Consider the following 72089-nt stretch of genomic DNA (forward strand, 5'->3'; position numbering starts at 1 on the left):
ATATTTTTACTCGAAGTATGTCTGGCTTTGGCAGCTCGTCGCGTGTTTCTAACGCGCACCTGAAAGTATTAAAAGAATCGGGTAGGCTATATAGGAGCAGTATGGCCAGAAGCTCATCCCCGATGGTGACGTCGATTTCCTTTAATTTCACCACGGCTTCAAAAAAATCGTTGAGGTGCTCTCTAACCTTTTCACCCTCCTTCATGCGCGAAAGTGCAACCTTTTTCAGCAACGTCGCCTTGCGCGCAGGCCCTTTTGATGAATATGTGGCTTGTAGTTTCATCCACATTTCGTTTGAATTTGTGCATTCTGCAATTAATCTTAATTCTGATGCACTTACTGATAACATTATATCAGCGCACGCTTTCTGATCAAAGCTGATCCATTTTGCAGCCGCTTCGCCCGTTGGACACGACGCAGTACCTTCGACATATGACCATAAATCGTTTTTTATGAGAATAGCTTTCATTTGTAATTTCCATGTATCGTAGTTTTCCGCGTTAAGCGGTTCAACTCGAATCACCGTTCCCGACATTTTTATACACGTATTAAATCTACTTTTTATGTGCACGTGCTTTTTACTTCGCAGTGGAAGCGTGCTGGGCCCATAACCTATTATATATTTTTAGCAAAAGTGAAACACGGTCCGATGTATTTTTAACATGTTCTTTACTTCGCTTTATTAACTATACTAAAAATGAATAATGAATAATAATTACAAAAGGAATATAGAATAATGACAGGCCAGAGTTGCCAGGCAATTAATATTTAAAAAGTACTTTACATAACAACAGTCAGCACTTAAATTGCATAATATTGTTCTAAAAAATAATTGCGATAATTACAACATAAAAATAACAAACAAAATAAAATTTAATGAAATGTTTATACAAAAAAAAAAACAAAAAAATATAAATAAAATTTCTCAACTATACGCTAATCTAAATACAATAAAAATATATTTAATAATTTAAACATTTGAGCTTAGTTCTCTGTAAGCTCACGACGCGTTAAGTGCTTAAAATTGTGCATTATTGCAAAAAAGAAAAATACTGGTTAAATAAGTACGGTCTAAAAACGGTATGTGTGTATGTGTGCTTTAACTGCTGTTACGAATTCATTCCTTCCTGATAAAATTCGCTTTAGAACGATTTCATAAGGTTTATTGGCTATTTCGCCTAAAAAACAAACGAAAAAAGTTGGGAATAAAGCTATAAAAGGTACTTTTTTACAATTCAGTGGGCTACGTGCTGTGAAAAAAACACTGTTAAAACGTTTGTGTGTCTGTGCAATTGTGTTTTAGAATAAATAGGAAAAGCAAGCTCTCAGGCTTTCATTCTCGCAGTGGTTAAAGTGACATGAAAGTGAAGACATTGGTGCTTAGCAAGTCATGTATCAGCATGCCCTTCCAAACTCAGCTAATATTTTTGCCAATGGTAAGCGGCTTACACATGTTGTAATTTTTAAATAATTATTAATTTAATAACAAAAAAATAATTTTACTAAAAATATTTGATACAAAAAAAATTGCTTTAAAAATTAAATATTAGAAATAAATGTTTTTGTGCAACACACAAATATGTGAAATTATAACAATTAAATATGGGTGCGGATTAAAATGTATATACAATTTTAATTAACAAAAAAAAAAATTTACAATAAAGCATTTTTGAATTCATTATCAAACTGTTATCAAAAAAATGAAAAAAATTCGATATACAAAATATGTATTAATTTTTTTTTATATAATAGAAAAATTAATTTAATTATGAATGGATTTTGTGGTGCGAGTTGTGTACGTAGTCGTATGTCATAACATAATCAATGTCAATGCGAAGGCTTATGTGTTTAAAAACTGTTTGAAATAGTAAAGAAATGTAATTAAGTTATTAAATAAAAAATAAATAGTTGAAATTCTTTGTCTACACTTTGTGCTTGTATTTTGTATGATGCAACAAGAATTATTTTTACATTTTATACATATTTTGTTTTTGTTATTTTTAAAATTTTTAAAAATATGCTTACGTGTATGTTCGGGACCTAAACTCATAAGGGAGAAAATAAATCATAAGCGAACAGCATTTATTTCCGCATAAAAGCGCCTATTTTAGCATAACACTGTGCCTCTAAAATTACCCAGTATTTTTTTTTCTTCAACATGCCTGAGAAATTTTACATTGGCATGCGCTTTACGTGAAGAGCAAGAAAACTGTTGCAAGTGCAAATAAGAAAAACAAAAAAAAAAAAATATGATAAAAAAAAATACAAAAATAAAAAGACATTGAGCACAAATTGTAGCCGGAAAATTTTACATACTTTAACGGTTTAACAACAACAGCATGCAGTCAAGTGTAGAGCGGCAGTTGCGAAAGCTTAATTAAGCGCGAGTACAAGTACGAATGTAGTATGATTGTTGTTCTATACTTATGTGTATATGTATGCGTGTGAGTTTGTTGTTGCCGCTTTAAACAGCTGTTTTCTCTGTTTATGCTTATGCCGTTCAATATGTTTAAATGGCAAGCACATTTCGTGCATGCTTACCCCTACACTTCAGCCCTTCTTAACCGTGGTTACGACCTTTGGTATGTGCTTATTTTATTTGCTTACCAACAGATTTGGTAGAAGACTAGGTTCACTTTCAATTTCTGCTGCTGTATGTTAACTGTTTAGTGTGTTTACTGTGACTGTGACTGCGACTGTGTTCGCAATGAAGCAAGCAATGCTTCACTGATTCACTACGGTGTACACTGTACAGCCAAAGTAATTTACTTTTGATTAAATTTTACTTATTAAGCAAAGTGTGTGTGCGTGTGTGTGTATTTTTATTGGTATGAGTGCGCATTTTAGAAAGAAGAAAAGTTTAATTTACAAATAATTTTTTTTTGTTTTGTGTTCAAGCCTACATAATTGCATCGCTCGCTTATGTGTGAGTTCATGGCGTTAGCTGTAAATAAAGTCATTCGTATGCGTGTGTGTGTGTGTATGCGTGTATTTCTGCATGTGTGCATGTATTTGTTGTGTTTCGGCATGCAAGGATGCTATTAACTCTTTCCTTGACATTGGCGTGTTTTTGTTAGTTTCATAAAATTCATGCTATTTTGTGTTTTGCTCGTTTGTATGTCAACGAGTTTTTATCTTTGCATACATAAATATTTAAGCTCGTTCATTTTGTACTTTGATTATATAATCGGCGAAGAGGTTTTTGTTATAGACTGTACTCGCACTTAAGACTAAACGGAATGAAATTGAGGCAGGCAAAATGTAGGACGATGAAAACGTGGAACTCTATTCCATGAAAAAGTATAGCATATGATCTATAAATAATTTATATAATATAAAAATATTAAAATGGATTCAATAAATTTCAGGTCGTTTTTATAAGATACATTTGCATCTATTTTGATTTTATCAAAAATAAATCAGGAAATAAATTCTTTCCATGAGAATAAAAATTATGTTATTCATCTAATATTATTTAATTTATGATGATTAATAATAATATTTATTACTATATAATTAATTTTTGCTAATGAAGTAAATAAAATTTGAAATTTATTTGAAATCAGAATAAAATAACTAGATCTATATCTTAAGAACTAAGAAATTAAAATCTTTACATAAAGGTTTCATAGAAGAGGTACTAAGTCTAGCAACCACAACTGCGCGCACGTTTTATGCTATGTAAGAATCGGAATTTCAACTCCAAACTACGGCTACTTTGGAGCTATTGCCTAATATGTTAATAAATCGTCTACATTCGTGAACTATTATAAACGAGTTGCAGATTGCTGAAGTAGCTTTATTAGCTGTCTGGCTAACAGTGAAAATATAGACTTTCGTTTTATGAATGCCCAAGCTCGCTGTAAGAGAACAGGATCTCAGGATGGTGAAAAGTTCTAACTGAATTAGTAAAGTAGAGTCACGAAGGTGGTAGGATTTATAAGTCCGCAGGTCTGCGGTATAGATTCCGGGTTCTGTGCCTTTATTCGACTTTAACCCATTAGTATAAATTGCTATTTTACCTTTCGCTGTATTCAGCACTGCTTCCCAATTCCCTCTTAAAGGAGAAGCTGCTAACAACGTACAAGTAAGGAAATAAGTGATCTGATTCGTTATTTCCAATTCTCGAATAGATTGATAGAATGTTATAATGTTCTAACATTATGGAATGCTAACAGTTTAGATCTTTAAGCTTTTGTGCACTAAGACTTGCTGTTTGTTGAAAGTGAGTATCAGTGGGTATCATAGTGAACCATAATATTGAGTACGCGCTTGTAGGTCACATTTTCAATGTCCCTGTTTTTCCCACGCATACTGATCTTTTCAGTGTGGTTAGCATTTATATTGTGTACTGCTTGCTCAGCGAGAGCCACCAAATTAGGCACCCGTATGTTAAGATTGGTTGGCCATCTACTGTGTATAAGCAGAGAATTACTTAAGGCTGCAATCCCCAGTCCTTACAGAATTTGAAGGATTGCAAAATTTTTCGTCAATATTGGTTTTCCAGCAGTCAATTAACAAATGCATTCAAAATTTAAAAAAACTTAAGTATTAACGTCAATGCCATGCCGAGCACTGTGACCTTAAGATTTCTTATACCTTGTCGTAAAATAAAACCACCGAAATAATTTCTAAATTTATTCCTACGTTTCAATAATACTAAAAGAATTGAATTGGTTCCAATAAAACACATGACAAATTGAATCGTTTTGTTAATGAATTCGTATTTCGTGACTGCCAGGATTAAGTCAATAGTTCAATATGGTCTGTGCGGCGGCAGTGTACCTATTATTTCTACACCACAAAAGGTAATATGCATTTCTAATATTTATAAGGTGACGCCATTTTCATTAATAAAGACGCTTTCATGTGTACTTACCCGAAATCAATTTATAACCAATATTTATGATTCTAATTCATTGAAACGGTTCCGTATAAAAAAATAAAAAGCTGAGTATTTCTTAATAATTCTTTTTATTACGAATATTAACATAACTTTGCCTCAACTTTTCTATGACCTTTGTGTGCCTTTCTTGAGTTTAGTCAAGACATTGGCTTAAATGAAATTTTTTTAATCTTTTAGATATTTTCATGCATTTTATATGTTCCTGTGAAACTTTGCAATGAGTTTCTTAACTTTCTGCATTAAAAATTACACACTTTCTAAGATACATGCCAAGGTAACATTTGGACGGGGCATAAATTATTTGCTTTTAATTTTCCTTCTAAATTTTGTGGCATAGAAAATCCAATAGGTTTGTGAGAAATTCTGAGGTTTCGATATAAAATAAAAGAAAGCTAAAAATAATTTTTGGATATATTTTGCTTCAATATAATTTATTTTTAATGTGCTTTGAATATAAAAATGTTAATGCCCACATCCTTTTTATTGGGGTGTGTTTTTAGATTTTGATAGCACGTGGAATGGTTCTTACCGATTAATAACACAAATGATTTTTTTTCCTATAATTTCCTATAATTAGAGCTAGTGAAAGCAAATAAGATTATTTTTACCATTTTCTACTTTTGATTGATGAAGGACTATATACAAATATAGTATTGTATAAAGTTGGTGTTTGGCTACTTGGTCAATTTTTGCTCTAACGTTAAAGACATAACACTACAAATAATAGGTTTTGTTGATAAATAGAACAATCACTTCTATTGCTTGTAAATTACATTGAAACTCTTAATATTCAGATTGTAATTTATAATAATCAGTAGGATAAGTGTAGATATTAGTCGTCATTTAAAAATAAAATATCAGTGGAAGGTTATGAGATTTTCATTTATAGAAACACAAGAATAATGGCAACAGATTAAAAAAATTGAAAAAAAAAAGAATATTAGAATGTTTAGGTTAGTGAAGTGAAAAGGCCCCAGTATAGCTGAAATAACTTAAAAATAAAAGCAAACAAAAAAATTTGTCCAAGAGAACCAGATAGGCTGGATGATAAATTTATTTCAATTCACAATTTTTATAAAAAAATATATTAAAGCTTATTATTACTTTTACTTCTTATAAACAAAAAAATTTATCAGATATCACTCATACGCACTGTAGTCACACTGTAGAAACAGTTTAGCTACATCTAAATTTTGGATTCACTATTTTGATCTATTTTCTGACAAAGTCAATGATCTCGTTTAAGTTTTTTTATAACCCAATGAACAAACTAATAAAAATTTGTTGCATTTATAGCAGAGCAAATATATATTTGAAATATACAATGGCATTATATCTTGTTGTTGTAGCTCGGGGATTACCTGGGCAATTCCTAGTCTACTCAACTTGATTCAGTTTCCCAGTGAACAGTCAAATATTGACTTAGAATAAGAGAAACTTTGGGGAAAGTTGGCTGAGTTGCTATCAGCTCACGATCAAATATAATCGACTTTTTTTAATTTTATGGATCTCGAAAGTTAAAAATAACAATTCTTAAGAAATTCAGTTGCTTAAAATGAATAATTGTAATTTACTATTTAAAATAATTTTTTCACTTGCTACTATTTGGGAACAGTGACAATGATCGTGCATTAATGGGGAATTAATGGAAATAAAAAATATTTATTCAAGGTTTTTTGAAGTCTATATTGTCGTAAATACTCTTTATAAAAAATATCAATTTATAATTCTAAGTATAATAATAATAATTATAATCCATTATAGACACGGATCATCCTTGTCTGCGTTTCATAGCCTCCGCCATCCATTGAACTTTTTTACAACTATTTTGATTTCATGTTGGTTTAAGCGCTCAAGCACTTTTTCAAACTTTTTGTAAAAAGTATCTTTGATATCATCATTTTACCTTCCTTCGGAACATGTGCACATATTAGGCTTATGTAGAGGAATTTTGTTTCAATACGGGTTGTTCCAAACCTTTAGTTGATTGTTGTAAAGGTTCAGACTAAGTTTCACAGCCTTTTCCTTACCGCAAATCCGATTACCCGATGGCAGCTTTTGGTATGTACATAATGTGTTCTTTTAGAACCCATCCATCGCATTTCAGGACAGTCGTAATTTCAGCATTGTATTTCGAGAGCATATTAACAATGTGTGTAGATGCACATTCTCTGCAAAGAGCTTGATATATTCTAGAGTCATGTTCCTTACAATGATGGCAAGTACGGTTAACAGTATGCGATGTCCTTATCTGAGACTTCTCTTTGTTTTGATTGGAGTGATGTTTTGTATCGAGGATCCCAAACCTAAAACATAACTTAATTTATCAAAGAGGAAAGTTTCGTTGCATACATTAGTTTAATAAGCAGGAATTATTTACTTACTTATTGCTGCCCTTCTCTGCTAAGTGGAGCATAGGGTCTCAGCGATTCCTCTAAACTTTATTTTCTTGCCTGCTTCTCTTATGATTTGGTTTCAGGAGTACTGTGCGTTTTTAAGTTCCTGATCCATGGTACTTCGCCATGTTTTAGGTGCGGCTTCAGGCCGGCGGCTGCCTTGTGGGTTACAGCGTAGGATTAAGCAGGAATGATTGTGGTTAATGAGGCTGTGTGTTAACTTGAAGAGAGCAGCGACCATGATCGTGCTGGTATTTATTAAGTTAAACACAATCAGACACATTACCTTGTATGTTCAGTGTCTCTTCCTTTTTTAATATTTCTTCTTTTATATATACGAGAAATCATGTCATGTCATGTTTCTAATTTTTTGGTAGTCTTTTTTTATATACATATCAAAGTATTTTTGTCACTCCTATATTTTTTTATTTCTACTTAATCCAACAAAGATAAAATATTCTTTAAAATTAATTCACATTGACAGTTTTAGTAAAAGATATGACAATTCATCCAACAATTTTCCAAGAAGTTTTCACTTTTGTACGATTTGAAGAATATTAAGTATTCTTGACCTCCTCAGCACTTGACTTTGAAATGCTTTTTGTGGTCCATCCACTCGTACAAATTAAAGAATATTGAAAGCACTTAAAACGCTCTTCCGAATAAGGATGCGAATAGCAGCGTCAAAGGAAACTGAACTGAACTGAACTGAATGAATAATTTTGTTAAAATATTTGTAAACAATTTTGGCATAACTTAACAATTAAATTTGAATTCGAAATTATGTTACTGGCACACAAGCAGAAATTTCCGAATATTTTAATGTAATAAAAATAAAAAAAATAAAAGATGGTGAAGTAAAAATATGCCAAAATAAAGTACACAAAGGATCTATTTAATTCGTTAGAGACTTGAAATACATTCTCAATATTAAGTTAAGTTAGTTTTTGCTATTTGCAAATATTTCATTGTTTACAAATCTCACCAATACATGCATAAGATTATTTGTATTGACTTACCCAGGACAGCATAGTGCCAGGATAGCATTCAAGGTTAGCATAAAAGACGAGCAAGCAACCCAACAATGTGAATGCTGAACTTGCATTGTTGTTGGTGTTAAGCTATTTTCATATTGCGAAATCACAAGCATACTTGATAATGCTAAAATGCCACACAAATAACAACAACAACAAAAGCCAATAACAACGTTGCTAGCATCAGCATCAGCATCAGCAATTGGCATACGCATTGCCTAGGACATTAGCACAATAAGAGAAGACAAACCGCAGTACAATAAAATATGAAATAAACACAACACAACAACAGCGAAAAACAAGTTATAAAAGAAAAAAACAACAATTGCTGTTGGCAACAGTGGCTGCTATTTAACATAGGTAGCAACAGTACGAGCAAGAGTAGCAGTAGCAGTGGCAGCAACAGCAGCATCAACTGGGCAGAATTTAGTCAAACAAACGAAACTGTGATACGAGTGGGACGAAGTACCCTTGTCTGGCTTACAGTTTCGGTGTCACATCAAGGACATCGATAAGTGCGTCTGCGCAACAAATTATAAGAAAAAAGAAAAAAGAACGCAATAAAAAAAAAATAGCAATAGATCCTTAGTACAATAACCGAATATTGAAAAATTATTTTTGAAACTTTTAGCTTGAGTTGCTTGGTTTTGGTGTGAGTAATTGCGTGCCTCAGCGTAGTTTTGTCGACGCCAGTGTGTCCAACATGTTAACACAAAAGCGGCGGGGTAGTGTTTAATCACACCAACTGTACATTTGTAGATTTTGTTAATACACAAATGTGGGTACAAAATGTTTGCTTACTACGTCATAAGTTGAAGAGGCCGGTACAGTTGCTGTCTACCCCACAGAAAATTTTTTTACGTTCATTGCCAAAATAACAGGCGTCGAGTAAATGGCGTAGCACAATAACAAATCAATTGTGCCCAAAAATTGTACAGAGAGCTCAGACCAAATGCTCAAGTACGTAAAGCAAAAACACACTCCATGTTATAGACAGAAATTGGAACAGTGGAAGGGGAAAGAATTTGTTTTTTGACTTTTCTTTTGCATGCACAAGTATGTCTGTGTGTGTGTGTGTTATTCTTAACTGTCTTTGATATCGTTACACGTGCCTCATATGGCGTTTTTAGGTGCTTCACTGCGTAGGCACAGCTGTAAGGGACAAGCCTCTTTCATTTTATTTAACATGAGTTACTTTCGTTCGAGCTGTTTAAAATTTTAAATTAATCCTTAAATGTTAATTAAACTCACGCAAAGTGTTTGTTATGTAGCTCATTTGCCGCGACACTTGGCGTACATTAATTAAATTTTTCATAAGCGACTTTATACCCCGATTTATAACTATTTTTACTAACCAAAAAAGGGCACACGTAGGTAATAACATACATTTATATTATTTTATATATGTATATGTATAAATATATGGAGTAAAAAAATATATTTATTGATTTTTGGTCAGTGGTTAGAAGTGTGCAAAAGCGGTTTTTGACCTTAGTCGATTAAATGATAATTTATAGATTTTAAATTCTTTTTTAAAGTTGATTAAACATAAAAAATAAATATTTATTAATAGAAAAGGAGAGATTTGATTATATTATATAAACATTCATATAAATATTATTTGTTAATATATATTTAAATAAATATAACATTATTTATTATTATTAAAATTTTAACGTGAAATCGCCCAACAGCCGGTACTACGGCCAGAAAAGTCCTATTGTACCAATTTCACTATTGATTACACAAAGCTCTTTAAAGCTTTGTAAATAAAGTCCAGAACTAAATCAAGAGAAGAGCTCTTAATCTGTTCTGGTGACAGAAATTTGATATGAAACAAGTTTCTTCTGTGTTATTAAAGCTGGACACTCACAAAGATTATGCATAGTAGTTTCCAAATATCGTAGCAGATAATCGTAGTTTATGAAGGCGATATTTCGGGCAATAATGACCTGTAACCTTGAATTACATTTTGATGTTAATCTTGAATTACATTTTGAGACTTTAAGAATGTTTTTGTAGGAGTATGGTTTTATCAGTGCTTTGCTTTGGCTAAGTTCTGGGAAATCTTCCCAGTATTTCAGCCGCATATGATTTTCCATTTCCTTCATAATTTGTTTTGTACTGGCCCAGTTTAACCCATAAAACAAAAAACATAAAAACAACATAAAATAACATAAAAAATATATTAAATATAATAAATATAAATACCGATATTTTTATATATATTTATTAAATATATACAGTCTTAGCTATATTACGTGGACCCACCTAGCAATACTGTAAAGCGTATTGATAATGATATGAAAGACGTCTTTGCAATGTCAGTCTCAGGAAAGCAGTTCGATCTTTGTACCGTTTTCTTTGTACCGTGTTCTGCTAGTTTGGTGCTGTATAACGTTTGTCCGTTGTATTATAACGAGATATTTTTAGTGAAATTTGTTGCGGCAAAATCACCATTCCAATCTAACTTAAGCTTAGCCCTAGTCAAGAAGCAAAACGGTAGGAAAAAATTATTTTTCTAAATAATATTTGATAAGATTTTCCTATACAAAACAAAAAGATCAAAAAAAAAAAAGAAATATTTTACTGTAATAATTAAAAAATTTCTATCTACAATTCTACTAAAAAACGGTTATTAAAATTAGAAATTAAGTTTACCCATACTTATACGGTTCATCACATTTTTGAGGGTCATCCTTATCCTTTATACTTAACATACTTTTAAGGGACAACAACTGTCCGTATCCATACAACCCTTCACATTTAATGCACCTTTATCAAATTGGTGCACTTTTGAAATTGTACTTGACATATTTTTAAGGGATAAACACGCCATATGGCCCTACATGGTTACGTTATAAGCCCTTTAATATATATTTCACTAAAAAGGTAACGAAAATATATTTTATTTCTTGTATTTTAAATTATAATTACAAAAATATATAAAATTATATATAAGTTTTCCTGTCTTCTATAAAATTAATAAATATTAAAACAGTTTTTATTGTTTTCCAAAGCTTAAAATTATTTTAATTGATTTTATTTGGTCAATGATTTTAATTTTGTAACAAATTAAATATATTAATAATAAATTAATACAATTTTTAAATTAATTTATTTTAAACTATTTAAAAATCAGTTCACTTAATTTTTATTAATAATTAAAAGCTTAAAACAAAAGCTTTAAAATAATATTATCTAATCTGTAGGGAAAGAAAAATATTTCAATTAAATTCTAACTAAAATATTTCTTACTAGAATTCTTACTAGAATACTTTTAAAAAATTACTCATACGCCACAGTGTACAGGGAAAACGCAGAGCAATTTAAAATAGTTTACAACAAATGTAGAAAGCCAGATTTCATTTTAAATTACATATTTTAATATTTTTCAGTTAGTTTTCCTGAAAAAGTGAGGTGTCGAAATCAACGAATAAAACTCCTGATATATCCGACCCGTTAAAACAGCAATTTTTCGGCAATTATTATATTGAACCCCTATCGCATACCTTTTTCCTTTTTAGTAGGTGAAAAGCACTTAAAGCGACTTAAACTTAGTGAAATCACTTTTTGGGAATGATTTGTAAAAATATACACAGCAATCACACAATGAAGACTCATTAGATTATGTTCTTATGTATTGATCAGTTAATATTACCTATAAAGGGACTTGCTTAGACAAAATTTTAACATGATGTAAGCATATAGATACCTAAAAAAATCAAATCAATTTTAAAGTGGTTCAACTGTATTGGCTATATAACAGCATAAATTTTTAAATAAGTTAGAGGCATTTTAAAGTTCTATTATATAGAGGCGTTCATCTACAATTTATAAATGCACACTGGCTACTCAGTAGCCAAGTCCCCTTTAACTGAAGACCATAAAATATTATCCTTTAAGCTTAAAGATAAAGTTGTATTAAAACAATTTAGAAATATGTATTTCATCACCATGCGGCCTATATGGTTCTATATCCTACTGTTAAGCTGCGGTTTGCATAATTAATTACCTAACTTGCAACTACTCTACAGAGCTTCTAACGTCCATTTTTTCTAACGATACACAGCTGAACTGAAATAAGTATATAAAAATACACAACACATTAAAAAATTGTGTGTATTAAAATAAACGTTAGCTAAAGTGCTAACTAACAGCACTAAATCAAAAAGTTGGAAGAAAATTAAGTAATAAAAGTTAATTATATTTTAATATAACCTAAATTTTAAATATAATAAAATAGTAATTAATATTTTAAATAATTTTAAGCATATAGTTTTGACTTCTTTAAGTTACCATTGGAGCTCATTTCCTTAACTTTATTGGTGCTTCCATTAAAATCAATTGTTTTAATAAAAAATTTATTAGCAAAACGGAAGAGAAAGTAATAGCTCTTCAGTATGTCCTTATTAGCTAATAGCCATAGTGTTAATAGTGCATTATTAATAACATATATAACAATGTATGAGACATTAATATTTAGGTTATATGATATTATACTCGTGGGCGATTTAATTTGCAAACAATTTTCCTTCGAGAATTAGTCTAATATTTCATATAAAGCTGACATATACCAAAAACGAAAAGAAAAGTAATTTAATGAGAATTTTTGTTCTTAAATAGAATGCTATACAGTATAGTCTATACTTAAGATAATAAGGATAATAAAGTAGAAACTTTTGGCACAAGGCTAAAATCAATTAATTGCGTTAAATGGGTGATGTGCCGCGAGGAAAAATGAAATCCTTAATTAAAATGTCAAACGCTCATGAAAAAATCACGAATATCCTTTGCTTCTGTAGGGGTTTACAGGACACATTAAAGTTTGTTAATAGAAATTTAATAAGAAAGTGAAAAATTATGTAATTTCTTAACAAAATATTTAATGGCAGTAAATTTGATATGAGCTTTTAGAATATTTTTTTTTTTCAGTTAATTAGTTGAAGGTGCTAAAGGCTTAAGATATATAACTTTCACTATTATTAAATTTTCGTCAATTGATGTTGAATTTAGCGTTGTGACGCCTTTCTCGAAATATAGACTGACTATGCTCAGTAATAGAAGCGGCTCAATGACGTTGCATCGGGCTTGTTGTAATTATTACTGTTAAATACGAATGACATCCTCAGAGACCTTAAGATTGATCGGTCAAAAAATATATAAAGGACAGACCCCTGAAATTATTTACGAAAACTGATAGGTTTACCAACTCCGCTTTATCGTATCTCAAAATGGTTACTGGCTATTCGGGGAGGTATGCAGATCTAAGTTCAATTATTGCATAGTCTGGTGAAAAGATAAACAATAATCCAGTCAAGGCGTAGAGCGGGGTTATGAAGAAACCTTGCAGTTAATTGAGATTAAAAGTGCTCAAGTGCTCTGACTCAACTAGCCTCAACATAATAACTAACAGGATATTAATATTTAAAATACTTAATATCAAATCCTACATACTGCACTATTAACTGAACAGTTGCCACTATTGTCCTTCAAGGATTTTTTACTTGGTTTGAGCAAATTGGTTTACTTAAGTAAAACCAATTACTTTTGATTAAGGTTTTCTTTATTTTTTTTATTAAAAAAAAGTCAAATAAATTATTTAAAACAAATGTGGTCAAATAACTCTTGAAGGACTTTGCAAATAAAAAATATAAGGAAAATATCAAATTAAAGCAATGGAAATTTTTAATAAATGTTAAAGTTTATGCAAATTAGTTAATAAAAATAGAAACAATTGACAGTTTAGCTTGTATTTCGTAAGTAATCAACCTTGGCAGTGTGTTCCCTCAAATGAACTTCGTGGTACTTACCACAAAAAGGACAAATAGTCGTACAGTCCAACCACCCAACCGTCGAAGAGAGCAAAAAGCAAAATTAATATATTAAATGAATTAGAAAAAAATTTCTTATCTATTTTAGTGGACAGTTTTACTTTATTATCTTAAAAGAATAACTAAAAATAACAAAAAATGGCGTCGACAAGTCTTCCACTTAAACGACATAAATTCTATTTATTCAAGGTTTTTTTTTATTGTTTCGAAGAAAACAAATATTTGTTAATACCCGAACCATTCAAGGTTCGGTTAGAACGATTGAAGGCATAGAGAGTCTATGTATTTTTGGAGTTCTTAGAAATAAATCAAAAAAGGAAAAAACGAAATCCTTGCTATTTATTCACCTTTTACACAAATTCCTAGCATTTTATTTGAATGAAGCATTTTAAGGATATTGCCTTGGACACTTATCGAGCCGCAAAAAACCTATAATTGTGGTAAATTATAGCATTTGTATGTGTGGGCCTAACACAAAAAAGAAATCCTTTTAACGTGAACCACTGCTATCAGTTTTGCTGTTAAATAAGCCAAGTTAATGGTTATGTAAGTGGATAAACAGCATCTCCAGTTGCGCAAAAACGTAAATAAAATTTCCGTCGTTGGTGGCTTTCACTCCGATAATGCCATTTCTGTTGTTGGTATGTAAATGCGTGGAACACAAGTGAGATTTCCAGATATAAGTTGTGTTTTACCATAATCCTGGCAAGGATTTTACGCGACTTTTATGTGCGCAACGTGGAAAATTTAATTTTGTAAGCGCATTAGTATATTGTAATCAACTCGAAATAAAGGCTAAGGAATTTAAGATACTATAGAGACACCAACAAATTACAAATTAAATTTTTACGCATTTATAAAGTGACTTCAGATTATATGTATACGTAATTGTGTTGTTTTACTACCTGCAGCTTAAGTAGAATAACACTTCCACAACACATGAGAAATGTGTGGTTGGTTGATAGTAAATTCTTTTAGTAGAAATATGTGCTAGACTATACAGTAGTCTTTTGAGGATAAACGAAACTAACATGTAATATTTCAGAGAAGTACTGATTAATCAGTCATTATATTGTCTTGACGTCTTAGTGGTGGAATGTGGCTGAAGCCCCCAGAAATGAATCAAATGCTATATGCAACCATATGTCTATTCATTATTAATGCACCATGATATGAAATAATGGTTAACAAATGTATAGTTAACATTATTGTTTAGGAAATTTAATCCCTAAAATAAATAAAAAATAAATTTCCATCTACGGGCCTATCAGAATACATATATTTGTGCTCTAATAAAATAATATCTTTTTCATTATTTATTTCTCGACATTGCATAGCTTTTTAATCAAAGCGGTTCATGACGCAGTTTATCTTTAAGACCATCTCTCAAATAAATTTTTGACTATGAGCCTGTAGAGTGACTTTGAGTCCATTTGTGCTCATAAAGTAATATCTTTTTCATTATTTCTTTTTCAGAACTGCATGCCGTTTCAAAGAGTTTATATCTGTTCATGGTTAAATTAGGATCACAAACTTTTATATCATTATTTTTATAGTCGGTATCACAACTTTAGATAAGAGCAAAACACAGTTTCTCCACTTTGATCAGTCAAAATCCAAATATTGAATATATTTGTACGATTCAAACTGTCGATATATTTCATCGATAGATCGTAACTATAGTATCTAGTATGAGAGCGGCCAGATCTATCTGTCAAGTACCATATGTGGAATTTCTTTGCACGATTTAGACTAATTTTTCTGTAACAATAGATCGCAATCATATAGTGTGTAAGTGGTCAGGTTCATAAGAGCCTTCAGGTTTCTGTTCATATAATATTCACGGAATGTTTGAGTCAACCTTACAGAGCTTATGCTCTATTCACTGCCATTTCCTTTTCCTAATCGCAATTTCCACAAGTTCGCATGCAATCATAATGAATAATTTGTTGTTTGAGATGGTCGATTGTCAAAAGATTTTACATATACAATATATCCACTTATTGATCAAAGTTTACAATTTATGGCTGATGCGCTCCATGATCTAACAGGTCTCCGAGTCAAATATTTTAATGCTAGTGTTGAAAACTTTAAGCTTGGTATGGCTTGAAATTTCGATTAGTAGTGAGCTGCTTGCGAAAACTTCAAATGGTCGAGCTAAAGGATGTTAAAAATTTATATTAAGATATAATTTATATCAAGTATATGGTTTATAATATAAATTATAGTGGTTAATGTCTTTAAGTTAAAGGATGGCTCATGTGAACAGAAATACTTTACATATACACAATTTCTGTAGTGCTATTTATTTAATCGATATCAATCGAATATTTTTCGTATTATCAGATTATTTGTCAAGCTATCGTTACTATTTTCACTATTTTTAACATTTGTAGGAATAGCACGTTTAAGTGTGATTTTCAGTTAGAGAGAATTGCTTTTATTCATTTGATTCAAAAACATGTTCATTTCTGATCGGCTAAAAATATCGTCTCATAGTCTGCTCAAAACCATAAAGCTTTGCAGGTAAATAAGATATTTCTTTTTTTTCTCAGTAAACTTCGGTGATTGTTATTTGTTTTGTAAAATGCAGAGCGAACACCCGCCAATCTGCTTTTAGTATCCTGCGACTGCATCTGAATTTCTAGCACCATTTTTATCTGCTGTTCTGGAACAAAACCCAGGTCTGGTGTGTTATATTATATTATGAATATTATGAAATTTATGAATAGAATAATTAGACGAGATTGACATGGGATTTTCTTCATATGTAGCTCGAATAGATCTCATGGATTGCAATATACTATAGATAATAATCCTAATAAAGTGATTGTTATTATAAGTTGATCTATACATTGAATGTTATTCCAGTGTACAGTGCACTGCAGCTGACTGTGATTATTTTATATTCCCATAATAAACTCATTCAATTATTTTTAAGTATTTTTTCACAATTCATGACAGGCTTTCTTTTATCCTTAATGGTAAAACAACAATTGAATTAATTGCCACTTTTCTCATGTGCTCCAGGGCTCAGTTGGGTATATAAAAGACGTGTGGGCTACTCTGATTGTTCTGGTTGTTACTTTAGTTCCCATTTACTTAAGTACATAACGTTTTTTCCTTGGAATATTGGAATATTTGACATCCATCGATGCTGTCAGCGTGTGAATACATGAAAGTTGCTGATAAAGAGCTCATGTCCGATTTGTAACTACTCGTATATTTGTACAAAGTATCTATTAAATTATTCACAATGCTTACGCAACTACATTTGAGTGATTGTAAAAGTTTATGAGAAAGTAAAACAACAGTTCCCCTGCACATAAATAAATAATTAATCAATTTGTTAGCGTTGATTGTCCGTGTACTCGGGTTAGCTTTATTTTTCAAGTGGAAACACATAAATAACCTAAGTAAATAATAAATTATATGTATTCATAAATTAAGCAATGAGTGTAAAAATAGATTTAATGGTTAGTTTTTTTGTTAAATAGTTAATTAAAAATAAACAGAATATGTGATTTTCTAGTGTAAACAGTTCACATGGTTTTTATTTTGCCTCAGTTATTTGAATGTTACTCATACGCCCATTTAATTTTAATAAATTATATAGAAGCAATTATATTTAGTAATTTAAAATTGGTAATTTTAAACTGACAAAGTTCTAAGTACAAAAGTCACAAATATTTAATTTAAAAATTAGTCACAGATATTATAGATATTATAGGCTGCCAGCAAACTTATTTCGAATTTCACGAACAATCAAATTAAATTAACAAAATGTAATTAATTTTTTTTTATTTTCATTGTTAAATAAGTTTTTATTTATATATATGCATAAATATTACTATACATATATAGCTTGACAATTTATATAAATACAGATGCAATAGTCACTTTTGTCATCTCTGGAGATAAAGATGAGAAGCACTGTTTTTTTCATTGCGATATCAGATATAAATAAGAGTAAATTAGGAAAAATATCTTCATAATATTTAATAATGAATAAATTATTTCAATAATTAATTTAACTATTTGTAAAAATCAAATTATTAATAAAATGTAAAAGATTGAAGCTAAAAGTCAACCAAGACCTATATTTCCCATAATTTTTTTTATGAATTCCCAATATATCTTTGTACTTCAATAAATGAACTATGTTGAGAATTAAAAGTTTAAGAACTAAGTTCTTCAAACAGGTAAACATATATAATAACATAATATATATAAACATATATATTCAACATATATATTAAGAAGATACAGATAGATGTTAAGAAAAGGAGCATAGGGCTTACACAAGGAGCATAGGGCTTACTTACATACAGTAAGTAAGTAAGAATAAACATCGAATCCTGTAAGAACAGAAAGTTACTTTTGCATGTAAGTTACGCATTATCAACTTCAATATCCAAAACTTGACATAGAATATTACTCTTTATTGTTTAGATATATATATATATAATATATATCTAATAAAATATGTAGATATTTTGCTTAATCTTTTTCGGTCAATCAAAGATTTTCCAAAACTATATATTTTATTTTTACGGTGATTTATGGTATGACGAGGTTTTTTTACATTCTTTATTAGACTATCATCAAGGTTTGTACAATCATGTATGTATGTGATTCTGTTTTCTGATCATAGAGCCTTTGTAATCAATTTAAATGAAGCTCTATTATGGATACTGGTTACGATGTTACTCTATGAATAATTGACATCCCTTAATTGACGTTTCACCGTTCTTCTCTAACTAATGTTAAGCGCACTGAGTCATCTAGCACCTCGCGGTGTTTTTGTTTTCTGCCGAGCAATATTACTATTTGATGCTTTGAGAGTGTGTTCTATCCAGCACCGTTTGCGTCTGTATATTTCTTCTGTTGCTCTAGTTTGGGTGTTGTATGAGTTCACAAATCGAGAAAGGAGTAGAGATACTTTCTTTTACTAAATTTATAAATTCGTAAATTATAATTCCAATTTACGGTAACTCATATTAAATACTACGATGTATCGCAAATAAACTGTCTTGAAACGCTTAATAGTTAGGAGCATTCTACGCTCCTTAAGAATATGGGAAGTGTCTTAAAATTTTGTCTTGGATCGTTTGTTCTGCGTTCAATCTAAGGGATCGTTAGTAAACTAAGGTACTAAAGATACTTTAGGTATTAAAGATACCTTAGGTACTAGTTTTCTAGTCATAAACTCAATTGTTTATGTTTTTACTACAAACAATAATAATACGGTCTTTATAATTATAATAAAAATATATTATAATATATTATATAAAAATAATATAATACGTTTTAAAATAATAATGAAATGTGTCTCACATGTTATATATTATATAATAATAATATAATATAATATTTTAAAAACCGTTTGTATTGACAGATTAATAATACCGACTATAAAAAAGAGATTTCATGCATATAATATTATTTTATTTTCCATTTTTATTTAATAATAGAATACTAATATTATTAATATGAGAACAATATATATATATGTATTCGTATATATATATTTAATTTTTAATAAAAGCCAAGTGCAAAAATAATAAAAATGCAATCCGATGGGAACTAGTTCTAAGTAGTTGAACAAAAAAAAGTCATTTTCTCTTTATATGACTAATGTGAATAATATTTTTAAAAAATAATATTATCATAGAATTTATAAAATTTACCTTAAATTAAAAAAATAAACGAAGAATTCAGGTGATGCATGTTCGTTTACTATATAAAAATAAGTGTCAATTAACGAAGGAATAAATTCAGATACAAATAATTTACATCTGAAAAACAATCATTTGACAGGGAAAATAAATTAAATTCTTTATTTCTAAATGAACGGAATCTACGTCATTTGAAGCATATAATAAAACATTTAACTGTTTAATCAAAAATATGACAATCTGCATATACTCGTACTTGAGTACGTGTCCATATACCTAAAAAGATACTTTTTCAAGAGTTGGTTGGGCTCATGCTTAGGTACAAGAAAATAAATAAAAAACCAACATAAAAGATATTTTGCATTCAGCAGTAGCGCACAGATACACGGAGAGGTGTCTACCAACACATCGGTAGGTTAGTGCGAACGTAGCTCCACCGATTTAGCGCTTAGAATGTGCAGCACACAGTCAGAGGATAAATCTGGCAGTACATAGAACCGAGCTATTTATGAGTAATCACGATCACGAGGTTCGCAGTATATATTTTCAAAGCAAGTAGCTGATCTCGTAGATTTTCTGTATTTCACATTTTTGCCTAAATGAATTTTATTTGCTTTTTTGTTGTTGGTGATTGGCTGGTGGCCAAAGTTTTGTATCTTTTAAATGATTTGTGCTTTGTCGATTTGTACGGGAACTGTTGTTTTCATCAATATTGACATGCTCAACTTGCAGCTTTAGAATATGAAAATCAAATTAGCAAGTAAATATTATGTACATAAGTACCCGTAAAATTCATAGTATGCACATTTTGTCTTAAGTGCTAAAATGTATATATACTAAGTTGCTTTGTTATTGTCTAGATGACGATGTTTAAATTTTGTTTTGAAAAATATATCAAAAAAATTAAGTCAAGGCTAAGAATTGTGACCATACTTATGATCCCAAATAGCTTATTTAGCAAATTATATGTTTATATTTATACATGAGTCTGTTGGGTTTAACGATCAATTAAAAGAAATCGTAATTGGATTGGAACACTTCATTATAATTTGGGATCAATGATCATAAAATCACAATATGCTGAAGTGTACACAAATTATATTTTGAAGTGGAAGTTCATGTCATACCACTATTTAAGACACACCAAATAATACCATAAATATATATACGTATATACTCATATATATTGAACCTTTAAAGATTGCATGTAGGTAGCTCTGTTATAAGTATACTTCTTTGTTATGGAGAACAATAAAAACTGGAGTGTAAATAATGTTTTAATGTGCATGAAAACAGTACTCAAAAACACACAAAATAAATAAATACGAGTATTAGGATAAATATAGAAGATTTGTTTACTATTTAGCAGCTTAAGTCTCAAATTCTTTTGTTTATAAGGCAAAACAAAATATAAAGATTTAATTAACAAGAAAACTGGCTCCAATGTTACTATATAAATATAAAAATCATTGTATAGTTAATGGATTAAGTCTACTTTAAAGTGATAAAAGCTTTGGTTCCCTTATGTTTTAAAGCAAAAAATAGAATAGATAAAATAGAATAGATAAAAAAATTAAAATATAAAAGAATAGAAACTAAACAGGAGCTGAACAGCTAGATCTCAAGCACTGTGAGGATAGTAGATATTTTATGGTAACAACTGACGTCAACTGACAATTGATCATTCCCCAAATATGAGGTAATAATGTTTTCATCAAAAACTTTTGAATATGTGGGATGGGAAAGTTCTTATCTGTGAATAAAAACTCGCACTTATTATATTCTTCTTAGTTTATAGCAAAGCCAAGGAAGTCTCATTCTCTTTCATACAGAAACAGTTTTTTGTCACATTTAGAGAGATTCACCTTGTTAAGATGATAATGCAGGTGAACATTCGTTATTTTGAAAAGAAGTCAGAATATAACTTCTTAAGAATTTTAAGCTTCGCCAAAGATTCCGCTAGTGGATCCGCTAGGAATAACAGATATAAACTAACCTAGCCTAACTGGTTAAGAATTTCTTAATAATAAATGTAGATATTTTGGGCTCAATTCCGTATATTTTGTATCCTATAAGCTCGAATCAAAGCTATGCAGAGGTGATTTTCTGTCACCTCAAAAAGACTCACCTTGTTAAGATGATAATACAGGTTAACATTCATTATTTTGAACAAAAGTCAGAATATAACTCGTTCAGAACTTCTTAATATTAGATGGGAATAGAAATTCGCCGTCAGGTATACTTTAGTTTACGCAGATCAAAGCTAAAGAAGTTTAATTTTATTTCATGCATAAGCAGTTTTCTGCCACCTTAGACAGACCTTTCTTGTTAAGATGTTAAAGTAGATTACCAACATTAATCGCTTTGAATAAAGATTAATATATAGCTCGTTGGAGATTTCTTTATATCAAATATAGATAGGATCTCTTAGTCATTTATGATTCTATCAGCTTAGATCAGAGGCAAGGAGGCTTATTACTTTCCATATAAAAGCAATTTTCTACTACCTCCGACAAACCCATCTTGTTAGAATATCTTTTGTTAAAAACTTCTTCATATCGGATGACGGTAAGGGCTTTCGACCTTTTTTTCAAGTAAATATTCAATGTCATAACAGTTTGTTACTGCTTTGCCAAACGAAGAAAATCCATTTGACTATAAATGGTTTAGGAACTTAATTTTCTTTTGTGAAATATAAATATGGAGACTGCATAGACTGTGTGTATATAGTAGATCAGTATTTTTCAATGTCATGGTTCCATTTGAACCTTTAATATGGCTATATCTGTTTAGGGAGCAAATCTAAATTCGAAAAATTTATTTATAATAATTTCATCTGTTTTATCAGTATTTTCTTTATAAAAAGTGGATACGTACCTAGATCATAAGTGCTTAACTGAACCAAGAAAGCAAAAAAAAATATTAAGTATGTCTACAAACAGAAAAGCCAAACGCTACAAAGGTAGGGTATAGTTCGAAAAAGGCTGATAAACAGTGGTATAGGAGACGTTCATGTATTGACAATATATCGACATATATTAAATGTCTCTATTAAAGATAGATGACTTCACAGTCATCTATTAATTTATATATTTTATTTACATTTTATTGCGGCATATACGTAGTAAAATATTATCCTTTTAAATAAATTTAATACCAAAATTTCAAGAAAAATAATTTATATTCCCAATTTAAAATACAAAAATATTTAAAAAAATTTTAAAAATTTATTTACATATTTAGTATTAATATAAATTGTAAAAATTTGTATTTAAAAAACTTTTTTTTTTAAATTTTAGTTAAAGTAAGAACTAAAATAATTACATTTATTTGTTCATTTTAATTAAATATAATTTGTTAATTTCAAACTCAAATTAACTAAAATTATATTGTTGTTATTGCTACAAACATTTAGAAATTTATAGCAGAGAAAAGTATTTCGGTTTAATTTACTTTTTAAATTAAAATTTTCATTTTTAATTCTAGTAATTTGTCATGAAAATAATAAAATTAATTAATATTTAAATCGTTGTATATAATTTAATTCTATAATATAACCAACAAATATATGTATGTTAATAATTGTATCTTATGAGTGCTTATTATTTATTACTATTACATATATAAGTAATTTCATTTTATATATACAACTATCTAATGTATATAATATTTTTGTTTCATATAATTTTTGTAATTAGCACAATTTTGTAAATACAGATTTTGTTTTAAAAAGAAATTTTAAGCGCCATTTACTTAATTTTATTCATATTTATTAAACGTTGTATGTAAGTCTCTCGATATTGAACCCACGTATTTTGCACATCGTCAGTCTATTTTTCATCTAAAGATTGTCTGCTCAAGTAAAAGTGTTCGCCGACAAACTTTCGACGACGTGCAGTTGAAAAGGTGTCTCTAAAGATTTTAAAATAAATTAAATAAAATGAAGTGTTGATGAGTTAAGCAACTTGAAAATGCTCGTTCTTGGAAAGAAATTTTAAAAATACAATAAATAAAAATGCAGAAAAAGATACAAAATAATAAAGTGAAAATTTCATTTGACAGCTAAAATTTTTATTAGAAAATTACTTTCCAATTTTGTACCTGAAAATATGCACAATTTAAAATCGACCTAAAGGACGAAAGAAAAAAATAGGTCATGAATTTATAGAGGGATAAATGATGTTACTATATATATAGTATATAGTAACTTACACAACAGAAATTCGTAAAAATGCGATTAACTATATTTTACATAATTTTAACTAATAAAAATACTATAGTTCCCCTAGTCTCTTGAATACAACTTCTAAAATATCGAATCATCCACACCGCCTTCATTAAGAAATATCACAGTCCACAAGTATATAAGCGACAACAACTCGATGCTTTGGATCTGTTTATAGCTCATATTTTAACCCTGCTTTATTGCTTTATGCAGCTGATAAGCGAACCCTATTTAAATTGTACCATGTTTTTCGTAACAAGGTTAGATTGTTTGAGTGAGCATATAGTCAAAATAATGTTTTCCTAAATAATAGAATTTAACTAATTCACGCGAAAAATCCATATCCAAAAACTATGCTGTGTATTATTATGTTGAGGCTAATTGGGTCAGTGCATTTGAGCACATTTACTCTCTACGAACTGCGAGGTGTCTACATAACCCCTCTCTACGGCTCGACTGGTTTATTGTTTATCACTTCATCAGACTATGCAATAATTGACCTTAGATCTGCATACTTTCCCGAAGTGCTTTAACTAAAGTGGAATCAACACAATCCCTCTAACTCAGTACTACAGAATCGGTGCTGACAGATAACTATGTTTAAGATTTGATCTACCCAGTAAAGATTTTTTTTGGGATTGTGGATCTGCAGATAAAGAAAAAACAATAACCCAACACATGTGTCAGTATCTACTTAAGTGCCTTATTAGAGAAGTGGTTAGAGAAGATGCAAAATATTTCTTAATATGACATAACAGAACTGTTATACGTTCGGTTCCTTTGTACTTGGTGGAGTGTAAGCTATAACTAAATTCAGTCTTGAGATTTAAGTTGCAACTGTAAATTTGATTCACAAAAAGTTATGAAAACTTTTTCATAGTCCTATTTTAAAGAGAGTAAATAAATTATCCTTAAAATAGGTGTTTTAAAACCTCAACATCAACTATTGTGGGGTGGACAGAACAAACGTCCAATACGCTTGTGGAAGAAAATGTTAGCAACCCATAAAAATATACTAGCAGTCAATAAAATGGTATTAACGTAGCGATTATCTCAAAAATAGTAGATGATTCGTTTAACCTATTAAATGCCTTGAGGAATTTTAATATTGTACTTGTATTGTAGTAGTGAAAAGTTGGGTTTCAATATAGATACATAGAATAGAAATAAAGAATAGACCATATCAAATAAATTATTTTTGGAAAGCAGGGATGTAAAGACTCTGCCGGGTTACTTTACAGATCGCTGTAGCTTGAGGTATCATTTGCTTGAGTTGTGTTTTCTCGGTTTAATGAGAAGTTTTCTGTCCGTTTTATGAAATGTACACTAAAATCTTGCACTAATAATAATTGTTATTAATAATATTATTAATAATAACTATTATTTTTTTGTGAGTTAATATATTTCAGCATTAGCAGGCAATTATGAAAATCAGTGTCAGAAATAGGCGTCACTGCATTAGCTGAAAAAACCAGCAGATGTCCCAAGGGACAAAAGACAACAGAACAGTTGCAAGTATTATTATTCCTAAATAATAGGCTATGAATGCACCCCGACCTAAAAGATCTATTGTGCGCCTAAAGGCCCAACTAAAACAATTATAGACTATTTTTAAATCTCGTAATCGCTGTTGGCTTAATTTTACCTATTTGATTTGAGACTAAGATCCCGCTTCTAGGGTAGTCGAGTCTATGTCTTGCTGCCGCTGGGCAGTTGCATAGGATATGTTCTGACCGCACCTATAATCTTCATGTGGTAATGAAGATTACCACAAGTGGCCTGTGAGAAAATTGCAAGTAAGATGTGAAGAGCATATATACAGCATATAAAGTATACAGAAAGGAACAGGACTATGTTGAAACAAAATGTGATTAGATTAAACCATCAAGTTGATTAATTCTGTACCTTTTATCATTACTATAGAAGAATCATAGAACAATGACATGTTTTAACATTATTAATAGTGTGTAGCTATAATTGTATATATGGTATATATGTACAATAGTAAAATTTATTTAATAGCGCAATATATCTCATACGTTATGGTGTACCATAGTCCCTTTAAATAATAATTAGAAATAAGTATTGTAGTATTGTGGATAAAATAATTTTTCTAAAGTAAGTAAATTACTGCCTTTCCTTCTATTTAAACTGTCAAAGCACTTCCATAAGTTTAATTGAAATGTATCGCCTCTTCCAATTAAGCCGTAATAATTATTTTCAATTTATTTTAATATCGTCTGCAGGCGGACAATAGAAACACAACTATCTTACGTGTGTTATTAGATAGATTCTCTAGTATCTGAGGCGGCGTGACTCAAAGGTATGTGTAGTGCAAATATTTGCATTCGTGTCCATATAAATGGAGAAAATTAAGTTGCATTTTGTGCTTGAATGACTGGAAATGGCTGTTTTGTGTAAATTTATATTCTTAATTGTTCATTGCCGTTCAATTTTATGTTCTTGGAAGTGAGATATTATTAATGTCAAAGTCAAGGAGAAATCTGTAAAAAGCAATCTTACACTGAATTACAAGTTTGTTCACAATTTGTAGGCTGGTGTGATGCATAGTGAATATTCGAAATTATTCAAAACAAAACTATAAAAAATTTAATGTCTTTGGCTTGAATTTACGATGTCTCCGAAATATCTACAGTAATTTAAATAGTAATTAAAACGTTTTTATTAAGATTTGCGCAATAATTTTTTTTTTAAATTAACTGAAAATATACGAATTACAAACTTATTGTGGATATTTAGGCGGAATGCAGAGTAAGAGCGACGGAAATTTATTTATTAAAGGGGATTTTGTTGTTCTTAATAATGATATAAGGTTAGGTTTCTTATCTAAATTCAAGTGTAAATAAATTTAAATATGTGCATAAAATTTTAATTTTCTATTTAAGATGTAAATATTCTACATTTTTATATTCAAATTTATTCAGTCAAAACTAAACATTTTGAAAAATATTATCTATTTTTACAATGACTCAGAAAGAATACAATGACTCACAATGACTCAATGAATAGAAAGTATCTTGGTTGGTTAACGTAGTGACTTTCCATGAGTTCAATCTGCTCATGCTTTCATATAGGTCCGTTGTCACATCTTTGTTACCAATTAATCGTACAGTTGTTTTAGGTAGACCGGTTAAATCCAATCTGTGCGGTTTAAGAATATCAAAGTAACATCCTCATTATCAATTGATTGACCGGTTGAATTATTTTTATTATGTCTTCTCCATTCCATCCCCCAGAACGTGTTTGACCCCCAAAGTATTCAGGTCTTTACGAACTCCATACATGTATTCACCTATGGCTCCTCCATATCTTCTTGTTTTTTGCTATTTTCCATATATTTGAAATAAATTGAAGTATTTTTCGAAATTTGTTGTGTTTTCTTTTGTTACGTGGGTTCCTAGTAAGACCACGATCTTAAAGGAATTAATATACTCAAAAACTTGTCTGTGTCAAAGTTTGTATCCTAATCCATGCATATTGCAGAAGAGTATTTTTAATGATATAAGATCTATTACTTTATATCGATCATTTATCCTAGGTTTGTTGTTTAATTAGCACCAATCTGTATATTGGTGGATTATCAAAGCGTGGTTTAAATAGGGTAGTTTTTTGCTGTCTGCAGAGAGTAGTACAAATGGAAATACTTTCTTTTTTTCTATCTGGTTTCAGTAATGGTAGTTAATATTCTGAGGTATTTCCATTCTGCCATTCAGTAATTATTACCGTCAGTTTGAAGAGAACCTTTCTATTTCTGATGAGTCTCTCACTTTTTTTAAACTCTTCCATCTTAACCTTGATTTCACGTTTACTGTTTCAAGTCATTAAAATTTATTGCAAAATTATATTATTTTTTTTTTTATTACAAGACGAAAACCATAAAAAAGCTATAAACTTTGTCTAAAGGGTGTGTTGCAGTTAAACTCAGAGTGTTTAATATCAATCTCTTATATACATTATTTGAAGATATATAAATATTATTAATGGTTTAAGTAGCTGAGTATGTTTATACATATTTTGTTTGGATTGTATTTTTATTACTGTGACGTTTATCAATTAAGATCAATCAATTTACTATACGTAAAAATTTAAACAAAAAGCCAAATTTGAGTTTCTAAAAAATTGAGTGATGAGTCCAAAGTTTATTGGTCTTTTTTTTTAATAAATAATTTTTTCTTTTGGCAATATTTAATTAAGAATTGTCATGTGTTTTCATACTCGACCTCTTAATGTATTTAAATGTCCATCATAATTATTGATCGTATCGAAAAACTTCTATTGTGGGTGGTTTGTAGTTCCAAATTGTATAATATTTATTATTTTATTTTATTTAGAATTTTTTTATAAAGTTAATAGCTTAACTATTCATTTATGTTATACTAATATCAAGATTATGGCACTTTTATAAGTTAGATGTGGAATTTTCCAGTATTTGGGAATTAGGAAGAAGTAAGCATATGAAGGTTATGCTGGGAAAAGTTATTGAAAAATTACTACTTTTACTAATTAAATAAAATCTTAGCCTTAGATTCACTTAGGATCATTATTGGCTCTCAAATGGTTTTGCGCTGATGTGTGAGGTAATTATTGTAACCTAACGTAACCCAGCTACTATTCCATATTCTCCAATAACAGATACACCTTAATAGATTGGTGGTTCTGCAATATTTTCTTTAAAATATACTATACATATGTATATAAAATCACGAAATGTTTACAAGTGCACATATACCTATCTCGCCTTACCGATACCATATGGATAAAGACTTTTATATAAATATGTAGGATCTCAAATATTTTTGTAGGTTCAAGCAGTGCTGGAAGTTCTATCCCTATCCCTGACATTTTTAAATTTCTTAAACTGTGCAACCCCCTAACATTTTACACCGGTTTGTGTCTATCGCAAGAAAGGTTTGAATAGTTATGTATTTGATTCGCAAATATTTTTGGGGTTTTGGACGCTTCTTTTTTAAATGTTGGAATTCGGAGGTGTCTGCGTAATTAGTTGTTGGCAATATACGGGAATAGATTTGTGGTGAAGAATATTTTTTTGGATTAAAACGCTGGATTATTGCCTAATTTGGATCTGATTGCAATCCCTTATAGATATAATCCTTAACTTTAGATGGGTTCCATCACACAATTATAAATCAGTAGCTTGCACTCTAATAAAAATTTAGTAGTTCAACAGAGGAACCAAAATAAATTTCATACTGTGACTGTTGAAGAATAAATTTTGTTGAAAATGTGATTTCTCTTGGTCTATTCACTTAACCGGTCTATTCACTTATCTCAACATCTGTAGGTAATTAGGTAATATTTTTTGAAACAGGTGGATGTAGATAGATCTTCTAGAAGTAAACGAAACCTCTTTAGACTTTGATTCATTGGATATATTGATGATATGAGGTAATTGTCTTCATCACTGCTTAGATATCAAAGTGCATGTTGATCTTTGAGTTCCATTCTCTTTCACGGTTTTCATACTTCAGCGTAAAAAAGTTTGATTGGCTGTGTGATATTCAGCTCTGTAAAATAGTAAATGAAATAATTATATAATAGAATTATTGACGGATTTTAATAAAAATTTGACTTATTTTTTATTCCTTCCATTACTTTCTATTCATCAATAAATAAAAATACGAATATTGAATAGATACATAATATATATGTGAATGTTGTATACTAAATTAATTTTTCCACAAAATACTGGTAATATACATATGATAACCAATTCCGATAAGCATTTCTTTTTAAATAATAAAATATTTTATCAACTTTCTAATTTTATTATAGTAATTAATGCAGAATTACATACCTTCAATATCAAATACTTCTTGCAAATGATAATTTGCTGATTGTATCCTATAAAACCAATAATCATTCTAAAGAAAGACATTTGTGATAAACAATTTATCATCGTGAAAATGATAAAAATCCAACAAAAATTTTTTTTTTCACTTTAATTGTATCTGAAATTGTTAATGACTTAAGTATACACATTTGCTTATCGAAACCAAGAAATACATATAAGCCAAAAAAAAAAAAAATATATAAACAAAAATAAAAATAACCAACGATAAATAAAAAACAATAATACAAAAATCTAAAAGGAATAAAAAACAAAAATTATAAATAAAAAAAGTTCATTGACGCACTAGTCATAATATTGGGAGAAAAAACTGTGGCTGATCATAACTTACTAAGCGGATAGACTGATATTTGAGACCTAAGCGTCGGACGCCATACGACTATGCGGCTGACTATACGATTATACGATTATACATGGTAGTATATAGGTATGTGGTATGTCCATGTCGGAATTATATATGTTTCTATATGTAGAAGAATTTGAAATTTGACAAATTCTCATACAGGCGACGACTATTGAATGAGTGACAATCATAAATAAGAATAATTATTATTATTAATACGTTTCGTGTGTTCATAATGTATGTTAAATGAAAGTGAAATTGAAAATTTAATTTAAAAAAATTAATATTAAATACAACACAAAAATGTTATATATATAATGTATATTTAAAAAAAAATATATAAAATTAAAAAAAGTGCGCGTGACTCTTCTAAGATAAATAGACTCTTTGTGAACGTAGCTTTTCATTAACTTTTTACTCGTATTTATTGGATTTGTGACATATTTTAAATGTCAATCCAATCAATTCATAAGTTTGAAAGAAACGACAAAAAATAAATAACACTAAAACAAGTATTAAATAATAATAAATAATTATTTATAATCAAACGATAACTTTAACTATGGCTTACTTTTATCAAAACATCAGCAAATTAAAGGAGTTGTCTTTAAGATTAAGTATACACAATGCCTAGCTGACAGAGTGCCCTTATTGTAAACTGTTCAGTCTGTAGAGTCGACTTGGGCTCCACCGAGCTTAATGCCACTCTTAAACAATATATAGTCATTTGAATAATTTGTAAAATTTATATGAAGATCTGAGACTCGGAGATCTATTATACAAGTATAAGGTAAAGCTATAAAATCCTGTTTCGTCATGTTGACCTTAAGAACTGAAGTGGGATTTAGCATTATAAAATCCTGTTTAGTCATGTTGACCTTAAGAACTGAAGGATTTAGCATTATAAAATCCTGTTTAGTCATGCTGACCTTAAGAACTGAAGTGGGATTTAGCATTATTATAAGCATGCCTGGTATTTGCCTGATATGATACCAATTCTTTTTTGTGGCATCAGTATGCAATTCCTTTCCTTAATGTGTATTCTGATGACTGAGGTTCTTTGGCACAGGTTCTTCAACTCCTTATCATAAGGTTTGATGCAATAGGTATCTTGCTCAATTATTATACTGTAACCGTTCGATAGCTCGATTTATATACTAAATTTTATCGCTCATAGCTCAACTTGGAATTTAAATACTTTTCTGTTATATTTAAAATACCTAAAATAATAAGAATAAAATAAATAATGAAATAATAATATTAATAGAACTACTGCATGCCTCGGTTGATATGTTGAATTAATATGTGTTTCTTAGAAAATACAACTCGCTGGAATTTTGATTTGTTGACCAAGCCAAATGAATGAAATATGAGATTCAGAAGTTTTAAAAACCTCTTCAGCAGCCCTAACAACTACCAAATAAATTAAAGGTTCAGATTTTTAGTTGACTTCATATTTGATCTTCTTAGTACTGTGCTAGTGAGCAAGATGTTTGAGGACTGCACTAAGCCTCCAAGATATAATAGGAACACTGAACGTATTAGAGTAAATAAAACGGTCTCCAAATAGATCAGTGCTCACATTTTTAGTTGAGTCTAATTTGATCTTCTTAGTACTGTAGTAGTAACAGTCGCCGTTCTTCTTAGTACTGTTAATAACATAGTCGCCGTTTTATATCCGTGAGATAAGTAATCTGAGATAACGTAAGCCAATTGTTATATTAGGATATTTTGAACCTTAATTCTTTAATGATATCGTTAGTTTAAAAAACCAAAACTAATGTTTTAAAAATAGTGTTGTTTTATAGCATATTTAATTATGTATTTGTTGTTAAATAAATACTAGCAAGTCTCAATTTGTGCTGCCAAGTGTTCATTTTTTTATGCAAAATATCTTTTCTACGTTTTAAGACAAATTAATTTCCACAAGGACTCATCATACTCCACAAGGACCATTGGTGTATTTTTACTGCAAAAATACACTGTCATTTTAAATATAGAAAATATAAAAATTATTTCACACAATAATAAAATAAATCACAATTTTTTATAACTGGTTTCAGTAAAATATATTGTATATCAAAAATAAATTTTATATAATGCAACACGTGCAAATAACACTTCAAAGCGTTTTTATTATGACACTATAAAAATCTGTTATAGCATTACTGATAAAAACAATTATGTATCTTAAAATACAGCCACTTGATAAGATATTTTTACTAGAAGTGCTAAATTTATTTGCAATAAAATAAAGCGAAGTACGTGAGAATATTTGGTTAGACTTTTTCTGGTATAAAAGTATATACATGTCGTATATTAAAATACCTATGTCGGCTGGATAATGATAACCATTAATGACTTTTAGATATTCGATGAGTATTAGACTCAGATTGATTCATGTGCTTAGATACTTTTTATATTTAAATAATGCAGTTTACATCGAAAGATTAATTTATATATAATATGAAAAAAAGAAAAAGTCATTCTGTGAAAAATGTGATTGACATCAATTCCCAAAAAAAACATTTATCATTATCATTCAAGTGCTTCAAATATATAATTATCTATAATAAAAAATCGTTATTTTGCTATATTTTTCAAACGTAAACAATTTTTAATTGTGTTTAAAATTTTATAATAATTTTTTTGTTTATATATATGACGAAATACACGCATATAACAACACATGATCGATTACTAATACATTAAGGTTGCTACGAGATACATTTTTAAGCAAAGCTTCAAATTACAATAAACATTGTATAAGTAATATTTGCATAGACATTGGCAAATATTGATTTATTAACAATATAATTATTATAACAATAATTAATATAACTTTTTTTTCAAAAGTTAACAATAACTAACAAGTAAAACGAGGCTCAAACAGTTATTCAAGCGCACCTATGCGTTTAAGTTCGAAAATCTAAGCAATTTCTATTAATTAGCACAAGAAAATATACTAAAATACAGATACTGAATTATATAGGATTTTATGAAATCTTATTAGATACACTCGTATACTATTTTGCATATAACAAAGTAAATTTAAAAACAAACTTAGTTCAGAAGCGAAAACAACTCGACATGGTTGGACGAGATCAATGGAATTTGATGGAAGGCAGGTATAACTAAAAACATACATTTATTATATTTTAGTTTTATTATTTACATTATAAGATACTTACAGGATTGGACTGTTATATCGGTCAGAATATAGTTTCTGTCTAGAAACAATAAGTTTTCTTATCCTATTCTGTGTGTTTGGTGAGCTTTGCGGTTTGCATCAGAAGGAGCAAATCAAAGGAAAATCTCTCAAAAGTGTCATTAAAGGAAAATTTTCTAATAAGAAATATTTTAAATACCGTAGACATAGTATGCACTGTGTAGTTAGCATCTTGTTTTTATTACGAAAGATCTGTTTATTTCTCAGAATTTTGATTTTTTAAGGCACGTCTGTTACAATGTTTTTTTTTTGCATTGAGATACGCGCTGACTTCTGACGCGATATTCTGTTGAAATATATTAGATATCTTTCTATATCTAATGCTAAAATCATAATGTCGAGCTTGGTGTTTCGAACTGAGAAAATCTCCAGAAGACGTTAAAGGTCATGTCTGATTGAGCCCACGAAAAATCTGAATGTATTCAATCAACCAGCGTACTCACCTGATATGGCCCTATGTAAATTTTTTCTATATCCAAAGCTTAAATAATAATTTCATGTGAGGCGTTTCGAACTGAGATCTTACAAACTTAAAAGCCATATTTAAAACCCAAAGCGTATCGAACTGAGAAAAATCCCTTACGAAGCCATAAAATTAATATGGCATTAAAAGCCATATTTAAGTTAGCTCATAATAAATTTTTGGGTATGAGTAAAGAGCCGGCATATTTGCATTATATTTCATGGGGTCTTCTTAAAAGGTCATAAAATAAATTTTAATCTCGTTTAATTGAAAAAAATTTTGATTTTTTTCTGTTTAGAATTAGAAATAAACAGGGTACAAGCTCCCAATAGAGTGGAGCAACTTGACCATTGATTTAAGCAGGATAATCTTTAGGAAAGCAGGATGGCATTACAGAATGTTTATAAAATAAAAAGTAATTTCACTCAGCGGAATTACGCCAGTGTGGCGATGTTGATATATATATGATATATATTTTTTTTGTTAATTAATTTAATTATTATTATTATTAGGGGATGTGGCACTGTGACCATTGAGTCTATTGTGTCCCCTTCTGGGTTTAAAGTAGGTCTCTAAGCACTGTTGCGTCAATAAAAAGTAGTATAGAATCTACTTAACAAAGTTTTATTGCCTCTTCCGTAAGAATATACATTCCCAGGAGCCTATTCCGTATGTGCATTAGCGAAGGGCATTCTAACGGCACATGTGTGGTCGACTACTCATTTTCTTCACAGAATCCATAGTTTGTATCCGTATCCTAAGTTTAATATTTTCTAATATTTCCTAATATTTTTTAGCCAATGAAATTGAAATGCTTCATACTTAGTTATTGCGTGAATGTTCATTACTTTGAATGTTTTATTTAAAAGAAATTTATTTTTCTATACTTTTCAATTAAAATAACTTAAAAGACGCTCATTAATAAAATGAAGAAATCACAAATTCGTAAATTGAAGACAAAAATTCCACTCAATTTGCTCAAATTAAATATAAAACTCAACTCAATTGAGTATTTCGTGCATCGAACCAATTGTACCAAAGCGAAGCAATGATGTTGCTGATGATGCTGCAATGAAAAAACAATAATATATATATATCTGTACATATGTAGATATGCAAATTTTGCTCAAATCCCTTAAATAACATTATTTGAGACAATTATTTCTTGCTTTAGTAGTGCAAAAGTAACGAGCGCGTGCACAGCAAAATTTTATTCAAATATATAGCAGAAAAAAAAAATCAGATAAAATCTAAAGCAAAAAGAAATATCTTAAAATAACAAAAATTGTATAAAATAGATATTTTGAATATAAAATAAAATTCGCGAGAAAAATCATTGACGGAAAATCTGACCGACCAAGTGTCTGTTGTAGTGACGTAATGACGTACTCGTACAGTTGAAAGAAAAGTCTAATATAAATAAAAAATTCTTAAAAATAGAAATATCAACACAAGAGTAAACATTGATTTTGTAAAAAACTTATAAACAAAAAACACAAAAAAAAAAAAACAAATAGATAATAATAAACAAATAAAAGAAAAATAATAAAATAAAAAAAAGAATTTATATACACTAAGAGAAAAACACATATATTTGCACTTTATATCAAAAATGCCTTCACCTTCAGTTTTCGATAATAAAAAAAATATAAAATTTGACAAAAATCTTGCATATTTTTGATTAAAAATAAAATATTTTTATATATAATATAATATATATAACATTCAATGAAAACAAAAACATTTAAATGCGCGAAAAGTTAATGTTTTAATCACATAAATTAAAATTTTCAAGAATTTAGATAAAATTTAATAAAAAAATTTTCAATCATAGTATTAAAAAAAAAAAATTAGAAAAAATTATTAAATACCGCATTGGCATTAAAAGTGTCACGTAGCCCAGCAGTTAGAGGTCTTCACAGATACTTTCATATAACTCGTTGAAATAATTAATAACTCTGTCAATTACAACGAAACCAGATACTTTTTATATGCAGATAAAATTTGTTTAAAATTAGAAATTGTTTTCAATTGATATAAATTATAATACGTCAATAATATTGCGAGCAGGGAGTAATTTTTTCTTTTAATTTCGATATATATACATATATATATATATATTCCATGACTTTTCAGTGACGCACTCGTAGCTGCAGTACTGAAAAAATCCATACGTAGTGTCTGCTCTTTTCTTTTGCACTTCAACTCGGTAGTCTCACAACAGAGACTATTGTTGTACGCAGAATAATTTCACTTTACATTAAAACAAAAACAAAAAGAAAAATAAAAAAAGTATAGACATAGAATATTTATTATTTTTTTTGCATTCATAAATTTTATACAAACTGAAATTCCTAAAGAGAATTAAACTAGAATAATCTGTGTTAAATTGGCAAAATATCTTATATCTTAAACGAAGTGTAAAATTCTATTCTTCGGCAAACAAACAAAAAAAAATATCTACACAATATTGCGCTTCGGCTTTTGTCGGTTGACGCAGCTAACACTTCGTCTAACATCGGCTCTTTGCGATTTGTTTCGTCGTTCGCTCGTGCCGTTTGGCTCCTTGCTGGACTTTATCACGTTGTGCGGCTAAAATAGGCAAACAGTTTCTTGAAGTTCGTCGTCGCCATCGTTCGCTGTTAGTAAGAATTTGCGGCGAAATAATCTGTAAAATTTGTTATCCGTCCATGCCATGCGCGATAAAATATCTCAACTATTTTGCTTGCAAAAAACCGCATGCAAAAATAATGCAACAGATAATCGAGGTGTGTGTGTGCTTGTGGGTCTCAGTGTGTTAATGTGCATCCAATAGATGCTAGATAAGCATTAAATGTTAAAAAAATTTATAGCTTGATTGATTGTTATAAAATTGTTAAGAAAAATAAAAGAAAAAAAGAACAAAACTCTGGCTGGCCTCCTTGGAATATTGTTTGCACATCGTGCCAAAAAGTGTGCTCACACAAAAAATATAAAAAAAAACATTTTAAAGCAATTTTTTTTATATCATAAAAATAAAAACTATTTAAATTCACATATAATATATAAAATTAAAAAAATATAATTATTTCATATATATGTATAAAAATTAATAAAAATATTTTGTGTTCTTTTCATTTCCGATTGCAAATTTTTCAAAAAAAATATAACAAAATTCGTTTATCTCTACCTTTTCTACTTAAATAAATTATTAAATAATATATTTAATAAAATATTTAAAATAAAATTTTGCCTCCGCCATTGGTACTACAAAAGGACATAATGTGCCAATTAAAGCTACGAGCAACGGGTCAACGTGTGCCAATGGGTCTCTTGGGCCAGAAGGGCCCGAAGCGACAGAGACCGACTCATCAGGGTCCGGGCGGATGCGGAAGTCGTTGGAGAGGAAGGGCTCAGCGCCGAACGACGCTATTCACCTCCAGAGACGGGTGGGACTCTTCAGTGGGGTGGCTTTAATTGTCGGAACTATGATAGGTAAGTCATAAATATATATACTAGAACACATAAATATAATAAAATATAAATACAAAATCAATTTAAGTCCATCATATATATATATAATTAGTTAGATACAAAATAAAATCAATATAAATAAATACACTTTTAAAATGATGATCATTAAAAAAAAATGATGAGGGCTTATGAGATATATAGTACAGTAATAGTAAAATAGTATTTCAGCTTTATTTATTATTTTACTTTTGAATTTGTTTTATTAAAAATAAATTTTTAAAGTGGTGTAATTATATATAAAAAGGTTAAAATTATGGCGATATTGTCATCTGCCTAGGGTTGAGATTAATCATTCCTGTACTTATCATAAATATTAAAAAATACTTCACGAGATATATATATTAGACTTTTAATAATTTATATTGTTTACTTTATGATTAAACAAAAACAAATACTTTTTTATTAGAAATCTTAGGATAAATATAAAATTAATACAATAAAAAAAAATACCCTTTAAAAAAATTGATTTAAAACGAGGGTTTACGAGATATTATACAAGAATTTTAATATCTAACTTTGCTTATCAATTCAGTATAAAAAATATATTATTTTATGATACGTTGAGTAATATAAAAAAAAAAAGTACAAATTGTATTTGCAGTCGGTTATTAGATTTTTAAGATAATAATGAAATATATATTATAATTACACAATGTATTAAATAATATAACTTTTATATAAAAATATTAATTAAGGACTAGATTTATAATATAATTTCTGTTATTTGGGTATTAACTAATACATATAAATATAAATATATAATATAAATATTTTTCTAAACAAAATATTTTATTCAGTTTCCCTGGAAAAGTATTAGAAAATATCTTAATAAAATATAACTTTTTTTAAATATAAATAATATATTATAGTTTTTTTTGTTTTTTATTTTTGTTTAAATTATTATATTTTTGTATGCGAAATATTGGTTAACAGATAAAATAAATAAAATATAAATAAAGATCCTTTTAAAAAAATTGATTTAATGCTGGAATTACAAAAGATATATGGTATATTAGTAGTTTAATAATATTTACTTTTTGGGTTATAATTGAATATATATAAATATAGTTTTACATAAAATGAAATGTATATAAAATAAATAAAATTTATATTTGCAGTGGGTTAATAGATTATTAAAAATTACAATATAATATAATGCATAAAAAATCATAAAATTGTGCACATATTATGTATTAAATAATGTGATATAAATTAACTGAATAATATATTAAAATATATTATTTAAAACTATTAGTTATTAAAGTAAAAAATTATATTTTAAGCAATTATCAATATATATTAATAATTTATATATATATTTTAAATTAAATATTATTAATAATTATTAACCAAAGTAAAGTGAATAGCTTAATGTATGGTACGTATTAATATATATACATTTCGTCAATTTTTTTAATTTTAGTTTAAATATATTTAAATATATAACATTTAATGACTGATTTATTTCAATTAGTTGTTAGATTTTAAATAATTATAACCAACAAAATCAATTAATAAACGAATCTAGGTAGAAGTTATTTATTGCATTTGTAAGGAGTTATATGTAAATAAGCTTAGATAAAATATATTTGTACATAAATAGTGTGCATTTATAGGTATAGTTATTTTCTGTGTAGTTCTAATTCCCGAAATGTTATAATTAATGGACATTCTGATTTCTTGCATTTTATAAGAATGCAATAAGCCAACATATTTTGAATTTCCTCATATATGTGTATATATATGTGTATATATATATATATATATATATATGTATATTTCTACAGATTCATAAGCATATTCACACAAAATTTGTTTACTCATAAAATTTTAATATGTATAAATTTAAATAAGAATTTATATTAAATAATTAATCATAAAATGTTACTCATACAACCAGTCGGTTGGAAATTTGATTGATTTAGATATATAAATAAATTAAATGAAATGCTATAAATAGTAAATTAATAAAATTTTACATATACTCTTTGAAGCATTGACGCATGCATGTATGATTATGATAAGATGTAAATATTGTTAGGAAATATATTACAAACTGTAATGAAGTGTTGAAATACTTAACATATATGAACTATAATGCACCTTTTATAATTTATTTATAAGATATAATTTAAAAACAAATATAATTCAAAATAAAAGAAAATTTCATATAAGATATAATTATAACTTGAACTTTTCAATTTAAGTATTTGTATGAGTTCATATGTAAGGTGAAGAGTTAGAATAATATATTTATAATACAAACTTATTACTTACTTAATTAAGTCACTAATTATTGTGTTTATAATAAGTAGTGTTTTTTTTATAAATAAATATTTGATATGTCGACTATCTTCAATAAAAACACATCCCCAAAGATGACTATCGAGAAATAAGTAATTTTAATTTTTAGTCATACAAATAAACTTATGTAGTAATACGAATAATTATTCTAATTATACCAATTAGACTTGAATATAAATAGAATATTTAACTTAACAAGAATTAGATTCACTAGAATATTCAATAACAAGAATACAATGGATCATACAAACTTCTGCGATCCCATTTCCAAATTTTTTTGGTGCGAGTTTATGATAAGATAAAACAAGATAAGATAAGGTAAGATAAGGTGTTGTCTTTTTTTTGAAGGGTTCGAATAGAAACGAAGACAACAAAAATTGCCGTTAATTTATTGAAATTTGGCTGACCATACAACGCTGTTTCGAGTATTGCTAAGTACTCATCATCAGTGATCTTAGGAAATATTCGCATTTTTTAATTAATTTATAGTTCGTATATAATCCGTATGTAGTACTTGGCAATACTCGAAACAGGTCAGGCAAATTTCAATAAATTAATTTAAATCTTTGTTGTTGTCGTTTCTTATCTATTCGAACGCTTCTAACTTTTAAATAGTTCCTTTTCGTTAGGTGCGTCACTTTCAGCAGGAAAAATATTAACAGAATGTTTTTGTTTTGTTTTTAATTTTTTCAATCTGTATTGAAAATATATATATGCAATCTTCGTATTAAAATCAATAACAGTTGTTATCAGAGGAAAGGAAGAAAACCTTTTCTAATAACAACAGGTTCTAAAGCCATTAAAATAAAATAATGCTAAATTGTAAAAGTTTTAGTGTAAAAAACAGCACCAAAAAAGTATATGTAAAAAAACTGGCAATAGTTAACTTGACAGTTCAAATCCAGCTATTTATTAAAATATAATAATAATTTAATTAGGTGTTAAATGTAAACATTTAAAACAAACTATTTAGCACACACTTAACACTTTAGAAATTTAGCACGTATTTGGTGTGGTAAATAAAATTCGTTATCATATTTAGTATCTCACTATAGTGGAATATTCCACTAAAATATATTAGCAGTAAATATATATTACATATTAAAGTAATATTAATATTTAACATGTTTATTTAAATGGATATGCTTAAAAAGCTCACATATACATTAATTTAATTTGTGGCTTTTGATTCCAATATCGCTTTTATAAAAAAGCAGGTGGAAGCAGGTGGAAAGGAACATAAAAAATTGGAAAACAAAAAATGGAAGACTGTATGTAAACAGATTTAGATCCTACATGGACTATATATTCACGTATGATGATGATGATGTCCATCATTTTTTATTTAGAAAGAACATTCTTTATATTTTTGTTATTTACAAGAATTTGATAATTTGGTATATAGATAGTTTGCTATATCGGATATTTTCTCAACCGAGAGACTACTGTATTACAGCCTTGTTTATGGGAGGTGTAATAATCCGTTTACCCACCATTTCACTTTACATCCTATATTAATTTGCTAAAGCTGTTACAGCACAACTTGATGTAGAATAATTTCATTATTTTTACAAAATTGTTGAATTTAAAAATATGTGCTGCTTTTAAAAAGCATGTATGTGCTTTATTTTAGCACTCTTTTTGAAATCAATTAAAAATTTGTAAATTAGTGGCTGAAATATTAACCAAATGTTTGCATATTTTATTTTTATAATTATTTTTTATTAATAAAATTATTGCAGTTCTGTTATTAGTATTATATTATTTAAATTTATAATATACTATATAATATTTGCTCTTATTTAATACATTTTTAAATAATTTAACTAAATAATTTATAATTTAACTATAACTATAACGTATAAAAACTTTAGTGATAAAGATTGATTAGTCTTTAAGAAAAAGAAAGTTCTAGCCATATCTTAATAAAATATCGTATTAAAAATTATAAAAGTAATAAATTTAAAATAAAATACTAAAAGTTATATACATTATAGTTTACATTATATCAGATATTTGTTAAACCAAATGACTAGTTAACTATTATATCCAAAAATTGGAATATAATTTTCAATCAAATTCAATTCAAAATCTTTATATATTAATTTATATATTACTAAAAAGAAATTGGAGAACAATAACTAATTAAGGCAATATTTCATAAAAGATTTTATATTAATTTACCAATGTTATTATAGCACAACTTGATATAGAATAAATTTATTATTTAAACAAAATTTGTAAATTTAAAAATCTGTGCTGCTTTTAAAACGCATAAATGTGCTTTATTTAAGCATTTTTCTTTTTTAATCAAAATATTTGTAAAGAATTGGTAACAAATAAAAATTAAATTTTTTCATATAATAAGTATATATGTCACCATATGTGTCACCATAGACTGCGTTATCATCTTAACAAAATGTGTCTGTCCGAAGAGATAGATTGTTGACTTTGCTTAGAAGCAGACGATACTTCCAGTTACGTTCTCTTTGACTGCTTAGCCTTTATCTGAGCCAGGAGGAGGTTAATCGGTCGAGAACTACACTCCCCTTCTGATATTAGGAGGACTCAACGGCTGTTGTTCTGGCTTTCATTCGGAAGGCGAAATGTCTTCTGCACAAAAGATCAACCATGGTCGCAATACTCTGCTCTGTTGGTACCCTATTTATACGTATTCTTATTCCTAAGTATATATGTGTTTTTATTTATTTTACTTTTATTTATTTTTAATGGAATGGTTTCAGTTAGATAGTAATATTATATTTCTAACTCTTTATACTTAATACTTTATTACTAAATAATATCTTATGCACAATTATTTAAGTTAAAGAGAATGATTAGTCATAAAAAATGCTTACTTAATAAAAAAAACTTCTGGAAATATTTGAATAGAATAACGTATTTAAAAAAAATAAATAAAAGTGATAATTATATCATAAAACAATAAAAGATATGTGCATTTTTGTTTACATTAAAACTAATATTATTTCTGTGGAAATATATGCATAATGATAAATAAAAAAAAATGTTATGTGTTAAATATTTATATTAACACGATAATTGCGTTAATAATATTTTATGTTTACATTTTCACTTATTTTGTTTAAATTATTTTCAACTAACTTAAAACAAAATTTATATTAAGAAAAAAATAATAAAATCTCGGCAGTTTAAATATAAAAAAAAAATTATTTTTATATATGTATTTATATGTATTTAAACAAAAATTGAATAATATATAATTATAGCAAAATATTTTATTTTCTCAGCAAAGAATTTTAATTTGTGTGATTCAAATTAATTTATGTAGATAAAATATATCTGAAAAATAAAATATAAATATATAATATATATAAATGTGATTGCGACTAATAAGCCGCTAGACGCCATTTTACTGTCGCCATTGCGTCAGAAATTCAAATGTTAGAAATTAAAAAAAAAGTATGAAAATCTTTTTGAACGCATAAAAATTGGAACAGAAAACGTAAATTAACACTTAACTTTGCATATAAGTGATATATTGTATATTTGTATATATGTATATATACTAAATTATATATACAAATGTTTGCATTTAGCGTAGTACGAGTATTTGGTATGTAAGATACAAGCGCGGTCACATGCTCCCGAAATACGCACGCAAATGTCGAGATAAATAAATTAAAAAAAATATCTATGTATATATATATATGAGTATTCAAAATAAGATAATATAAGATACAAAAGATTGTGAGAAAAAATATATATTTTTTTTTTGCTACAGAGTAAAAAATATTTGAAGAATGAAAATTTATTAAAAATGCGCGTGTTCAGATGTATTTCTGTGCTAAACAGCTAAGTCCACAAAAAAGTGGGTGTGAGTTGGCGTATGTATTAGATTTATAAATATTTTTTAAAAATCTTAAAATTTTTTTTTGAGTATATTTATTAGATTTTTACTTATACAAAAGATCAGTTAATATTAATACATACCATGAACTCCACTAGCAACGAAGCATATATTTACAACTTATTAGGCTACGTATTTCTTTATAATTATACAGGGTAATAAGTGACATCAATTCTTAAGTCGATATTTGATTCAAAAAAAAAAAAAATAAAAACGAGAATTGTTTCCTTTTTCAATACTAATTAAGATAGCAACTCTCAAAGATAAGAGCACTTGAAAAATAATAATTAAATTAAAAAAATTAATAAAAAAACTTAATTAAATCCTAATTATCTTAGAAACGTTACCTTGTTTCCATTTTAAATATCAATCGAGATAGAAACTCATAAAGAAAAGTCCTCTCAACATATGCATTACAATATAAAACCATTCCATTTTGAATATTAACCAAGATATAGTCTTTAAAAAGAAAAGCCTATCAATATACGCATACCATATATTCGAATAAAAAACCCAAACTATCCTAAATAAACTTTAACCAAATAGCTATAGCTTAGAAGTTGGTTTTATTTTAAATATTTAATTAGAAAATTTTGCTGTAGAAATACTTTCAATCAGAAAGTTCTAGCTATGTATATGATAAAGTTTTTACCCAAGTAGCTTGGTTCTACTTTGTTTATTAACTGATATACAGACTTCCTAACAAATCTCTATTCTTAGTATATTTCAAAATTATCTTAAAAAGTATCAAATCAAATAACTTAGTTTCAAGATAGAAACTCACAATGAAAAGTCTGTCCAAAAAAATATATTCAATTGAAAAACTCTCACTGTCTCAAAAAGTATTTTTCCAAATGGCATAGAGATTGGTTCCATATTGAATATTATGGATCTTGAAGAGTTGTTTAATGGTTCCATCTTGAATTTATTGTTATTAAAATAGTTTAGCTTAGAACGTGTTCATCAAACAATATACACAAATAGCTAACAAATACTCTAACTGTCTCAGAAAGTTCTTATCCAAATAAATGAATATTTGTTTCCATTTTCAATAATAATTGAGATAGCAGCTCTTAAAGAAATCTCTACCCAAAAAAGTATTTAATTGAACAGCTTAGAGCAGTGGTTTCTAACCAATGGTCCACGAGATGTTTAAAAATTGTCTGTGAATCAAAGTTAACAGGCATGGATACTTAGCTTGTAGTTTGTTCACTAAGACCTCACGTCTTAGTACCTAAACAGTCATAGGTATACATTATATATTATACCAGCGATGAATAGAGCATATTAAAATAGTCATATAGTTTATTATTCTTAAACATTGTAGTCTCTAGAGAGAGCAAAATATCATAGTGGTCAAAACAAAAGAAGGTTGGAACCATTTGCCTTAGAGGTTGGTTCTATTTTTAATATTAACCTTGATCGATTCATTTAAAGAAAAATCTACTGAGAAAATATATTCAATCGAAAAATACTAATTATCAAAAAATTTTTCCTTAAAATGTGTTTGAACAGATAGCTAAGGGATTGAACAGATAGCCTATAAGATAGCCTTCATTTTAAATATATTATAAACCCTAATATAGATTCTCAAAGAAACCCCATTTAATATATACAATCGATTAAGAAACCCTAACTATCTCAAAAAGTGTACATCCAAATAATTTAAGTTTGACACCAATTCTGCTCACATCAGAGAAAGAGTATAGAAAAGAGTGTTTGATGGAGTTGGAATTTCGTATGTGTTAGTATGACCCTGTATATATATCATGTTGGTATTAATAGATTGAAAAAATGAATGGAAAAATACCAAGCAATACTATTAAATTTAGTAACAATTATAGTTCAATGAATTTAGTGTACACCTGAATCAGAGAGCAATTATTTAGCTATAATTATAATTAGGTCAAAATTAAAATATGTATCGTGTAAAATATAATTTTAAAATTTATTTGAATAATAATTTGTATTCGTATGGAAGCAATTTGTAAATATTTTTCTTGTCCTTTAATGAACATGTCAATTTGTATACTTCAATTTGTATAAATCTATTTATATTGACATGTGTTTTGTTTATGCAAATTTGGTGTAAAGCTTTTTAATATTCTGAAACCTATTTCTACGCCCACATATTCCGGCTCAACCGTCATACGCATTACCCATATGTCGTCATAAATTTGGCAAAAATTATAAATAGAATTAAATTAGCACTTGGCATTTATTTAACTGAAAAGTTAAACTCAAACAACAGTCATAAATACTCAGTGAAAAATGTAATTACTGATTATAATACTAGTTTATACTATAGTAAAATATGTTTGAAATTGGGATATTCCATTTGGAACGAAAAAATGAACAATTGCTACCAATACTTGATAGCTGAAGGTATTTTGATTGTGGTAGATCAGTCCAGTCTGATGTTTCTATTCGTTTTTCTGACAGAATTGGAAGAAATTAACTATTTCTAAGCCACAAAATGGCTGTGGATCTATAAACAGTGAAGATATTTCGATCATGCCTATTTTGTCCACCATCACATGAAATTCATTTAATCCGTATTTGATTATCAGCTAACCATTTAGTTATATATTTCTCACTTTTTGAAATACGAAAATATCATTGAAAACTCTATTCCGATTTATTTTAAATATTTTTAAAAATGATTGGCGGAATTATTATTTATTTTTTATAGGTCTGTAATTACAATTGCATTCGCTTTAAAGTAAACAATTCATTATTATTTCATACATGGAGAAGATAAAAACCTATTTGCTTTATATATATTATAATATATGTGTTCGTAATTGCGGTTGCGATATGTAAACCCTTAAATTAAAATATACGTTAATAATAGTTTTTATCATAATACCATCTATATTGCCTTTAAGGTGAGTCACGCAATTTGCGAAAAAGTCAATTTGTAACAAAGTTTATTAACAAAAAAAATCGATAAACCTATAAAAGTTTAAATTACTGCTTTAAAGGATATATTTTCTCACTGAATGTAACTTAAACGAAAAAAATTTTTATTAATTACTCAAAGTGAATTTTAAATTAAATTAGATCATATTTAAATAATTATGAATACTTTAATAATTAGTACATAGGTATATATATTTAAATCAGAAAAATTTTATTATTATTATTAAATAATAGGCTATGAATGCACCCCACCCTAAAAGATCTATTGTGCACCTAAAGTTCAACTAAAACAATTCTAGACTATTTATAAGTCTCGTATTTGCTGTGGGTTTAATTTTACCTATTAGATTTGAGTTCAAGATCCCGCTTCCAAGTTGTAGAGATTATGTTCTGATGTTTCTTTCTCCTCATGACAGAGTCATTTTCTGCCACATCTATATTCTTCATGCGGTAATTGAGTTAACAGTGTTCTGTAAGTAGTTCACTGTAGAGTTTAATATCGTTTCTGCTTAGGTTAAGGACAGCGTCAACTTTGATGTGTTCAGAATGAATAAATCTTCTTCACTGTCGCATGCCTGTTTGGGCTCTCCAGTGTTTTGTTTCTCCCGTTCACATATTAAGTTATTTTTGAAGCTATTTGTCACCCCGTAGAAGGGCTCTGGACGAGAGTCTGCCATTTCATTGCCCGCATGCCCCAGTACACACATAAGAGTTACATAGTTCTTCGATGCTAAAGTATTGGGAAGTTTAAAACATTCCCAGACCAACTTCGATTGGAATGAAGAGTTTGCTAAAGATTTTATAGTTGCCTGAAGATTTAAGTCCATAAAATGTCTTTTATATTTATCATTAAATTAATTTTTAAAATATCAATATCAAAATCAATTATTCTATAATAGATTATGAATTATAATTAAATATTTATATATAGTTTCCAATATAAATAATTAAGTGAAAAGTAATAATGTTGTTCATATATAGTATATTTCTACGCAAAATCTATAAAAATTTATTTTTTATTTTTATTATTTATATATTTATACTCGTAGAATATAAATTTAAATAATTTATAAGTAAAATTTTTTATATTTTGATTTAATATATAATATGAATATTTTCTATATGAAAATACAAAATATCATAAAAATATAAAATATATATTATAATTTAAAATTATATTTAATAATATTTTTTTGTTTGTTTTTTTTCTTAGGGTCTGGAATATTTGTGTCACCTTCAGGTCTACTAGTTCGTACTGGTTCCGTTGGTGTTAGCTTTATAATATGGCTGGCCTGTGGTTTGCTGTCATTGTTTGGTAAGTAATTGTTGATCTCGTATAGATTTCATTTACAATACATTTTTAACCGCTGAACTATTAATATTGGTAACTAAATTCACTAATACTGAAGTTAACAATAATTAATTTACTAATTATTAATTTAGTCTAATGAATGAGATTTATTAATAGTAATTAAAAAAATAAATTTCAAAGATTAATAATACCAACAAACCAAATGGACAGTAATAAAATAGAGTTTTATTTAGGTTTTTTATATAATATTTTATATATATATTATTATTATTATTATATATAATATATATAGTTTATAGTTCATCGTAGGACTATTGTATCTTATCCTAACTATAGTCACTGAAGTACTTGTTTTCACTTCACGTTTATCTAGAAAAGTACTAATTTATTCTAGAACTATACTTAACTTCTTTTGTTTCGTGCATCAATTTATTAAGGAAAATTCTTCTCCCATATATAAGCTGAGCATTTTCCAAGAATATATATGGATGTTTATGTGTCCATAGTCTGTATTCCACGCGCTATACGCTTTTTCTAAAGACACTACCAGTCTTTACTACAATTATTGTTTTCAGTTCCGATCTATTCAGGTTTAATACTAGCCTGAAATTTCACTTCCCAAGTACGTCTTCGTTTGAGTTAAACGGATTAGTGTTGCCAGACAATGGGTACCAACACCATCTAGCGACAAGAAAATGCGTGTATTTACCAATATCACCCAGTATTTTATATTAAGTTTTTAAGAAATATTTTTTTTTACTTTACTATTGTGTTATAGTATGTCATATGATATGCTTGATTGCTTTGTCATTTATCGCATTTGAAATTAATTTCAAAAATAAACTTTGAATCAATGAGTATCTTTAAAAATGTACAGATGAATGAATGGCTTATCTTAAAAGGGTATTAAGTGCTCTAAATAGCAGAAGCGTTGAATTGAATCACTTGTCGATAATTGCATTTCATAATAAATTGATGACTAAAAATGCAATATAATTAACAGGAAATGGACTTAACCCGCGTTCCCTTAGGGTATTTTATAGCCATTGCTTTAGTACTTGAATCAACCAAGCGATTGGATTTAGATACAATGTAGATGTAGATACATGCATATACAGACTTTCATGTATTTACAACCAAGCTCAGTTTGCAAACAATTAATTGATGATAAATCTATTTATGTAAATAGATAATAAACAATAAACAATATTACATCAGATTCAAAAATAAACATTAAATATAGTCATAACAAAAGTATCGATTTCTAAATAAAAATCAACATTTTTCGGACTGATTTCTTAATAAAATTTTTAATTCATTCTCCGATTCCCTTGCCAATATCAATATTTAAGCAGTCTTTTCAGAACGTATTGCACATATTGAAGGTGTTAACGATGTAGTCAAAATATTGATGTTGAATTATAAATTACAGAATTAAAATTATTATGACTCGTAGATATAAAGATACTTTCTGTGCCATAAACATTTGCACTCGGAGGCACTGATTGCAGGCATTTTACACTCAGATGCAGATTCATTCAAATGGTGTGCAATTAATTTCAATGCTCATAAATACTGCGACGTATCTGAACTAATTCAATATAATTATTCAATTAAATTTCGAACAAATTTTGGCAATATTTCAAAATATAATTTACAAATCGAAATAGTTTTGTTTTTTGGTTTATTTAAAATTAGATAGTGCAATACCATGACATGCCTTCAATGTAACAATGAACTTTCTGCTATCATTTAAGTGAATTGTGTTCATTTTGATGTTGAAAGGATATAGAATTAACAGACTAGAAAATAATTGTTAATGAATTCAAATAAATTATATTTGGTATATAAAGACAATGTCTGTTTCCCAGACCATAAGTATTAACTTATGAATGATATCTAAAACTATTGGAATAGTCTTGAGAGAATTGGCAGGTAAAAAGCACATCTACCCTACCTTGTTAGTGTTCTAAGTCATAATGGGGATCCGTTATATCGGTTGGACTCAATAAGAAAAAACATACACCCAGCTCAGCATGTTAGAGATAGACTATAGTCACAACAATATTGCTGTTGCAATTCATACTGGAGATAAGCTAATGCTGGGGGTTTCAACTAACTGAAAACACACCGCGCAAACCATGTTAGAGGTAAACTATATTATACAGCAATGTTGTGGTGTATCCATGATGTAGTCAGAAATTAGAAGGGGGACGCCCTTAGTTTCTTTTCAGCAAACAGTAAGTACCGCTAGTTCGACTTATTCAGAAGAATTCTATTTAAAAGCAATGAAGATGAAAATTAAATTTTTGTATTGAGAGAACTAGGTTATAAACACGAGGGAGAGATGAAACTTTAAGATAATAGACTTAGAAGATATTAAAGTTCGTTTATCAAGAGTTACTAAGTAATTTTATCATTTCCAAAATGTCTTTTTCATACCCAGTTATACTGTTAAAATTTTCAGCAGGAATATTATCACACGACATTTATAAGTTTATAATTTGAAGCTGTTGATTGTTTACTATAGCAAGCAAAAGAATACAATTAGTAAAAGTAGTATTTAATAATTAGAGTGATTAGGTTATAGTTCATCTTGTACGCCTCTTGGGCGTATGCAAGAGTAATAACTCTTTGGCACCAATCGTAGTTACTCTTTATCGGTCTAAAATCGATCGTCTCTTTCTAAAAAGTAGGTAGTTATAAAGGTGCGGTTTTTAAGAGGGTACATCATCTTTGGTAGCGATGGATTAATACTTGATAAGTAACTGTTTTGTTAGTGTATGGATGGAGACACTCAAGATATAAGGATCAAACATTTTTCCAATTCAGTTTCAGATTGGTTGGGTTTAGGTTTGGTGTGTGCTTAGACAAATAAAAAATAATTATAAATAATTATTTTAATTAATATAATTAACGTTATTCTTTTCACTTTTTAGGCGCTTTATCATATGCTGAATTGGGGACAATGAATACTTCGTCTGGAGCAGAATGGGCTTACTTTATGGATGCATTTGGACCGGCACCAGCATTTTTATTCTCATGGGTATCAACGTTGGTGCTAAAGCCATCACAAATGGCTATTATTTGTCTCTCATTCGCACAATATGCAGTTGAAGCATTCGTTACGGAATGCGATCCACCAATGGCGGTTATTAAAATGGTTGCTTTGGTTGCGATAGGTATGACAAGCTATAAAATATCTCAAATAGTAGGATCTTAATGGTTAATTCTATTTTTTTATATATCTATTTCTAGTTATGATACTCTTTGTTAATTGTTATAGTGTAAATTTGGGTATGGCTGTGCAAAATATATTCACTGCTGCAAAATTGGTAGCTGTTTTAATAGTTATTAGCGGTGGTGCTTGGAAATTATTCCAAGGCAATACACAACATCTATCGAATGCATTTAGTGGACCTACACCCACCATGGGTGCAATAGCAACAGCTTTCTATACTGGCCTTTGGGCTTATGATGGCTGGAATAATTTAAATTATGTCACTGAGGAAATTAAAAATCCCAGCAAAAATTTACCACGTTCCATCGTAATTGGTATACCATTGGTGACACTTTGCTATGCACTCATAAATATATCATATCTGGCTGCTATGTCACCCACCGAAATGATTGATTCGGAAGCAGTTGCTGTTACATTTGGCAATCGCATATTGGGCGCTATGGCGTGGTTAATGCCATTAAGCGTCACGATCAGTACATTTGGCAGCGCAAATGGCACACTCTTCGCAGCGGGACGGTAAGGCATGAATCAATTCTTAGTACTTTTATTTTTTTTGTTCTTTTTAAAAGTTAAAAATGTGTTATGGGATAATGATATGGATCAATTAAAAATAAAAGATCATTAGTTGGATGCGCTGGTGACTTAATTTTTAATATAGAAGAATTTTTGCATTTAATTTTTTTAATATCTTCCAGTTTGTGTTTCGCTGCCAGCCGTGAAGGACATTTGCTTGACATACTATCCTATGTACATGTGCGCCGCCTAACACCAGCTCCAGGATTGATTTTCCATGTAAGTTGCTTATAAGTAATTATTCGCGATTAAGAATAGTAAAAAATTAAAAATTTATTATTATTTATTAATAATATGTTAATGTTGGAGTCTCAAAGTTACTTACGCTCGGGTAAACGAATAGATCCTTCCAAAGACCACTGATAATAGATATTTGGTTGAGTCCATGGTCAGCCCAAGAATTGATTTGATTAATATTAGGTTTTTGAATTAAAATTTTTTTTCATTATTAAAATAATAATTATTTATGGAGAGTTAAACCAATCGGTGTTTGCAAAGACCATTGACGATGCATGTTTGGTAGGGTAGACACAATAATTTATTTGATTAAATATTAGTTTTTGGATTAATAACACTGCAATGCTTACAACCACTTTTCAAACACAAAAACCTTAGCGCGAAGAACAGAAATCTGATCTACAGCTAGATAATTAGACCAGCACTACTTTATGAATGTGTCGCGTATAGCAAAGCTGTCGATTGTAAACTCCAGAAGCAACAAGTTGCTCAAAGTCAGGCTCTCCGAAGACTCTTCAAAGTGCCATGCTAAGAGACCTTAGAATAGATCCTGTCAAAAAATACGTAAGGGACAAAGCCCTGAAGCTATATACGAAAACCGACAAGTTGCCCTACTTAGCATTATCTAATCTAAGAAGAAGAATTAAAATTATTTATGGTTAATTAAACTAATAGAGATTTGTGCACTGCGACTTTGAGATCTATTTTAATCTCATGTATTGTTTTTCCCCAAGTCAGATTTGTTCGATAAATTATATCATTGAACTATTTTAACCTAGTCTTATATCTTTATCCTATATAAGATACCCACTTAGGTATTATTTTCGTCTATAGATCAGTGTAATTTCCTTGCTATGATTCGAATTTCTTTTTAAATATTTTGTCTATATTTATATATATTTAAAATATTCTTATAATATAAGAAATTTTTGTTCATTAAACAATAATAAAATATTAATATAAATAATTATAATTTTAATCAATTTTAATTTTTAATTTTAGTCACTCATTGCTGCAGCTATGGTGCTATATGGTACAATTGGTTCGTTAATTGACTTCTTCAGTTTCACCGCATGGATATTCTATGGCGGCTCCATGTTAGCGCTTATTGTGATGCGTTTCACCAAACCCAACTATCCAAGGCCATATAAAGTGCCTATTATCATTCCTGTTGTGGTCTTGGTGATATCAATGTACCTTGTAGTAGCGCCAATAATTGATATGCCGCGTATTGAGTACTTGTACGCTCTGGGATTCATACTAGCCGGTCTAATATTCTACGTGCCATTTGTCAAGTTAGGCATGACACCGAGATTTATGAGTAAGTCAGCTGATATGAATGCAAATAAACTACATATATATAATTAATTTATTTATTATTTTTTAGATAAAGTGACGTTATTTTTCCAACTGTTGCTGGAGGTGGTGCCTACATCAAGCATGAATATGTTCGATTAAAAATTGCTCAAGTTTGGGATATTATTACAATTTAAACTTATATTAAATATCAATATATCATTCACACATGTTGAGAGTAACTATGGAATAGTTGACACAAATATTCAAAGTACATGCGTTCTAACATTCATATTATAAATAATATATTATAAAATAATTATCTTTATAATCAAAATAAAATAAAAATTTATTTTGTAGTATTTAAGAAATAAAGGAATAGTTTTATATTGTTGTCGAATGCTAGTAGTTTCTTAGTTAAGAATTATATATATATATATCTGAATATTTATATATACATATATATATATATATATATGTCTATCTACTTATATGTGCTACATATGTCCGTAGCAATTCTAATTATTGTTGAACAAATGCAAATTTTTAAATTAATATTTAAAAGAGATTATATATGTATTTGAAAGAAGATTTATATTTTTAAGCTTAAATTTTATTTATATACAGAAATACAAAACTACATATATATGTATATATATTTTATATTTTACAAACTGTATTTAATATATTATAAATTTTATATATATTTATTAGCAAAAAGGAACTAGAGAATAATTGATAGAAGACATAAAAACTTGATAATTTTGTTGAGAATCCTAAAACGAATTACGTATAATTGAGTGTATAAGGATAAAGGAATTTATTATAATAGCAATAACATAAAATGTGGTTATTTTTAAAATTAATTTTAATTTAAAATTTTTATTTTTCTACATTAAAACAAGAATTTGTTGTGAATATCTGCGACTGCAAAACAAAAAGCATTAAAACATGTTAAGTTATTGTTAATTGTATTTTGTTAAAAAAATTTTTAGATTAAAAAAAAATTAATAAGTTAAAAAAAAAGACTAAAAAAAAATCAGTAAAATTTAAAATTAAATTTCTTTGAAAACAAAAAAAAAATTACAAAATAATATATAAAACTTAAGCATTTTATTAACATATTTTCATATATCTCTAATTAAAATATTATAATGTATTCATTTTGTTTGAGTATTTAAAAAAGACAAACAGTTTAACTCAAAATTGTCTATTTTGTTTTTATATACAATATTTAATAAGCCTTTAAGGCTTCAGTGAGTTCCTTCTCGAAGGCTCCCATCTCCACCTATATACAATATAATAATATTATATTTATATATATCAAATTTTGCTGTGGTTTGTTTTTTAAGTATAAAACCTTTTCTAATTTTAGTGTTAGTTCTTCTATCCTATTTTCTAGTATTTTGTTATATTTCTAATATTATATTTTATTATATAAAGGCAACAATTATAATATTTAAGTAATACAATAAATTTGAATAAAGTTTTAATATCATAAAAACATATATTCTGTCTCTAGAGTTTATAGGGTAGAGGAAAGGCGAAAGTAACAACAGAATATTTATTTTGTGAAGTCCCTGGTTTGGTAAGACTCAGATATACAACTATAGAAGTCTACGAGCCTGTTGGTTATAGTAAATATGGGTCTTTGAAACACAATCTCATTTATCAACTGCCTAAGTTACTTTAAAAATCAAGAATTTCTCTATAGAGTGTGGTTATAACAAAACGGTGATTATATACTGTTTGAATATAAAGGGAAGCTTTACTATGAATAATTGTTCAGGTTTAAATATAATAGAAACTTCAATACAATAAATAATGTAATATAATAATATAATATTAATGGTTAGAGGCAGAGGTTTTTTCGCGGTTCCGTTCCAATGATAAAATTTCCAAAGAAACGGTTATTTACTTAGGTGATCAAAAATAGAAAAAAAAGTTCGTATAAAAAAGCCACCATTTCAAGAATTTCCAGATCGTAAGAAAGATTTAACGAGATAATGAAGCTGAGCTTAGATATGTTCTAAATTGTAATATATATCAAACCATAGATTACGTATAAAATATTGACAGATTTACATATAACACATTAATAGCACTGTAAAGCCCATTTAGAGTGCTCTCTCCAAGACGCATCCTTTGATCTCATTCTTTATATCATAGATATATTGGCATCTTTTGCAATAAACTAATAACACATCCAGTATACTGTTCGAGCCTATGATTGTCCTACAACAAAGTTCTCAATAGCCCCATAGCCTTCGCCTAACATTTCTCAGGAAGAACGAGGATTAAATATATATATATATATGATATTACAGGGCTTTTTTGTTAATTATTTGATTAATTTTTTTAATATATATTTTAAATAACATATTTGTATTTTTATTGTTGGCAGGATCACCACGTAATGTTTGTATAATGAATTTATTTATTTTCTGCAAATGGTTTAAAACTCTATTTGAAACATCATTTTATTTAAATTCAAGCACTAATTATAAAAAATTGAATTTGTCAAAGAATACAGTGGGACAATCGAGGCTACAGGATCTATTGAGAATAGGTCGCATATCTTACCTATATTAACATGAGACATTTAGAATTAAAAACAACATAATGTTCTTCAAGATTGATTTTGTTTATATTTTTCTTTCTTAAATATTACATAAATTTAACTCTTAATTTTATGTAATAATTTTTAGTAGTAAAATATGCATAAATTTCTTATATTTAATTGTTTACATGCAATATCTTATTTCCATATAGTTATCTTATTAGTTACAAATATTCTTATATTATTTATTATGTTAGCCACAGTCATTACTCATTGTTACCTACGTATAATCACTTACTGTAAATGGGGCAGATATTATTGCATATGATTACGGAAAAACATTCACCTACTCCCATGTGTTCCAAATGTGAAATCCAAATTGCCAAGTGCATATTGAAATAATTAAATATAAAGAAAAATGTTTGTCATAAAGAAATGATAAACAATGAATCGAATTACGGATTTAAATAATATTTTATTTTTAATTTGGTAATTTATGTTTCTTGGTCATGAGTGGTAATCAGAATGGTCAAGATTTAATATGATACTACACTTATTACTGAGTTTCGGCCTGATGCAATTCTGATACTTCATTAACTGATACTTAGCAAATACATAAACATTATAACACATTTTAATACATAATATATAAACCGTAACATATAAATATTTGAATAGTTGAATATTTTTTAATATATAAATAACTCAGTGTGAATAAATAATTTAAGATTAATAATTATATACAAGTAATAGAACAATTATTTTCTCTGTAAAAATATAGCGCAAAAATGTTGAAATAACACATCTATATACACGTACAATAATTATATTTTATGCTGTTTTGAATTCAAAAATATAACTCATTCATTTAACAGAACATTTATATATGCAAGCCCCACAATTTAGCAATAATCGTTTTCCAACACTATCGAAAACAGCTGTTAGCGTATTTTTCAGTGCAACAACAAAAAAGTCTCAATTGTTCATAACGATTTCTGTTGCTTTAAATTCTGGGAAAAGTATTGATATTTCACGTAATGCAGATTGTTCACTATCTGAGCCATGGCAGGCATTTCGCGTATCTGACAAACCATATAAAGCACGTATACAATCAGGATGAGAATAAACAGCTTTATATACTTTAGTAGGACCCATCAAGTTGCGCCACTTTTGTATACAGTCTTGTGATTGCAAAATGAGCGCATAACTTGGACCACTGTAATATGAAATCATTTTACTTATTTAATTTATAAACTAAAAGAAAATATATTTTCGTTAACCTTATCATAAACGTCATTAGGCGATTGTAGAAAAATTTTCCTTTATGTTCATTGTAAAAACGTTCAGACAATTCCTTGGTTATGTGAACTTGCTTGGAATCGAGAATAGTAAAATTCTTCCCAATGAGATTTTTAAGATTTCTGAGCGCGACAGTATTACGTACAACATGTGGTTTAATTATTGCAAGTGTTATTTCCATATTTTTATTAATATTTATATGAAAAAAATAATTTTACCGGCACAACATATTACGCTTGAATTCGCACTGTTTATACACTATAAAAAATGTTGCGTAAGTCGCTGCTACTCAGCTCCAAAAAATTCATATAAAGGAATTTTTATTTGTCTATTTTGGTAATAATAAATACACAATAAATGATATTCCAAAAGTAATGTATTTAACGTTGAAAGATATTTAAATTACAGAAAAAAAATTTAATTTATATATTTTAAAAAAAATTTCTGTTCAATATTAACTGCTTCTAAAATTGGGAAATACGTACTTCACGCCTAAAAAGATAATTTTGTAAAATAAAATTTACTCAAAATTATTTATAATTATTGTATAGGCCGTGTACGAGTTCGAGTCGGTAAAGCAGCGAATGTTGGTATTTACCAGAATTTCAAGTAGGGTAAATTAAATAAAAATTAGGTAAATTAGGTGTTACCTTTGTGAAAATTTTATAAGATGGTTAATAAATAAATTTGAAAACTTTTGACCAAAAATAATAAATAAATGCAATAAATAAATAACTAAATATTTACATAAAATATTTAAATAAATAAATATTTACATAACCTCAATTTACTCGAACTCACGCACGGCCATAACTATCATTATTATTAACAGGTAAAGACCTGATACCGGTATGTTTAGCTAATGAAGTTACCTGAACACATATCAGATTAATTATATTAAAAAAAGATAAACAGAATTTATTGCTAATTCGGTATATATAATCTTCTATAAATTGTTTTTGTTAAATTAATGCGTATCGAATTACTAAGCCATTAGAAGCGGTAATAATTTTTTATTATTTTCTAAAATAATTGCTTTCTTTTGCTTTAAACTTTTACTCGGAGAAAAAAAAATCGACGGATCAACTAAGAATAATAATATATATAATGCATAATATATGATTAGAATAAGAAATATATACCGAATAAATACTCTGATTATACAAATCTTACCTATTTTAATTAAAATTCTTTACATTAATATATCCCTAAAGTAATAACTTACGAAATTTAATTTTATTGTAAATGAATTTGATATGTTTTGATTTAGTGCCATTTGTTGAGTCATCAATTTTGTTATCCAATACAGGGCTAAATGCATAAAGTTTTAATATCAACTATTTATTATATAGATGTATAATACATTACCTGTTCCACAGTTAAGAACATTTCATCTGATGGTACTTCAGATGGAACATTACATGGATTTTCATCACTAGTTGAGGTGTCACTGCGTGATGCTTTTGCGAAATATGGCATGACTCCAAATACTGCTGCTGAGGTACTTGTATTTGAGTCACTTGAGCGACATACAGATTCCACAGTTTTGGAATTAGCAAATGAAATTGGTCTCTTCTGATTGTATGGAATTATTGGTCGAACATACTGATCAGCATCATCATACCAATGAACATTAACAGGATATTTGTTACGTATATAATCTCTATAAAATTTTGCACGAAATTCTCTATTAGAATCAAGTCTTTTTGTATCTGACCAGATTGTTTCAAAGTTATTGAGTGGTGGATTAGGTGTAGCTAAACCAATATAAATTTATTGGATATCAACTAATTTATATATTGTGTAAATGTACTTACATAAGTCCTTTATTAATTGTATTGGATATTCCCTAATTTCTTTTAACTGTTCCTCTACATAAGATGAAGTTTTGTTGATGTTTTCAGTGGAACCGGGAATATAACGGAAACCAAGATCTGGTTCTTCAGCACCACCATAAATACTCCAATCCATATACGCTTTTCGAAATGTCAATACTGATTCGTCCTTAACTTCATCGTCAGTAGCTAAAAATTAGAACACATGTTACACTAGTTATTATATGTGCTTATATAAGAATATATATTCTTACAGAGAACACTATTAATTGTCCCTTCAACAATTTCGGATGTTTTATCCATTAGGAACTCTAGTTCAAAACGGGACATTTTGATTAAAATTTTCCACTTTATTATTTTGAATATTTTCCGGACATAAATGTTTAAAATGAAATAAAACTTTTAAGTTTTCTTTTCGGTTAAATTTAAAAATTGTATATTCCAAATAATTTGAGGAATCAAAAATTTGAAGTTATTGACATTTCAAAATTTTTTTAAAATCTTTAACGTTATAGTTAATAGACGAACGAATTTTGATTAATCGACCTATGTTATACTGATTAAAAATTTTGTCAATATAACAATAAAAATAAAATCAACGTTACACGAGACGATAATATGTGCTTTCATAGTATATACTTGCATAGTGAATACTACTTTAGGTACAAAATTCATACAAAAATGTGTTCTTGAGCTTTAATAATTATTAGTGTAAATTGAAAGACCACTACAGACGATCGGTGAAATATATTTACATTCATATATATATATATTTTATTATTATATCAAAATATTTTTATTATCTAATTATCTTATATTATCTAATATGCATATTAGATACTATCTAATATAGTATCTGATATGTCGCGGAAATAAGCTTCGGCTGTCCTAATCAACTGAGGTTGTCAGTGTCGTGGTGAATGTGGTTAAAACTCAAGCTTATACGGGAAAAATAATTGTATTCTTCTCTTATTCGGCTTGGAGTTGTGTATTAACACCATGTGCTTTGGCACAAAGATCAACAGAGGTTGGATGGGCCTCGCCCATTAACAAGGGGGAAGATATGTCAACCACATAACTTCAATTGGTGCCAGCGGAAGTTCCTTAAAATTTCTAATGGCGCGTCTATCGACGAATTATCTTGATATGTGTGTTTTTTAGAGTACCGTGGTATTAAGCAATTACTGGTAGGTATCCATGCTCAACAACACTGGATTCTGTCTCATTTAGGCAGTTTTGCTATATGAGATAAATTTGGTATACAAAGAGTTTTCATACAAATCAGCTCATTATAAAAATATCAATTGATTTAAACTGAAGAAAGGTGAAGCCAACCTTCAAAAATTAATACTAAATACTAAAATTTGAAAATTTCTCATATGGTTTACATGCTAAATATAAACAAACAACTCATATCACTTGCATAAATCATCTAACGCCAAGGGAAACGAACAAATCGTTATTTCATTAACATAATACTTCTACCTGCAGTGGAAATATAGTATTAAAACTTAGATTAGTATTCAAAAAAAAATTTATTATATATAAAATTTTTAACTTAAAATATAACGAAAATATACCGTATCTGTATTGGCGAAAAACCTAAGTTTTTACTTTTCAAAATACAACCCTGCGCACATATACTACTCCGTCAATCGTATATATATATGTATACTTCTGTCAAAACAGACCAGTTATTGATTTTCAGTTCAGAAGCAACTTTCATTCAGTGAATACAATCAAGCGATTGTAAATAAAACATAAATTAGTCATTATTATTTTAGTATAGTATTATTAAGACAGTTTAAGATGGTAATTATATTTTATTTGTGTAGTGTGTTATATAATGCAACTATTTGGCATTTAGGCAACAGCAAGTGGTAGCAGTAAAGGTTCGCCAGAAGAGCGCCGTATTTGGATTGGAAATTTAGACCCAAGATTGTCCGAGTAAGTTGAAATTTTCATGGCTTCCATTGTTTAGTAAATTTTCACTTCTTTCATAAAAACTAATTTTTTAATATTAAATTATTTTTCTTCTACTTTATTGGTATCAACTCCTTAAAATCGTGCAAAAATGCGGTCCAATTGAAAAGTTCGACATGCTCTTCCATAAAAGTGGCCCTTTGGTAGGGCAATCGCGTGGTTATGCATTTGTAACGTTTTTAACAGTAAGTTTAATGTTTGATACTAGATTTAAAGAATTCTATTAATATTTAATTTGTTTTTTTTAGACTGATGGTGCTAGAATTGCTTTACGGAAACTAAATGGTACACCAGTTGTGAATCGTCCAATCGCTGTGCGCTTGGCCAAAAATGTTAATTATGTACGTATATTGTATACACTTTAATATTTGTTTTGTTGATAGTTTTGTTCTGGAAACGGGCTAATTGGAAATTAGAATCAGTATTTCAGAGTATATAGGTATTTCAGGTGATTAATATGGTTGAAATATTGGTGTGAATATAAAATTTTTTAAGAACTAATGTTTTAAAGAAGTGTATTATTTAACAATTGACTAATTAGCTCGTGTCAAAAATAAAATTATTAATTAAGATTTTGATTAGTAAAAACAAATTAATAAAATTTTTTTTTTGTAAATTTTGTACTAATTTTATTGATATTTTTAGGATGAATTAGAAAAACCAAAACCGCGCATTGAAATACCTGCATTAGGCACCACCAAACGAGAGGGTAAAATCAGCACAGAAGAAGCTATACGTGCAATTGAGGCCAAACTTAAATTTTTAGAGAAAAACACAGATTTAGAAATGGAAATTAATACAATAGCTGGTAGCACAAATGGTGTGCCACCTGTACCATTTATACAGCGATATCAATTTAATAAAGATCGTGATGCCAACAACAGCCATCAACGCTCCGGACGTCTACATACAAAATCAAATTCCGGTCCATATAATCGTAATCATAGACCCAGACGTAGATAGACTCTCAGAGTATACTTGCAACTTTTCGAATTACGCATCTCATTTTATATTCATTAAAATAATTTTTATCTTGTATTTATTACAAAAAATGTCTTTTGTCCAATTTGTGTTCAGAGAATGCTCTTATTTAACAAATATAATTTTATTTTAAATAAAAAATTGTAATTTACAATTAAAACATTTGTTTGTTTATTTGTAAAGAACTTAGAATCTAGGGTGTGTGATTTTGCCGCGCATATGATTCGGTAGTGGCACGGTACCAGGGCATGGCAATTGGCCAGGAATTTCACATATGCAATGTCTATCGCAGCCATAGCCGAAATTCGCAGGATTATCTTTACGTTCTGCCAAGCGCGCTTCAGCGTCCAGTTGAGCTCTGTTAAATTCAAAGAGGCGGTTGTTTTAATTTAATAAAAAATTTTTGTTTAATAAAACTACACGTACTTTGTTTTGCCTAGCACTTTTATAAGGTGTTCTAAGATTTCATGACGACTTCTGCTGTCGATGTCCACAAGCAAATCACGGCCGTCTTCGTAGTAGCAACGCACGAAAGGCGACGGAGTCATATTTTTTAAGGTTAGCACTTGCACATTGGGATTCCTGTATTGCACTTGCGGTATATTCCAGAAAACAAATTCTCTATAAGCATAAATAAAAGCACATATGTGTAGAGAAATAGATTTTAACAAATGCAGATTTATTATTTATTAATTGTTTGCTTGTTACGTATTCACTCACTTGGCACCTTCATGGTGTTTGCCGAAAGTATTGTAATTAACACTAAATATTTTTATTTTATCCTTTAATATTAGCTGTCCACTATTCAAATATTTAATTGTGCGTCTTACAGGTGCAGGTCCTTTCATAAAAGGCATTTTGCTATATTATTTCTTGAACTTCACAAAATATCAAAACAATATGAAAAAATCTATCACTCAGCGATGTCGGCAATATCAGCTGATTTGTGTATAGGACAGTTTGAAGAGTATTATTGAAATACAATTCACAAAGTTTGAAAGATATTAATTGCTGTGTTATCGACGGCAGTGCAGTAGAAAAATTTGAAATGTACTGAATTTTTATTGCTTGTCTTTTTATAAAAATATAAAAATAAAGAAATTTCACTAATTGGAGTAGAACAGCTTTTATTGGTATTTATTTGTTTAAATTCGTAAAATAATAATATCATTAATAATAGTACCAAAACGGGTAATTATTTGAGGTCAAGTAGATTGTGAGCATAAGCTCTCCACTCCAACCATGTGGAGGAGATCTGAACGTCGTGATGGAAAGTATTTATGGTACAAGTAATTACTTAGCCCGTAGCTATATCCCAACCTCTAATGGGTAAGCTAGTTCATGCTGCACGAGGAAGACATCTTTTATCATCAATAGCTGATGATGTGAATCGCTATAAGAGGATATGGATGTACAGATTCGATGAGTAAAGGAAGTGCTTTACTGGTTAAAGCGTCATTTCGGTATTCATTTCTCTAAGACGGGAGTTTAACAAACTGGGATAGTAACTAATTGAGTTTTTTATAAGAAGTATATATCTTGAATTTTCTATAGAGTGGGTGAATATATGGAATGTTATAGAATTCAGATTACAGAATTTAAGACTAAAGTGGACGTTACTTCATTTATAAAATAAAATAGAAAGTTTTTGATGGTACTGGTATACAGAGAAGTGTGATGTTATTGGATATTGTGTCTTAGTGGAAGATCATAAGTTGTCTACTTCTATGCATGTATATAATCAGCATGAGTACGTTATCTTATCTTGAAGAACAGTCCAGCTTTTCTGATGTTTTAGTATTTTTTACAACCTTTTTGAAGGTCGAATTAAAAAGTGTTATGCATATAGAATGATATCTTGAATGACATGTGTAGATCCTAAATTTACCGATTTCTTACCTGTTAATAATATTTTCGGAAATATTGAACATAATTGTTTTAATGATAGTGACAACAATCTGAAGATAATGGATTTCTTTTTACAATTTGTTGTCATTATTTAAAAAATTATTTTATTTGGTTTACAGATATCCTTAACAGGTAGAAAAACTATTCAGCTAATTCAAAAGAATCTCAAGTAGTATCTTCATTTAGCCGAAGTGTAGAAATGTAAATTCTAAGAAGAAGACCGTACTACCTGCGATACGCTAGGTAAGATACATCTGGGTGACCGTAACCGTATAAACTATTTGGGAATTTTAGTAGTACTTGAAGCACTGAACATACTTGAAGCAATAGAAATTTTTCCGAAGTTAAGTGGCACTTGAAGCGTTGGGATATAGTTACCTACAATTTCCAAAGCCAGTTCTCAGGCCAGACTATAGTGGGATTTTAATCCAGATTATCTGTCGTTGTTTGATTACATATGTATGATACTATCATGTCGGTTTATTTAGGTAGAGTAGAATGAAATAATAAGAGAGAATCCGCATATCTTTTATCTTACTTTCATATGCTTTCATAGATTCTTCCCATTATAGAAGCTCAGTCATACTTTTATGTGAGAGAAATTAGTAAACCAACAGCGAAATTGGCACCTAAAGTACTGTTACAATTGTGGTAGGTATTATAGCTTAAACTAACTGAACAAGAGATACTTAGCCTTTTGAATGTTATATGGAATATTCTTATGTGTGAAGTTTTCAATGTAGTATTGGGTCAGAAACTGTTACTTTAGTATTTTCTTTCTAATCTAAACAGTAGTCAGAAGGCACGAAGAATGCAATTAGAGAGAAATGGGTCAGAACTATTTAGTATCACTTTAGTATTCTCTTTCTGATCTAAACAGTAGTCTGAGAGGCACGAAGAATGCAATTAGAGAGAAATGCGTCAGAAGTATTTAGTTTCACTTTAGTATTTTCTTCCTGGTCTAGACAGTAGTTTGAGAAGCACAAAGAATGCAATTAGAGAGAAAAGGGTTAAAAGTATTTAGTCTCACTTTAGTATTCTCTTTCTGCTCCAAACCGTACAAAGAATACAATTAAAAATCTTGTCTTCTTCCCGGCGCTATGTGAGGTAATTTTATACCGTTGTGTTACAAAATCCTGAATGTTTCCTAGAACCACCAACACTATTGCTTAGGGTTCATTAGTGAAAGCCAGTGCAAGACGCTTCAGCAGATTACTTTCTGTTGAAGATTTAGAATAAGAAGAATTTCTCATTTTATATTTTTTAGTTAAGAAATTACACATGCAAACCTGCATTAAAGTAACCATCATCTAAAACAAATGATGTTGCATGCATACCAATTCGTATTACCACATGTCAACTGCAGCTGTCTTGCCACTCCAAAGGAAACACTAGCACCAACTCCAGCACCAGCTCCAGCTATGCAGCAAACACACAATTGCTTCGAGCATTTTTCAGCGTAACTATGTGTCATTTTTTGTTTGGTTTAGAATGGCATAGCCTCTGCTCTGGCTCCTGGCTGCTAAGCAAAAGTAAAGCAAAGGCTAAGGCAAAGGTTCTGCATATCCTTGACTTCGTTATTACTTCTGCATTCATAAGTTGCCGCTCCTGTTGTTTTCCCTGCTGCTGCTCAGTTTCTACGGTTTATGTGTTGTTTCTAAGTGAATTATTAATGCAAATGACTCAAAAAACTACAAAAAAGAAAAAAATAAATAAAAAGCAGATTTTATACATGAAAAACTAAACTAATGTGAAGAAGGCATTTGTTGTCTCTGTTAGAGCACGACGAGCGCACATAACAATGCTAACTCGGTATGGACAATACTTATCATATAATATACGCATTAGCGGACACTTGCTACAGTTTGGATTCCCTGTGGTATGACTCGACAAGCCATACCACTTATGTGGTCTTACGTGTCCGGCTAAGACTCGCACTCATCCTCATCCTCATCCTCATTGTAAACATACTATTAAAGTGAAGAGCACGGCATTCTCCGTACGTGCACTGCACATTAGCATTTTTTATGGAACACAAGTACAAACCCATCTGCAGTGGTCATTATCAGGACCGCCAAGAACTTTTTTTTATATATGTGTTCCAACGTGATATGTTTAAGGGAAACAGTGTTGGAACATGACATTTGTTTCGCTTATGCATAGATATAAGTTTAGTTTAACGACTTTATATTCCATAATTGACTTTGATTTAGATTTTCCATTAATTGTGGTTTCATATTAATTTCAGCCTAACAAACTGATGAAGCTCAGTTCATCCTTCTTAGCATAAAATTTGATGGCAGGAGTAAATTCTATTCAGAAAACGAAAGAGACGATTATTTATATTGGAGTGATAGAGAGTTATCATTAACTGTCATGGAGTTCTGAGTGATCGAGTAGGTAGAATACCATATTAGTGGGGCATTAATTGTAGAACATGAGGTTCAATGGTGTGAATTGATTGGACAGGAAAAAGATAGTAACATGACAGAGTGCAATGGAACATTGAATTAAATCTTTGCCTTGACACATATAAGGTACTAATCTGGGAAAGGTATTGAAAAAGAAAATGACGATATGGTATATAATCTCTATCAAAAGAAAACTTGCTCCATTTAAATGTAATCTATAGAAAGTAATAGCTTAATGGAATGAAAAATAAAAGGAATATCTCGGATAGGATATGCTGGGCACTGACAGAGCAGTTAAGTAACACTTTTCTTTTGTTCTTACTTGGATTCTCAGCTGTTAGTTGTTGCTAGGAACCTTTAGGTGAATTTATTCCAGGATTGAAAAATATTTTTTTATCCAAATTCAGGATTTCACTTCTAAAATGTCACTGGAGTGTGTAACGGTATTGATGTGTAGAAAAGATTAATAAAATTAGTTCAAAGGTGATGTTAGCACTATGGAACTTAAAGTCTTCAACTACTTCAAAAATATATCTTTAAACGAATAGACTATGTAAAAAATGCTACGTGTCACTCAGTCGGTTTTATTCGATTATTAATCAGAAATAATTAATTTGTTAAGAACTATTAAAGCACAGTGCCCAGTGCTACTAAACGATATACAGAATCCGAAAGTATCATCGTAACCACTGTTTCTTATTGAGTTCCATGGAATCTGGAGTTCGATCATATAATAGAGTTTCAGAATGTGCTAAACGCATAATATCATTTGAGATCATACTCAACACCAAAGAATTAACAACGCTTAATCCAGTCGATATTGTTGTGTTCTAGACGGTAATTGCATACGGAATTCTGCTATATTACCATAGGATAGTATAATAGATTTTTCGGTCAAAAGGTTTTATAAACGTCTCAACGTGTAAAGAATGTGTTCTTAAGGGTAACTGCATACAGAATTTCGTTATATTAGAAAATGCTATAATAGATATTTCGGTCGTAGAATTGTTATATTCATAAAATACATAATCTCAACGGGCCCCAAGATTGTCCTACTATATTGATTTTAATAAAATGGCTATGCAATGTTCTAAAGTGGAACTCGAAGCATGCAATAAGGATTCTGGTATTTACAGATGCAGAACTTATCAAACATTCGCTGCATTAGAGACACCTGAAGAAATAGTAAATCGTCTTACTATATTGATTTCAACAAAAAAGGACTGTTCATTGTTGAAACGTCGTAGCATTAGATTAGGAAAAAGTGGATTGCTTTGAATATGGAAGTATTGCTATATCACAAAATTCAAAGCATGAAATAAGGATTTTTGTACTTACAGATACATGCAGAACTTCTCCAACATTCGATGCATTAGAGAATTAGTGTTTAAAAACTGTAAATGGAATACACAGTTGTAAATATAAAACAACAACAATCGAGAAAAACTAAATAAATGGCATGTTCATCCGTCTCCAACCAAACATTTTAACTGATAAAATTACTTTGGGAATTTATATGTTAATCCTTGAACAAACTTGACAACGACGTCTATGTAACTCTGAATGTTAAGTTAGTTCCAGAAAGCCAGAAATGACTTTCTTAATTGCAAAAATACTTGTACTGTTACTTGCAGTTGCAGATGCAGTTGGAACTTGAAACTTTTGATTGCAATTAAGAAATTAAATTCACACATACAAACCTAGGGAAATGCAGAAGTAAACATATTTCCAAATATTTCCAAATATTGCAAATGGAGTGCCGAACTACAACCAAATGAACACAAATGAACATTTGCAAAATAAACATACAATCCGGTTGGCGGAACGTTTGGGCAATATTTGCCCAATATTAACAGGAATAACAAAAATAAACTCAAAGTTAACGAAACTCGTATGAAATTTGAATAGTTTAGGAAACATATTTGCGCTTTGGAACTACTCCATATCAAAGCGGAGTGAACCAAATGCATCTGGAAATATGCACAATGAAAATTTAAAAAAAATGGGAATTCTAAAACTGTTTAAGCAAAATAAGTATAGAAAACTAAAATTCGAATGTTGAGTATACAAAATAGTAAATAAAAACTACCAAAATTCGACTACAATATAACAACAATGAAAGCGAAATCGCCTTTGAGAGAAGTTGGGGAGAAAAAAAATAAAAACTCCAACATCCAAACAGTCGAGAAAAAAACTTTTAACAACAAAGATAAACACCCAAATTGCATATCAAAAAATAACTTTGGTGAACGAAACAACAAATACCTGACCATTCGAAAACAACAACAACCACAAAGGGAAATTTGAAGTTAATCGGTGGGACCCTAATAGATTTCTTATGTCGATATGCACCTCTTACCGAATTGAAGAAACATATGTTTTTGATGTTCTAATGAAGATCAGAAAAATCTCTTGTTGAGAAGTTTTGAATAAATTTTTTATGCCTATATTTCATCCTAACTGAATTGAAGAGGATAAAGTTTTTCAAATAAAGAACAGTTCTTCGTTTAGAAGTTCCTTATATATCTTTTCTCTCAAGTCCTAACTCTAAACGAATTAAAAAGACTAAGCATTTTAAAAGATCAGAAAGTCCGTTGTTCAGAAGCTTTTGGTAGATCTTATATGCCTATATCTAACCTTAACCGCATTGAAGTGGTTAAGCATTTCGAATGGAGACCATAATTTTCCTCATTGAGGAATTCTCAATTAATCTTTTATACCAATTTGTAACCCTAATTCAGCATTCCGAATGAAGATCAAAAAGTTCCTCGTTGAGGATTTCTTATAAATCTATTATGGCCTATATTTAACCCTAACCAAATAAAAGAGATTTGATATTTCGAAAAGGATCAGAAACTCCATTGGTGAGAAGTTCTTCTTTGGTTTCTTCATGCTAACATCTAATTCTAACCGAATTGAAGAGATATAACACTTCGATGGAGATTAGAAAGTCCACTTTTGAAGTGTTCTAAATAGATTTTTTATGCCAATATCTTATCCTAACCATATTGGAAATATTAAATATTTCGAAGGTATGCCAAAAAGTCCCTTGTTGAGAAATTTTTCATAGATCTTTAATGGCAACATTTAATTCTAATGGCATTGAAGAGATTTAGCATTTCGAATGGAGAACAGAAAGTACCTTGTTGAGGTGTACTTAATAGATTTTTTAAACAAATAGTTAGACCTTATGTAATTGAACAGACTTATGCTAAGTCTTATACTAAGTCAGTATAAATCAAAAAATTCATGATCTTCAGAAATTAATATTCGGGAGTGGTTAAAATTGACAAGAACGTGAGCTTAGATCACTATTCTTCTTCGGGCCCAGATTAAAGTTAGTTAGTAATAAAGATTCTGATTGGAGGTTTTATTCTCTCCCAAACAGAACTGCAACCATAGACATATGTAATACATTGTAATGTGATTTTCACTGATTGACAAGAATAAGAACCATCAACGAGATTCATATTTTTGTACACGAATTTATAGACGAATTCATCTTAATTATAACGTTAAAATATCAGTGTTATGATAGACACGTTAAAGGATTAGTGTCTTTTAAGAAACAATGCTAAGTATGTTTTTTGAGAGGAATATTCTCTTTTAACGATTCCAACCGCAGCTGCGATGAAATTGGAAAAAGTCATCGCATCTTTTTTGGCATTGTCCAGCTCGGGCGGTACTAATGAATTATTTCTTTATAAAATTCAATAGTACGATCGTCACTTAAAGAGCAGCTCATGCTTCGTTGAAAATGGCGTCGAACTCTATGAGTTTCATACGCTAACACAATGGGTTACAGGGCTTTTGCATCATCAATATCTAACTTCGTCACTTTCTTCTCGTTCATCCCCTGTTCATTTGAAGCCTATGTTTTTGTTTCGTCATTATTTTTTCAATTTGAAGGCATCAAGCAATCTCGATTGCAACAAAAAGTTTTGCTGTATAAATTACTATTAAATTTAATTTATTTAAATTTTTCCATAAAGTTGTTTACAAAATTGATTTGAATTTAAATTCTAAAAATGAAAAAATGCCTATCAGCATCCAAATCAAACAGAAAGAACTCAACCAATAAATTCAACAAGGTACCAGAAATTCAAAGAACTTATGCTCGGAATAACAATATTCCGAAAAAAAAGAATAGAAAAATTCCCATGGCATAGATTTAAACATGGAAAACCACTAGAATGCAGCAGCCGAAATAATCCACAGTGGAGTAGTGGAGTAATGGAGCGCTGGAGCAGTGGAGCAGGTTCAGTCCAATCCAGTCATTAAATCAATTTTTATAGCAACAACAGCGGGAATACGAGTAGTTACAGCAGAAAACCAAAAATCTGCGCAATTAACGGAAGTCCTTGAAAACCATTTAAAATCGTTATTGATTAAAACTGAAGTACCACGAGTTTGTTGAGGTTTTTTGATGAGGATTTTTGTGTTGGCCGTAGCGGAATTCCATTCCAGCAATGCCAGACTGTAAAGTGAAGTGAAGTGTTTTGCATAAATGAGTGTATCCCAAAGAAACTCGCACTTGATGGTTTGTTTTGATTTAAAATAAACATTAAATCACAAGGCATGTGGGTGAACGATTGTATTGTTTATGGGCGGGGAGGGACATTCTGTTTGAAAGTGCTTTAATGAGTGTCGAGCAAGGACGAAAAGAACCACTTCGCAAACAAATGGAAACGGCAATGACGTTCAACGTTCGACGTTCGACAAGAAGCAACACAGCAACAGTAGAGTGAGTATCTGAAAGCATACCAGCCATACACACGTACTTACATACTTATTGAGATACTCGTATACATATACTCGTAGATGTATTGTATAATTTTCGGTATCCATCAATTTATATAAAGAGGGGGCATACTAACAATATACGTATGTTTATTGGGTAGAAGCTTCGGTAACGCTATGGTAGCTTTGCTGTGGTCGCATTGTTCTGCGGTAGTGAAAGTGTTTGGAATTTGGGTGAGATTTCGGTGCGTGCATTTAAATGTAAATTGTTTCGGGAAATTAAACGCAGCTTTTGTGGTGACTGTGACGGCAATGGTAACGGCTGGGTTCGAGAACTGATTTCTGAAATGGTATGTGTGGCTTGCTGCTTTATAACCGAGGCAATGTGGGCTCCGCTTAACCCAAGAGACAATCATTAGCTGGTTGGTTTCTTGGTTGGTAGCATCCATCGCAAACATTGTGTCGGGTTCTTGTTGCTTTCGTCGCTCTGGCCATTACAGCAGGCAATAACATTGGAAGTCGCAGCTGTTACTGTAATTACTCAACCGGTATTGGCTCTAAGTAATTGTAATTGTTCGTGTACATTAGAAAATTCCACTGTGAAGGACTTTAATTAGAAATTAATAAGCTCTCATTAAAATCAACAAATTTTGGTTTTATTATAACAAAAAATTTATGGGTTTTGTAGCGATATATTTTATTAAATATTAAATAATGTAATAATAATAATAATAACATAAATAATGAACTTATTTCTCATACAGGGTAAACTGTGTTCCGAAGTAGTGGATTTTAGCAGTGGTAATAGCAATACTAGACAAAGTACGATCCCAGTCAGGATTGTGTCAATGACGGCAGGGGGAATATATATATTTTGCAGTGTATTATACGTAAATTATATTCCCAAAACGAATAGAAATAATTCCTTTGGCTATAAACAAGGAAAGTCACTAGAATAATCCATATTAAAAATGCAACTAACCCATAATGAATCTTATTGATACGCCGCTAAAGCTAATGGAAACAACAAAAAACTATCTTAAATTTGGTGATCACCGAAAGTCATACCGTTACTAAAACTACCTTT

The 72089-nt window shown here is 29.0% G+C and overlaps 5 protein-coding genes across 6 annotated transcripts; 2 read left to right on the forward strand and 3 right to left on the reverse strand.

The window, feature by feature from the left end:
* The first annotated feature begins 1266 nt into the window (after positions 1–1266).
* Positions 1267–53494, forward strand: LOC119671435 (b(0,+)-type amino acid transporter 1). Of its 2 annotated transcripts, none has more exons than XM_038082064.1 (8): positions 1267–1436; positions 37254–37472; positions 47840–47941; positions 50878–51120; positions 51197–51695; positions 51875–51971; positions 52992–53310; positions 53377–53494. In XM_038082064.1, the coding sequence occupies exons 1-8, from the start codon at positions 1391–1393 to the stop codon at positions 53445–53447; spliced, it is 1596 nt and encodes a 531-aa protein (XP_037937992.1). In that variant the 5' UTR covers positions 1267–1390; the 3' UTR covers positions 53448–53494. The 2 variants fall into 2 exon arrangements, with proteins under 2 accessions (XP_037937992.1, XP_037937991.1); XM_038082063.1 differs by lacking the exon at positions 1267–1436 and adding an exon at positions 36600–36766.
* Positions 53495–56543: 3049 nt separating this feature from the next.
* LOC119671438 (nucleoside diphosphate kinase 6) lies at positions 56544–57404 on the reverse strand. Its single transcript, XM_038082066.1, has 2 exons — positions 57126–57404; positions 56544–57061 (listed from the first exon to the last, which is right to left on the reverse strand). Exons 1-2 carry the CDS (start codon positions 57323–57325, stop codon positions 56821–56823), a joined length of 441 nt encoding a protein of 146 aa, XP_037937994.1. The 5' UTR covers positions 57326–57404; the 3' UTR covers positions 56544–56820.
* Positions 57405–57502: 98 nt separating this feature from the next.
* LOC119671437 lies at positions 57503–59380 on the reverse strand. The gene is made up of 5 exons (XM_038082065.1): positions 59234–59380; positions 58962–59168; positions 58513–58901; positions 58370–58455; positions 57503–57636 (listed from the first exon to the last, which is right to left on the reverse strand). The coding sequence occupies exons 1-4, from the start codon at positions 59307–59309 to the stop codon at positions 58441–58443; spliced, it is 687 nt and encodes a 228-aa protein (XP_037937993.1). The 5' UTR covers positions 59310–59380; the 3' UTR covers positions 57503–57636; positions 58370–58440.
* A 1292-nt stretch (positions 59381–60672) lies between these two features.
* Positions 60673–61946, forward strand: LOC119671439 (probable RNA-binding protein 18). The gene is made up of 5 exons (XM_038082068.1): positions 60673–60791; positions 60847–60926; positions 61027–61147; positions 61211–61303; positions 61608–61946. Exons 1-5 carry the CDS (start codon positions 60789–60791, stop codon positions 61923–61925), a joined length of 615 nt encoding a protein of 204 aa, XP_037937996.1. The 5' UTR covers positions 60673–60788; the 3' UTR covers positions 61926–61946.
* A 72-nt stretch (positions 61947–62018) lies between these two features.
* Positions 62019–62892, reverse strand: LOC119671440 (probable 28S ribosomal protein S25, mitochondrial). The gene is made up of 3 exons (XM_038082069.1): positions 62664–62892; positions 62370–62564; positions 62019–62301 (listed from the first exon to the last, which is right to left on the reverse strand). The coding sequence occupies exons 1-3, from the start codon at positions 62798–62800 to the stop codon at positions 62130–62132; spliced, it is 504 nt and encodes a 167-aa protein (XP_037937997.1). The 5' UTR covers positions 62801–62892; the 3' UTR covers positions 62019–62129.
* Positions 62893–72089: the final 9197 nt, after the last annotated feature.

This window comes from Teleopsis dalmanni, chromosome 1, assembly GCF_002237135.1.
Source record: "Teleopsis dalmanni isolate 2A chromosome 1, ASM223713v2, whole genome shotgun sequence".
Lineage (NCBI taxonomy): Eukaryota > Metazoa > Arthropoda > Insecta > Diptera > Diopsidae > Teleopsis > Teleopsis dalmanni.

Bases quoted from the DNA above. Each gene is read 5' to 3' on its own strand.
- LOC119671435 (XM_038082063.1), top strand. From the start codon at position 36,694: ATGCGCGATAAAATATCTCAACTATTTTGCTTGCAAAAAACCGCATGC. The intron at 51,696-51,874 runs GTAAGGCATGAA...AATATCTTCCAG, and splicing joins ACACTCTTCGCAGCGGGACG to TTTGTGTTTCGCTGCCAGCC. The intron at 53,311-53,376 runs GTAAGTCAGCTG...ATTATTTTTTAG, and splicing joins CATGACACCGAGATTTATGA to ATAAAGTGACGTTATTTTTC.
- LOC119671438 (XM_038082066.1), bottom strand. From the start codon at position 57,325: ATGGAAATAACACTTGCAATAATTAAACCACATGTTGTACGTAATACT. The intron at 57,062-57,125 runs GTTAACGAAAAT...TTCATATTACAG, and splicing joins CTAATGACGTTTATGATAAG to TGGTCCAAGTTATGCGCTCA.
- LOC119671437 (XM_038082065.1), bottom strand. From the start codon at position 59,309: ATGTCCCGTTTTGAACTAGAGTTCCTAATGGATAAAACATCCGAAATT. The intron at 59,169-59,233 runs GTAAGAATATAT...TCTAATTTTTAG, and splicing joins GACAATTAATAGTGTTCTCT to CTACTGACGATGAAGTTAAG. The intron at 58,902-58,961 runs GTAAGTACATTT...ATATTGGTTTAG, and splicing joins ACAATTAATAAAGGACTTAT to CTACACCTAATCCACCACTC.
- LOC119671439 (XM_038082068.1), top strand. The intron at 61,148-61,210 runs GTAAGTTTAATG...TGTTTTTTTTAG, and splicing joins CATTTGTAACGTTTTTAACA to ACTGATGGTGCTAGAATTGC. The intron at 61,304-61,607 runs GTACGTATATTG...TGATATTTTTAG, and splicing joins TGGCCAAAAATGTTAATTAT to GATGAATTAGAAAAACCAAA.
- LOC119671440 (XM_038082069.1), bottom strand. From the start codon at position 62,800: ATGCCTTTTATGAAAGGACCTGCACCTGTAAGACGCACAATTAAATAT. The intron at 62,565-62,663 runs GTGAGTGAATAC...TTATGCTTATAG, and splicing joins AAACACCATGAAGGTGCCAA to AGAATTTGTTTTCTGGAATA. The intron at 62,302-62,369 runs GTACGTGTAGTT...TGAATTTAACAG, and splicing joins AAAGTGCTAGGCAAAACAAA to AGCTCAACTGGACGCTGAAG.